General features: G+C 47.7%; 1 protein-coding gene across 1 annotated transcript; it reads right to left on the minus strand.

Moving 5' to 3' along the window:
- Positions 1-37,180: 37,180 nt before the first annotated feature.
- On the minus strand, positions 37,181-58,245 carry LOC120916871 (mucin-17-like). The gene is made up of 3 exons (XM_040327816.1): positions 57,975-58,245; positions 37,691-39,362; positions 37,181-37,294 (listed from the first exon to the last, which is right to left on the minus strand). The coding sequence occupies exons 2-3, from the start codon at positions 39,229-39,231 to the stop codon at positions 37,204-37,206; spliced, it is 1,632 nt and encodes a 543-aa protein (XP_040183750.1). The 5' UTR covers positions 39,232-39,362; positions 57,975-58,245; the 3' UTR covers positions 37,181-37,203.
- Positions 58,246-60,948: the final 2,703 nt, after the last annotated feature.

Below are 60,948 nucleotides of genomic sequence, written 5' to 3' on the forward strand. Positions count from 1 at the left end.
GTGGGGGAAAGGAATAGTGAAGAGGAGAGTGAAAAGAAGTGGTCATTGTGTTTAACAATGACCAGGCCCTCCGGCCAGGAATAAAAAATCCTCCGGTCCTAGCCAAAAGGCACGGCCCAGGAGGCAGGTGCTAAAAAAAGCGTGTATCTGGTGCAGTGACCGTGGTATCTTAAATCAATGTGTCCCTCACACACAGTGATCTTCAGATACCCCTGGACTGCCACTCCTGGGGCACATGCACCATAGGCTTTTCATTCCATATCCGACCCCCCGACCGGCCAGTGCAGCCCTCCACCCCTGCCAGCTAGAGAGCCCTTCAAGGTTTTCTTGGGGAGAACTGCCACGCCAGTTAGCAGCCTCCACCAATACGTCCCTGACAACATTCATGAAGTCTCTGTTGGCATTATTGAATGTGCTGGTGAGATCGTTGTGCAAAAGTCCATTTGAATATCTACCAGCATATGGCCAGCTTATGGGAGGTTGTTTTTTTATATCTGATGAAAATGCATTTTTCAGAAGCCTCGATGATGTGACTACCTGAAGCAGATTCCCCTGTAACAAGGCCAGGAGTTAATGCTTGGAGTACAATAGTACTGTCTGCACAGATGACAGTGTATACATTCCTCAGTAGATGTCTGTGCACCTTAAAGTTGTCACATTTCTTTGTATCATTTGGTTGTGACACTGCTGAAGGCACACAGATCTTTCCCTATGTCTCTGTCTCCATCTATTCCCGTCTCTTTGGCATTTCTGGATCTGGCAGATGTTTGTCTTTACCCTGCATTGTAAATGACATACCCTTTATGTCACTGTTTACTTTTATTTTCTCTTTGATTTCTTTTTTTTTTTAGAAGCTATAGATGTTAAAGTGGAGTTCCACCCATAAATATAACATTACATCAGTAGTTTTAAAAAAATGTCATTATTCCTTTATGAAAAATTTTTTTTTTTTTTATATGCCTTCAAAGTGTTGTTGCTAGGCAGAATAGTTAATCTTCCCACTTCCTGCACCTAGGTGCTTAATGCACCGCACAGACTCCTGGGAATGTAGTGGGTGTAACTTTACAGGAGTCTGTGCACTTCCCAGTCTCAAAGAATCATGTGACTTGGACAGCACAGGTGCTGAAACCTGATCCGACACTGCTTGTGCATCTGCAAGGCTGAAATCCAGGAAGTCATACAGTCTGGCTTCATGATGCCCACACTTAAGATGGCCCCAGTCAATTTCTATTTTATAAAGTGTCTAAATGCTGTAACAACCTAACAAAACGGACCTTAGTTTACAGACTAACTTTACTAGAATACATTAAGCTTGTGTATTACAGGGGTATTTATATTTAAAAAGTGAAATTGTGGCCGGAACTCCGCTTTAATTACATTTTTGCATGATAAAAGAGAGGCTAGCATGATCATGTGACAATACGGCGGTGTGTTGATTATCCCAACCAGTATACTTCAAGCCTTAGAAATCTGATAAGGTATGCTGGTAAATTTTAGATGATTTGTCAAATTTTGCGATAAAAATATAATTTAAAGCAAACCAGTTAGTAAAGCAGACAAAGGAAATTGGGCAAAATAAGGGGGTTTCTGGAGCTCCAAATGGTGTTATTGGCCAGATTCATAAAGAGTTACGCCGGTGTATCAGTAGATACGCCGACGTAACTCGGAATCTGCGCCATCGTAAGTTTAAGTGTATGCTCAAACTGAGATACACTTAAACCTAACTAAGATACGACGGCCTGCGCCGTCGTATCTTAGGGTGCAATATTTACGCTGGCCGCTAGGTGGCGCTTCCATTGAGTTCGGCGTAGAATATGTAAATGCCTAGAGACGCCGATTCACGAACGTACGTGCGCCCGGCGCAGTAAAGATAAGCAGTTTCCGTAAGAGTTACGCCGCGTAAAGATAAAGCTGCCCCCTAGCTGGCCTAGTCAAGTATGGCCGTCGTTCCCGCTATAAAATTTGAAAAATGTACGTCATTTGCGTAAGTCGTCCGTGAATGGGGCTGGACATCATTTACGTTCACGTCGAAACCAATAAGTCCTTGCGGCGTACTTTGGAGCAATGCACACTGGGATATGTACACGGACGGCGCATGCGCCGTTCGTAAAAAACGTCAATCACGTCGGGTCACCAAACATTAACATAAAACACGCCCCCCCATCCTCATCTGAATTAGGCGCGCTTACGCCGGCCCCATTTACGATACGCCGCCATAAGTTAGGAGGCAAGTGCTTTGTGAATACAGTACTTGCCTCTCTGACTTAAGGCGGCGTAGCGTAAATAGGATACGATACGCCGCCGGAAAGATGCGCCCGGCTACCTGAATCTAGCTAAAAGAGTTCAGCATAAAAAGTGCCCAAAATTAACACATTTACAAACAGGGGAAGATGCCCATCGGGATATGATCAGCCCTGGAGTTCTCAGACGCCGCTCTGTAGGCTCCGCCGCTGGTCCCCCGGCTGATGTAAAATAAAGATTTGTTTACTTTTAATTATATTGGTTTCAGGGGTATTGCTAGGTGACAAAAAGTCCAGGGGCTTCAGCCCAAAGTCCTAGGACGGCAACGGCGGGGCGGAGGGGGGATGTGTGTGTATGTGGGGCAGGCTTTTTTTTGGGGCTGGGCGGTGGGGTTGTGTGCTGGGGCAACCAGCAACCAGCAAGCTCACTTGCTGGTTGCTGCCTGGCTTACCAGTGCCCATCAATGCTGACCACTAAACTCACCTAAGTAAGCAAAAAGAAAAAAGCTGCGCTAGTAAAAAAAGTGATAATAAATTGCGCCAATGGTATTCAAAAAATCAGGGTCAATAGACCTCAATAAATAAAAACAATAAAGGTGAACAAATCAGTCCTTGTGTGTAAGGTGAATCAGTCTGACCATTGATATAGTCATCTGCAATCCACCGAGAAGTCCATGGCCTGCATTCAGAAAGGAGATACGACGGCGTATCTCTGGATACGCCGTCGTATCTCTGAGTGTGCGTGGTCGTAACTATGCGACTGATTCAGAGAATCAGTTACGCATAGATTTCCCTAAGATCCGACCGGCGTAAGTGTCTTTCACCGTCGTATCTTAGGCTGCATATTTACGCTGGCCGCTAGGTGGCGCTTCCGTATAGTTACGCGATGAATATGCTAATTAGGTAGATACACCGATTCAGAAACGTACGTCCGGCCGGCGCATTTTTTTACGTCGTTTATGTTAGGCTTTTTCCGGCGTAAAGTTACCCCTGCTATATGAGGCATAGCTAATGTTAAGTATGGACGTCGTTCCCGCGTCGAGTTTTGAAAATGTTATGTCGTTTGCGTAAGTCGTTCGCAAATAGGGCTGTATGTAAGTTACGTTCACGTCTAAAGCAATGACGACTTGCGGCGTAGTTTCGAGCATGCGCACTGGGATTTTTTTCACGAACGCCGTTCGTAAAATACGTGGGGTCACAGTGAATTTACATAAAACACGCCCACATCATCCCCATTTGAATTAGGCGGGCTTACGCCACCACACATACATTACGCCACCGTAACTAAAGTTCTTTCTGCATACGGAACTTGCGCCCTAAGTTACGGCAGCGTACCATATATGTGATACGTTACGCCGCGCCAACAGATACTGCAATGTATCTGAATCCGGCCCCTAAAATATAAATATGTTTAAACTCAAAATATTCTCCAAAGTGCAAATGAATCCGCAGCATCCAGAAGAAGTGATGATATAAAAGTGCCTCCACCACAATGACACACTGCCGCTTACCAAAAGGACATGATCTCTTAATTATAGGAGATCACGGAATGCATGTAATGATAAGGCCCACAGGGGTCTCCTCACTAAAGAGCGTTAATGGATTGGATGCCTCATACAGTGTACCGATGCAGGATAGGCCATAAAAAGGAAGGAAACTCACATAGCATAAAATCCTCAATATATTTATTAAGTCATAAAAAATGCGCACTTACATCAATGAGAAAGGATGAAGGCATAAAAACAAACGAGCTGGCCGGCTCCTCGATCAAACAGCCCGTATCTTCCGGTTCTGGCGTGTGACGCGGTACTAAAGGTCAAGTAATTTAAATATTTTTTTTTATTATACTTATCTGCTTTGTGCAAAGATTTTGCACAGAGCTGTCCCCTTAGCTCCTCCTGGCAGACCCCCCCCCCCCCCCCAATTGGTGCAGTCCGCTCCTGCTTCCTTCCTTAGCAAGCTGGTTGCTATGGAGGCACTCATGCAAACACACTCCTGAGCCAGGCTGTGTGCATCCATAAAGACACACAACACCGGTAAGCCATGCCTCTGCTCCCTCCCCACAGGAGTCTGACACGCCTATGGCTCCCACTACTTTCAGTGTCTCCTGTGAGACCAGGGAGTAAGAGGAGCAGTGCTGCAGTCGAGTCAGTGCTGGAGCGGTGACAGGAGTCAGGTAAGTGTTTAGTGATGTGGGTGGGTAGGATGAAGAGTGGGGAGTTTTTTACCTTCATACAGTGGTCTCCAAACTGCGTCCCTTGCTTGCCTTTATCCGGCCCTTAGCGCACTATACCTCCCACTGATATGAGACACTATTCTGCCATCTGACACCGACAATGGAGCACCATTTCTCCCACTGACACCACTATTGGGGCACTATTCCTTCCTATGATACCAACAATAGGGCACTATTCCTCCCCCTAATACCAGATGTTTACTCCCACTGATGCCAGGAAAATGTTCACTCCCGCTGGCCAAAGTCCGGCCCTCCAAGATTCTGAAGGACAATAAACCGGCCCTTTAGAATGTTTGGAGACCCCTGCCTTAATACAAAGAATGCATTAAGGTAAGAAAAAAAATAATAATTTGCAACCACTTTAATAGAAAAACAATGAGGAGGAAGTGGGAAAAGTCACCTCTCTGTCTCACTAGGATATGTGTGCTGATTTTTGCTTGAGCTATTGAGGTCTGTGAACAGCATACTTTTTTTCAGAAGAGTAACTAAGGTTAGACTAAAAGATGAGAAAAGGAGCAAAGGGCTTCACCTGCTATTTTGTAGTCCTTATTATAATAAATAAATAAAGAAAAATGTTATATATATTTTTAAAAAACGCTATGCTGCAATGTTTGCAGAAAGCCTGCCCTGTGTGTTTGATTCACAGTGCATCTGTGCAGCCTCATTGTCCCCTGAGACCCCAGCTCACCAGGGTGTAATTCTTCCTCCGATATAAGTGTCATACAAAGGACTCGTGTAATTTAGTGATATGATAACAAAAATAGCATCAAGGTAATTACCTTCTGGCGTGTGCCGTATTTCTCATAGCGCAGTAGAAAATGTCACAGGGATTTTTTTTTTATTCCTAACTTGGTGAATTTTCTTCATTCCATAATGGCAATGAACCGGACTTACTCAATGGATTTTTAACATGTGTTCAGTTTATAAATGTGTTCATTATCTTAGCCCTTTGCCCGGAGTTAATGCTTGTAGATATTCCGGCGTTTTAATCAACCAAAGGCACTCTGGTACTGTGTTCTGTCTCAGAGACAATGCGAAGCCGTTTAAGTGATTGTAGACGTCAGTTTATTTTTTCTTCGATCTGTCTCTCCATCGCCGATAATAAATGTAGCACAGAAAATATAAAATGCACATCAATTGTCGGGTCCTGCAAAATTGAACTGTAACACCTCTTGTAATCATCTGATAATATAGACAATCGGGTGTCACTGGCCTAATAAAACAAATGCTAAGAGAAAAAAGGAAATACATTAACAGGTGAAATTTCACCCTTCAAGTCTTTACCACATTCTATAAAAAATATTTAACACCAACCCTAAGACAACAAACGAAACCAATCACTGAGCTAATAGTTCTCTATAGGATGCATTGTAGACATGTGCACAACAAAAGATTTCGTATTTTTTTGTTCCGTTTCGTCTCGTTCCGTAGATTCGTAATTTCGTAAGACTCAAGTTTTCCTATTCGGACCCGTTCGTATTTCGTAAGACTCAAGTTTTCCTATTCGGACCCGTTCGTATTTCGTAAGCCGCAAGTTTTCCTATTCGGACCCGTTCGTATTTCGTAAGACTCAAGTTTTCCTATTCGGACCCGTTCGTATTTCGTAAGACTCAAGTTTTCCTATTCGGACCCGTTCGTATTTCGTAAGACTCAAGTTTTCCTACTCGGACCCGTTCGTATTTCGTAAGACGCAAGTTTTCCTATTCGGACCTGTTCGTATTTCGTAAGACGCAAGTTTTCCTATTCGGACCCGTTCGTATTTCGTAAGACTCAAGTTTTCCGATTCGGACCCGTTCGTATTTCGTAAGACGCAAGTTTTCCTATTCGGACCTGTTCGTATTTCGTAAGACGCAAGTTTTCCTATTCGGACCCGTTCGTACTTCGTAAGACTCAAGTTTTCCGATTCGGACCCGTTCGTATTTCGTAAGCCGCAAGTTTTCCTATTCGGACCCGTTCGTATTTCGTAAGACTCAAGTTTTCCTATTCGGACCCGTTCGTATTTCGTAAGACTCAAGTTTTCCTATTCGGACCCGTTCGTATTTCGTAAGACTCAAGTTTTCCTATTCGGACCCGTTCGTATTTCGTAAGCCGCAAGTTTTCCTATTCGGACCCGTTCGTATTTCGTAAGACTCAAGTTTTCCTATTCGGACCCGTTCGTATTTCGTAAGACTCAAGTTTTCCGATTCGGACCCGTTCGTATTTCGTAAGCCGCAAGTTTTCCTATTCGGACCCGTTCGTATTTCGTAAGACTCAAGTTTTCCTATTCGGACCCGTTCGTATTTCGTAAGACTCAAGTTTTCCTATTCGGACCCATTCGTATTTCGTAAGACGCAAGTTTTCCTATTCGGACCCGTTCGTATTTCGTAAGACTCAAGTTTTCCTATTCGGACCCGTTCGTATTTCGTAAGACTCAAGTTTTCCGATTCGGACCCGTTCGTATTTCGTAAGCCGCAAGTTTTCCTATTCGGACCCGTTCGTATTTCGTAAGACTCAAGTTTTCCTATTCGGACCCGTTCGTATTTCGTAAGACGCAAGTTTTCCTATTCGGACCCGTTCGTATTTCGTAAGACTCAAGTTTTCCTATTCGGTCCCGTTCGTATTTTCGTAACAGTTTTATTTACGTTTATACTGAATGATTCGTAATTCTGTCTAATTTGTTTTCGTTGATTCGAAATTTGTAATTTTGTTAGATAATAATTTTCGTTTAATGGATTCGTAATTTTGTACTTTCGTAAATACATCGCAACACGCGGCTAATCCATATTAAGATAGACATTCTCTTAAGCCCCGTACACACGGTCTGACTTTTTGCCAACAAACGTCAAAATGAGCGTTTTCCAAAAAATCCGACTGTGTGTACGCTCTATCGGACAAACTTTTTCGGTTTCAAAAGTCCGGCCAACTTCCTTCAGACAAAAATCCACGGAAAAGTTTGTTTGAAGTCCGATCGTGTGTACGTGGCTTTACACTGTACAATGTGACTCAGCACAAAAGAGATAAGCTGATTGGCTAAGATATTAAGTAAGATAATCACTCACTAACTACACTGCCCAGTGCCCAATCGAAAAAACAATACAAGTACACAAATTTACGAACAGACAAAGAAACGGATTTACAAAACACACAAATGAAAATACGAACAAAGGATTTAAAATACGGAATGCAAATCGTTCGTTATAGATGTCATTTTCGTTCTTTTGCTATTTTGGTGTTTCGTATTTTAGTAAGATTGTCCAATCATACCTTCGTATTTTCGCTTTTTCGTTATTTTGCTTATTCGTAATTCCGTAATTTTCGTATTTTGGTTCTTTCAGCTTTTCTAATGTTCGAATTGATACGAATGTACGAAAACGAACAAATTCGTACGAAAATATATTCGTTACGAACGGGAACGCACATGTCTAATGCATTGTGCCTGTGCTAAGGTCAGAAAAAACGTTAGCGGTACGGTACTGGGTTCCCAGGTGCGATTTTTTGCTGTCACTTGGAACAGGAAGTGAGGGAAAAAAATTCAGAGGTAAAAGGCGGGAGGGCCCACGCTCACGGGCGACAGGGGTCCGCTGCGACGTCGGTGTCCCACCCGACCCGTCTTGAAACACGGACCAAGGAGTCTGACACGCGCGCGAGTCGGAGGGCCTCTCAAACGAAACCCTGCGGCGCAATGAAGGTGAGGGCCGGGGTGCCCCAGCTGAGGTGGGATAAAGTCAGTTTCCTTTTTTGTGATCTATAGCCAGTAGAACTATAGGAAAACTTTTTTTTTTCCATTTTGGATAGAGTAATGCCGCGTACACACGATCGTTTTTCGGCATGAAAAAAAAAATATGTTTTTCAGCATGTTCAAAAAACGAAGTTTTTCCAACTTCATCATTAAAAACGATGTTGCCCACACACCATCGTTTTTGAAAAATTATGAACAAAGCACAGCGACGTTCAACACGTACGACGGCACTCTGAAGGGGAAGTTCTATTCGCCTTTGGGCTGCTTTTAGCTGATTCCTTGTTAGTAATAGACGATTCACGCTTTTTTGTCTGTTACAGCGTGATGAATGTGCTTACTCCATTATGAATGATAGTTTTACCAGAATGAGCGCTCCCGTCTCATAACTCGCTTCTGGGCATGCGCAGGTTTAAAATGTTGTTTTAGCCCACACACGATCATTTTTTACAACCCGAAAAATGACATTTTTTAAAACGACGTTAAAGAATGCAGCATGTTCGAATTATTTTTTTGTCGTTTTTCAGAAGCCGAAAAACGATGTAAAGCCCACACACGATCATTTTAAATGACGTTTTTAAAAACGTAGTTTTTTTAATGTCGAAAAACGATCGTGTGTACTCGGCATTAGTGGATTATAACCCTTGTTGGCTTTTTTTGCCATCTGTGTCCTATTGGGGAGATTTACCTTTACTTCCTGTCCCATAACCAAAACAGGAAACATTAAAATAAAAAAGATCATGGGCCATATTCTCATAGAAGTTACGATGGAGTATCTCAGGATACTCCATCGTATCTCCCTTTTTTGGCCCGTGTATCTATGCGAGTGATTCTTAGAATCATTTTCGCATTGAGATACACTTAAGATCCGCCATCTGTAAGTCACTTACACTGGCGGATCTTAAATGTAATGACGCCGGCCGCCGCTAGATGGCATTTACGTGAAGGACTCATTTGCGTATGCAAATGATCCTTCTACGCCAATTCCCGAACGAGTTTGCGTCGCGTAACCGTCGCTAACGTCGTTTGCGTAAGCGGAAACTTACTCCTGCTATATGAGGAGTACGTTTCCGCAGGTCCCACGTAGGCCATGTTACGGATGGCGTCGGGTCCGCGTCGTGTTTTTCCGCCGGGTACGTCGTTTCCGTAAGTCGTTCTTGAATACGACTTTACGTCAATGACGCACACGTCGGCGTCATTGACGTTTTCCGCCGAGAACTGGAGCATGCGCACTGGGCTTTTTGAAGCCCGGCGCATGCGCAGTTCATTAGAATCGGGGGCGCGCTTAATTTGTATACAAGCCGCCCCCTTGGAGATCCGCCAGGCTACGCCGGGGCATTTACACTCCGCCGTCCCAACTTACGGAGCAAGTGTTTGGGGAATACAACACTTGCTCCTGTAAGTTGGGACAGCGGAGTGTAAGTGCCTTAAGTGCAGCCCGCAGATTTTTAGAGAGTATTTGGGGCCTTTTGCTTACCTTCTCTACGCAATGGTATTGTACAGAGCGGTCTCTTACCGTTTGATTCTGGAAACCTCTGCCGACTCTCTTTACCCCTTCTTCCAAATGCCGCCTCAGCAAGCCAGCTGCTGAGGGGGCACCTGCATGGGTGTGCTCCCGAGGCAGGCTGTGTGTGTCCATAGATACAGCATGGCTTGGTCACACCCCCCTCTCCTCCCCCAACTCCATCCTTACAGAATTTGACTGACAGCAGCACGAGCCAATGGCTCCTGTTGCCAAGGCTGCTGCTAGAAATCTTGGGGCCCCATACTCCCTAGCTGACAGGATCAGTAAACCAAGCCTAACGGGGGGCTCCAACCTCGGACAAACCACTAATTTATGCAACTAAAATTCCTGTGAGAATGCCCTTAAATATGTTTTGTAAAATAAATTTTAACAGCCCTGTTAGAGCCGGTTCACACTGGGGCGACCTGGGATCCGACTTCAAGTCGCCCCAAGTCATGCGGTCGAGAAAATGAATGGAAGTGAATGGGAGCCGTCTTAATACACACTACTGAAGTCACTCTGACTTCAGAAAAGGTTCCTGTACTACTTCAATCCGACTTGTAGGCAACTTGTACCCATTGGGGTAGATTCAAAGAGCAATTGCGTCTGCGTAACCATAGTTACGCAGCGCAATTGCTTACCTGCGCCGGCGTTACGAATGCTCCTTATTCAGGAACCTCGTTACGCCGACTGCAGCCTAAGAAATGACTGGCATAAGGCTCCTTATGCCGTCATATCTTAGGCTGCATTCTTACGCAGGCCGCTAGGTGGCGTTCCCGTTGTGGTCAGCGTATAGTATGCAAATTGCATACTAACGCCGATTCACAACATTACGCGAGCCCTGCTTACGCAGTTAACGTTGTTTCCGTCCGTCGGGTTTCGCGTAAGGCTGCTCCTGCTAATAGCAGGGGCAGCCAATGCTACGTATACCCGTCGTTCCCGCGTCGCGAAGTTTAAATTTTACGTTGTTTGCGTAAGTGAATCGTGAATGGCGCTGGACGCCATTCACGTTCACTTTGAAGCAAATGACGTCCTTGCGACGTCATTTGCCGCAATGCACGTCGGGAAAGTTTCCCGACGGAGCATGCGCCCTACGCTTGGCGCGGGAACGCGCCTAATTTAAATGCTTCCCGCCCCCTACGGGATCATTTCAATTGCGCGCGGTTGCGCCGGGCATTTTACCGGAGCGCCCACGCAATTTACGGAGCTACTGCTCCGTGAATCAAGGGTAGCGCAGATAATTTGCGGGGGCGCAGGGCAAAAACGGTGCCCTACGCCTTCGTAAAAACTGCGCAAAGCTACCTGAATCTACCCCATTGATTTCAATGGAAGTCGCCTATGAAGTCGGATCACTGTCTTAACTGAAGCAACAATACAGGAAGATAACATACATTTCTCAGGCAAACCCCTCCCTCCCACAGAGCTGATTGTTGATTGATTGGCCAATGGAAAGCCTCCTGTCCTGGAGGCGACTTGAAGTTGCCTTTTAAGTTGCCATACTCAAGTCGTGTCCAAGTTGCCTCCCAAAGTCATGCTAGAAGTCGTGTTGCCCCTGTGTGAATGGGCTCTTAGGGTTAGAGAAATATCTGAAATCTAAACAGACACCCTTTGAGACGTAGAAAGAGATTGAGGACACAGATTCTTCAATCCTTTCTCTGCAGCCTCAGCTGCAGAGTGAATAAACAGGAGGCTCTCTGTTCATTCACAAACTGAAGCATAGTAAACACAGGGGGATTGGTTCCAGCAATTGCACCCACTCCTGCTGATCTGGCCCCCCCTGTTGAACTTACGGAGCCTCGGCCCTGTACAGGAGGGCAGGTGCTACACCCTTATCAGGGGACCTGCCTGTTGCTCTCATAGTCTCCTGTAAGAAGAGAAATTGGGAGCAGATGGGAAAATGTTGGATCAGTGGAGGAGTCAGGTGAGTGTTTAGGGACTGGTAAGGAAACCGGCAGTAGAATGTTTTTTACCCTAATGCATAGAATGGTTAAAGCGGGGGTTCACCCAAAGAAAAATAATTTTAACATGACATTCAGCCAAGTTGTCAGAATGACATTAGGCTGTTTTTTTTTATCTCATTGCCGTACATACCGTATTTTCACCGCCGCTTCCGGGTTTGTAATCTGCGGGACTGGGCGTTCCTAATTGATTGACATCCTTCCGACCGGCGCATACAGCGCATCACGAGTTGCCGAAAGAAGCCGAACGTCGGTGCGCATGCGCCGTATAGAGCCGACTCGCAGTCCGGCTTCTTTCGGGCAACTTGTGACGCGCTGTATGCGCCAGTCGGAAGGATGTCAATCAATTAGGAACGCCCAGTCCCGCAGATTACATACCCGGAAGCGGCGGTGAAAATACGGTATGTACGGCAATGAGATAAAAAAAACAGCCTAATGTCATTCTGACAACTCGGCTGAATGTCATGTTAAAACATTTTTTTTGGGTGAACCCCCGCTTTAAGGTTAAAAAAGCATAGGGCCAGATCCACAGCCCGGCAGCGCAATGTAACTTTTTAGATTTAAGTTACACTGCCGCAAATTTCCTAAGTTAGGTACCGATCCACAAAACACTTACCTGGAAATCTGCGGCGGTGTAACTCAAATCCGTCCGGCGCAAGGCGGGCCAATTCAAATGGGGCGAGTCCCATTTAAATTAGGCGCTCTCCCGCGCCGGACGTACTGCGCATGCTCCCGACGCTTTTTTCCCGACGTGCATTGCGCGACGTGACGTCATTTTTTGAACGGCACGTAGTGTATTTACGTATTCCCGTACGGCTTACGCAAACAACGTAAAATTTAAAAATTAGACGCGGGAAGGACGGCCATACTTTACGCCTGCTGTGTAAAAGTAGGGCTGCCTCACAAAAGTGTAACTAAGCGACGGGAAACTAACGTAGCGGCGACGTAGCGAGCGCGAAAAAGCTTTGAGGATCGACGTAACTCCTCATTTGCATACCTGACGCTGGATTTCGACGAGAAATGCCCCCAGCGGCGGCCGCGGTACTGCATCCTAAGATCCGGCAGTGTAAAACAATTACACCTGCCGGATCTTAGGAATATCTATGCGTAACTGATTCTGTGGATCAGTTCCATAGATAGAAACAGGGATACGACGGCGTATCAGTAGATACGCCGGCGTATCCCTTTTGTGGATCTAGCCCATAGACTTTAGAACCACTTTTAACTAAACTTAGATTTAAAGTGGTTGTAAACCCTGTTCCACCACTTGTACCTACAGGTAAGCCTATAATAAGGCGTACCTGTAGGTACTGTAAATATCTCCTAAACCTGCACGGTTTAGGAGACATTTACCATATACGCTTGTGGCGACGTCATCGGCGCAAACACACTGAAGAAAGGGCTCGAACGTGCCGTTTCTAAGGGTCTCGTGCCGTGATTGGCGGCTCCCATGCGCATGCAAAGGAGGGACATCATGCGACTCTGGCCAGCCCCGGAAGGAAGAGGGGTGAAGATGGATGCGACCACCAGCAGGGACATCGCGGAATTTGTTTGCAGGTAAGTGGCACATAATGGGCTAGTATGCAATGCATATTAGCCCATTATGCTTTTACTGTGCAGGGGAAAAAATAGGAAGTAAAACCCATCATTGTTTATTTCCTCTATAAAGGGATACTAAAGGCTGATTTTTTTTTCTGCCTAACTGCTTGCCAACCGCCTCCTGTACTTATACGTCCGTAGAACGGCACGGCTGTACAAAGCAACGTATCTGTACATTGCTTTGAATTTCGCGCCATGCGGGCACACGTGCGCCCCTGCCGCGAGCTCAGTGACCGTGCCCGCGGGACCCGCAAACTTGATATCCATTGTTGTCCCGCGATCATGTCACGGATCGGCAGAATGGGGAGATGCCTGTGTAAACAAGGTATTTCCGTGTTCTGCCTTGTGACAGGATACTGATCGTCTGCTCCCTGTCGGGAGCAGTGATTAATGTGGTGTCACACGTAGCCCAGCTCTCTACAGTTAAAATCCCTCCCTAGGACACACTTAACCCCTTCCTCGCCCCCTAGTGGTTAACCCCTTCCCTGCCAGTGTCATTTACACAGTAATCAGTTCATTTTTATAGCACTTATAGCTGTATAAATGACAATGGTCCCAAAATAGTGTCAAAAGTGTCCGATGTGTTCGCCATAATTTCGCAGTCACGATAAAAATCGCAGATCACCGCCATTACTAATAAAAGACAAATTGATTTAAAAAATGCCATAAATCTATCCCCTATGTAGACGCTATAACTTTTGTGCAAACCAATACGCTTATTGCGTTTTTTTACCAAAAATTTGTGGAAGAATACATATCGGCCTAAACTGAGGGAAAAATACATTTTATATATTTTTTGGGGATATTTATTATAGCAAAAAGTAAAATATATTGTTTGTTTTTTTTTCAAAATTGTCACTATTTTTTTGTTTATAGCGCAAAAAATAAAAACCGCAGAGGTGATCAAATACCACTAAAAGAAAGCTCTATTTGTGGGGAAAAAAGGACGTCAATTTTGTTTGGGTACAACATCGCACGACCGCGCAATTGTCAGTTAAAGCGACGCAATCGCAAAAAATGGCCTGGTCATTGGGCAGCCAAATCCTCCAGGGCTGAAGTGGTTAAGTATTTCATAATGTGTTAGTATCCGATGCATACTATCACATTATGTCATTGCCTTGCAGGAAATGTTTAGTTTTTTAATGCCACGGTTTACTACTGCTTTAACTGCTCTGTGCAATGGTACCAGGCGGAAGGAGACCCGGACACATGATTCAAAATGATTCCAAACCCGTACTGTCCGGGTGAATCCCGGACAGGTGGCAACCCTAGTTGTCGTAAATGAGCTTTTAGATGTCTAGTAGAAAAAACTTTACAAACTGCAAAAAAAGATTCATTAAGATATCAAAAAAATCATTAAAAATTAGGGGGCAGATCCACAAAAGGATTACGCCGGCGTATCTATAGATACGCCGGCGTAATTTTAAATTTCCCGCGTCGTATCTTTGTTTTGAATCCTCAAAAAAAGATACAACGGCATCTCGGCTAGATCCGACAGGCGTACGTCTTCGTACGCCGTCGGATCTAAGCTGCAATTTTTCGGCGGCCGCTAGGTGGCGTTTCCATCGGAATCCGCGGCGAGTATGCAAATTAGCTATTTACGGCGATCCACGAACGAACGTACGTCCGGCCGGCGCATTTTTTTACGTCGTTTGCGTTCGGCTTTTTCCGGCGTATAGTTAAAGCTGCTATTATGAGGCGTACTCAATGTTAAGTATGGCCGTCTTTCCCGCGTACAATTTTGAATGTGTTGCGTCGTTTGCGTAAGTCGTTCGCGAATAGGAATTTGCGTAGAATGACGTCACCGTCGTAAGCGTTGGCTGGTTCCGGTTTAATTTACCCCCACGGACGGCGCATGCGCAGTTAAAAAAAAAACGTTGTTTACGTCGGGTCACGACGTATTTACATAAAACACGCCCCCATTACATCCATTTGAATTAGGCGCCATTACGCCGGCAAAGATTCACTACGCCGCCGTAACTTACGGCGCCGATTCTTTCTGGATTTGAAACAAAAAAAAGTAAGTTACGGCGGCGTAGTGTATCCTAGATACGCTACGCCCGGCGCATAAATGCGCCGCTCTACGAGGATCTGCCCCCTGATATTTAGGCAGAGAACAGCTTGCCATGGAAGCCTTCGAGGTTTCTTCTTTGATCAACAAAAAATGTAAGAATCGCACTGTGTCGCTAGTGATCTTCTGACCTGTGCTTTGGGCATGCCTCCTTTGTTTACATCGTTGGTTACAAAGCTGTCCTATTTATTCTCAGCCAGAAACAAGCCGGGACATACATCACTGCTCTCGCAGTCTGATTCAAGTTTAACCGGAGTTACGGTTCAGCCAGCCACATTCAAAGCAACTGGCAGCCCTGTGTTTTCCCCACCTGTGCCTTTATTTTCCCTCATTTACTATTCTATGTTACAATCTGTGTCTATCTAAATAAATCTATCTTGTGACAAACGGAGGCCAAGGGCTAGATTCACATAGATCAGCGGATCTTTAGATCCGCGTGACCTATGTGATTTAAGATCCGCCGCCGCAAGTTTGAGAGGCAAGTGGGTAATTCACAAAACACTTACCTCCAAACTTGCGGCGGCGGATCGTAAATCCCCCGGCGGAATTCAAATTCCGCGGCTAGGGGGAGTGTACTATTTAAATCAGGCGCGTCCCCGCGCCCGATTTAAATGCGCATGTGCCGTCCGCGATTTTTCCCGGCGTGCATTGCTCCCAATGACGTCGCTAGGACGTCATTGGTTTTGGCGTGAGCGTAACTTGCGTCCAGCGCGTTTGAGAATCGGCGTACGCAAACGACGTAAAAAAAAAAAATTGACGCGGGAACGACGGCCATACTTAACAGTGGCTGCGCCTCATAGAAGCAGGGGTAAGTATACGCCGGGAAAACGATTACGTAAACGTCGTAACAACACTGCGTCGGGCCCGCGTACGTTCGTGAATTGGCGTATCTCGCTGATTTACATATTTCTCAGCGTAAATCAGCGAGAACGCCCCCAGCGGCCATTTTTAAATTGCAGTTAAGATCCGACGGTGTAACACTGTTACACCTGTCGGATCTTAGGCATATCTATGCGTAACTCATTCTATGAATCAGTCGCAATGATACGACCGGCCTAAGTCAGAGATACGACGTTGTATCAGGAGATACACCGTCGTATATATGTGAATCTGGCCCCAAGTTGTTAAAGCAGAACACCAGGCAAAAACAACAAGATACAAATAAATAGCCCAATAAACAAAAAACAAAACCAACTTTTGTTGAAATATTCAACCTTAAAGGAGAAGTCCAGCCTGAGCTCATTAGGCTGGACTTCTCCTCTGGGTCACAGGAGTGCAGCTCTCTGCTGACGTCACCAAGATCAGTCCAGGCACCGCATCATCCCGACTCTGGGTGTCTGGATCCGCCAGGTGCCTGGACTAATGGCCGTCTCAGCCTCTCAGCGAGTCGCTCCCCACCCCTCCACAGCTCAGCACTCCAATGAGCGAGGAGGAGCAGAGCAGGAGAGCTGCAGATTGACAGGCAGCAGCTCTCCGCTTGGGGAGGTGAGAGAACCGAGCCATCGGTGGTGTTCGGTGGCTTGGTTCTCGGTGCAATGAGGGACCGATGCAGCATCCACCTAGGTAAGTATGAATATGGGATAAAAAAAAATCCCATACTTCTCCTTTAAAGTGGAGCTCCACTCAAAAGGGAAAGTTCCGCTTTAAGCACTCCTCCACCCCCACCCCCCCACCCATGCAACATTTGGCAAGTAATTTTTTTGGGGGGTGGGAGTGGTTTTCTAGTTTTGACAGTTACCTGCTCCCACTTCCACTCGGACCGCCTAGGGCAGTGGCGTAGTGTGGGTTGTCAGCACCCGGGGCAAGGCAAGTAATTTGCACCCCCTAACCTGTGGACTTTTAGCACTCCCCGAGTCCCTTCAAATACAATAGTACTGACCTACCTGATTCCTATACTGACCACTACACTAACTTCTTGATTTCAACACTGACCAACCCAACCACTTTACTGTCCACTACACTACACTGACCACTATACTGTCCACTACACTACACTGACCACTATACTGTTAACTAAACTACACTTCACTGACCACTATACTACACTGACCACTATACTGTACACTACACTGACCACTATACTACACTGACCACTATACTGACCACTATACTACACTGACCACTATACTGACCACTATACTACACTGACCACTATACTGTATACTACATTGACCACTATACTGTACACTACATTGACCACTATACTGTATACTACACTGACCACTATACTGTATACTACATTGACCACTATACTGTACACTACATTGACCACTATACTGTATACTACACTGACCACTATACTACACCGAGAACTACACTGACCACTATACTGTACACTACACTGACCACTATACTGTACACTACACTGACCACTATACTGTTAACGAAACTACACTTCACTGACCACTATACTACACTGACCACTATACTACACTGACCACTATACTACACCGAGAACTACACTGACCACTATACTGACCACTATACTACACTGACCACTATACTGTACACTACACTGACCACTATACTACACTGACCACTATACTGTATACTACACTGACCACTATACTACACTGACCACTATACTACACTGACCACTATACTACACTGACCACTATACTGTACACTACATTGACCACTATACTACACTGACCACTATACTACACCGAGAACTACACTGACCACTATACTGACCACTATCCTACACTGACCACTATACTGTACACTACACTGACCAATATACTACACTGACCACTATACTGTACACTACACTGACCACTATACTACACTGACCACTATACTGTATACTACATTGACCACTATACTGTATACTACACTGACCACTATACTACACTGACCACTATACTACACCGAGAACTACACTGACCACTATACTACACTGACCACTATACTGTATACTACATTGACCACTATACTGTACACTACACTGACCACTATACTACACTGACCACTATACTACACCGAGAACTACACTGACCACTTTACTGACCACTATACTACACTGACCACTATACTGACCACTATACTACACTGACCACTATACTGACCACTATACTACACTGACCACTATACTGTATACTACACTGACCACTATACTACACTGACCACTATACTGTATACTACACTGACCACTATACTGTACACTACACTGACCACTATACTACACTGACCACTATACTACACCGAGAACTACACTGACCACTATACTGACCACTATACTACACTGACCACTATACTGTATACTACACTGACCACTATACTGACCACTATACTACACTGACCACTATACTGTATACTACACTGACCACTATACTGTATACTACACTGACCACTATACTACACTGACCACTATACTGTACACTACACTGACCACTATACTACACTGACCACTATACTGTACACTACACTGACCACTATACTACACGAGAACTACACTGACCACTATACTACACTGACCACTATACTGTATACTACACCGACCACTATATTGTATACTACACTGACCACTATACTACACTGACCACTATACTGTATACTACACTGACCACTATACTACACTGAGAACTACACTGACCACTATACTACACTGACCACTATACTGTCCTACCTACAGTAACTTTCTCTTTCTCTCTACCTCTGTCTCTCTCTGCCTCTGTCTGTCTCTCTCTGTCTGCCTCCGTCTCTCTCTGCCTCTCTCTCTGCCTCCGTCTCTCTCTCTCTGTCTCTTTACCCAGTCCGTATTCGTATTCCTCCTCACCTGCATGACATAGGTCCGGAGGATAGGATGAAGCCGCCATGTTTGTTCAGTGTCTGGTGCACTGTGATTGGTCATATAGGGGTCATGTGCAGAGGCGGGACCTTAGGAGCAACCGCGATTGCGGACAGGCCAGCCCCACGCCACACGTGACCCCCAATCACAGGGCGCTGGACATTGAAACATGGCGGCCAGAGCGCCGGGCGGCCGGGGACACAGGATTAAATTTAGGAGGTTGAGACACCGTGACACACACTTGCTCGAAATTGCGCCCCCTAAATATCGTGCCCGGGGGCCACGGCACCCCCTGCCCCCCCCATGCTACGCCACAGCACACTTGTATATTATATATATATATGGGTATTCACATGGATGCCAATTTATTAATTGCATAAAATGTACTATATTGTTGACCATTTTTTAACATTGATGGTACTTTTCATAGACTGTCTGGGCCATATTCTCAGAAGAGTTACGACGGTGTATCTCAGGAAACTCCGTCGTATCTCTCTTTTTTGACCCGCGTATCTATGCGAGTGATTCTTAGAATCATTTTCGCATAGATACGCTGAAGAGCCGACATGTGTAAGTCATTTACACTGTCGGATCTTAAATGTAATTCGCTGCCGGCCGCTAGGTGGCGTTTACGTTCAGGTCTCATTTGTTTATGCAAATGAGCCTGATACGCCGATTCCCGAACGAAAGCGCGTCGCGTAACCGTCGCTTATGTCGTTTGCGTAAGCGTAAGGTTACCCCTGCTATATGAGGGGTAACCTTACGACAGTCCCACGTATGCCATGTTAAGTATGGCGTCGGGTCCGCGTCGTCTTTTCCCGTCGGGTACGTAGTTTTCCTAAGTCGTTCTTGAATACGACTTTGCGTCAATGACGCACACGTCGGCATCATTGACGTTTTCCGTCGAGAACTGGAGCATGCGCACTGGGCTATTTTAAGCCCGGCGCATGCGCAGTTCGAACGGCACGGGGGCGCGCTTAATTTAAATACAAGCCGCCCCCTTGGAATTACGCGGGGATACGCCGGGCCTTTTACACTACGTCGCCGCAAACTACGGAGCAAGTGCTTGAGGAATACAGCACTTGCTCCAGTAAGTTGCGGCGGCGTAGTGTAAATAGCTTACGCGATGCCGCCGCAGAAAGTACAAGAATATGGCCCGAAGTAACCAGAGTGTATTATTTTTAAACCAATTTGTATCTTTATTCATTGCTTATTAAAAGACAAAAATTGATTTTATTACATCTTTACTTTCTTGACTAAATACACCATGGCCCAGATTCAGGTAGAATCGCGCAATATTTGCGTGGGCAAAGAGCAAAAATTTTTCTCTGCGCCCACGCAAATATTGCGCTTTGCCCGCGATTCACGGAGCAATTGCTCCGTAAATTGCGCGGGCGATATGCTAAACAGCCGGGCGTAAGGCTGCCTAATGTAAATGATCCCGCCGGGGGCGGGAATCATTTAAATTAGGCGCGCTCCCGCGCCGAGCGAACAGCGCATGCTCCGTCGGGAAACTTTCCCGACGTGCATTGCGGCAAATGACGTCGCAAGGACGTCATTTGCTTCTAAGTGAACGTGAATGGCGTCCAGCGCCCAGCGCCATTTAAGTAAAATTTGAACGTCGCGAGCGGGAAGCGCAGCTATACTTTAGCATTGGTTGCGCCTGCTATTAGCAGGAGCAGCCTTATGCTAAAGTCGCGGTACGGAAAATCCATACCTTGCGTGCGCAGGGCCCGCGCAACTTTTGTGAATCGGTGGTAGTATGCAATTTGCATACTATACGCCGATCACAATGGCTGCGCCCCCTAGCGGCCAACGCAAGAATGCAGCCTGGGATGTGAAGGCATAAGGAGGCTTATGTCTGTCACATCCTAGGCTGCAGTCGGTGTAACGAGGTTCCTGAATCAGGAGCACTCGTTACACCGGAGCAAGTAAGCCCTTGCGCCGCGCAACCTAATGTTGCGCGGGCGCAAGTGCTTCTTGAATCTGGGCCCATATCGCTAAAAGAAAACCTGGGGGAACCTTTTCTTTTTTTTTCCATATACATGTGTAAGTCTGTCCAAGCATATGACTTTCTGTACTTCGCTGCTATGGATCTTTTGTAGACATAGCAACATCCCTGGTTCCATGGAAACCTAGGGTTTCTCCCGAGGTTGCCAGGGGATCCTGGGGTATGAAGCAGGTTCTGCCTTTCAGATAAGTGACAACAATGATCTTTTTTTATGTCTTCAAACTTAAAGGGTCACTAAAGGAAAACATATTTTTTTTAGCTACATAGCTTCCTTTACCTTACTGCAGTCCTGGTTTCATGTCCTCATTGTTCGTTTTTGCTCTGATGTTGCTGTAATTCTGCTCTGTTCTGGACACTTCCTGGTTGTCTATTTCCTTTGGACCACAGTACTTGGAGATTCTAGTTTCGTTTTCAAACCCTCAGGCCTCGTACACACGACAGAGTTTCTCGGCAGAATTCAGCGAGAAACTCGGTCAGAGCCGGATTCTGCCGAGAAACTCTGTCGTGTGTACACTTTCAGCCCGATGGAGCCGCCGAGGAACTCGTCGAGAAAATAGAGAACATGTTCTCTATTTTCTCGTTGTTCTATGGGAGAACTCGGCCCGCCGAGCTCCTCGGCGGCTTCAGGGCTGAACTCGCCGAGGAACTCGGTGTGTTTGGCACGTCGAGTTCCTCGGCCGTGTGTACGAGGCCTCACTTCTCTATGGCTCTATACAGAACAGAGGCAGGAAACATGTAAAAACGAAACTGAAACTACAGGTACATTATATGTTTTTTTTTTTTTTTTTATCTATTTTTAATCGTTTTTAAAATGAATCAGTTAACTATTTTGTCTCTATACCCTGTAAACTGTCATTTGAGCCCCAATTTTTTTTTTCCTTTACAACTCCTTTAACCCTTTCATGCCTATGCCTATGTATGACATTTGGTGTTTACAAGTTAAAATCCATATTTTTGGCTAGAAAATTACTTAGAACGCCCAAACATTATATATATATTTTTAGCAGAGAATCTAGAGAATAAAATGGCGATTGTTGCAATATTTTATGTCATACGGTATTTGTGCGGCGGTGTTTTAAACACAACTTTTTGGGAAAAATTTACTTTCATGAATTTTAAAAAAATGAAAAAGTAAAATTAGCCCAATTTTTTTGCATAATGTGAAAGATGATGTTATGCCGAGTAAATAGATACCAAGCATGACACGCTTTATAATTGCACGCACTCGTGGAATGGCGACAAACTACGGTAACTAAAAATCTCCATAGGCGACGCTTTAAACTTTTTTTACGGTTACCAGGTTAGAGTTACAGAGTAGGCCTAGTGCTATAATTATTGCTCTCGCTCTTACGATCGCGGCGATACCTCACACGTGTTATTTGAACACCGTTTTCATATGCGGGCGCGACTTCCGTATGCGCTTTCTTTGCTGCGCAAGCTCGCGGGGAGGGGGGCGCTTTAAAAATTTTTTTTTTTGTTTTCTTATTTATTTATTTATTTTTTCTAATATTAAATTTTTTTTTTTTTTTTTTTACATTTTGATCACTTTTATTGCTGTCACAAGGAATGTAAACATCCCTTGTGACAGCAATAGGTCGTGACAGGTACTCTTTATGGAGGGATCGGGGGTCTAAAAGACCTCCGAGCCCTCCTTTGCACTTCAAAGTATTCAGATCGCCGAAAACGGCGATTCTGAATACTGTGTACTTTTTTAAATCCGGCGCCATTGACATCTGAGAAACCCGGAAGTGACGTCATGACGCCGCTTCCGTGGTTTCGATGCGGACACTGAATCAAAGCCGCTTACGGCTTTGTTTCAGAGCGCGCCGAGACGCTGGAGGCGCCGGATCGTGGATCGGGTCTCCCGGTGGGACGGGAGGCCCGGTCAGAGCGGCGAGAGGCGGCGGGAGGGGGGGGATGTCCCCTCCCGCTCCTCCGGCATAACAACCGAGCGGCTTTTAGCCGCATCGGTTGTTATGTTTGGAAAGCCGATCGCCGGCTCTAAACAACGGTACCGGGATGATGCCTGCGGCTGCAGGCATCATCCCGGTATAACCCCTGAAAGCCGAGGACGCATATATGCGTTCCGTCGGCGTGAAAGGGTTAACCACTTAAGGACCGGACCATAATGCTGCCTAAAGACCCAAGGTGTTTTTACAGTTCGGGACTGCGTCGCTTTAACAGACAATTGCGCGGTCGTGCGACGTGGCTCCCAAACAAAATTGGCGTCCTTTTTTCCCCCACAAATAGAGCTTTCTTTTGGTGGTATTTGATCACCTCTGCGGTTTTTATTTTTTGCGCTATAAAAAAAAATAGAGCGACAATTTTGAAAAAAATGCAATATTTTTTACTTTTTGCTATAATAAATATCCCCCAAAAACATATATAAAACATTTTTTTTCCTCAGTTTAGGCCGATACGTATTCTTCTACCTATTTTTGGTAAAAAAAATCGCAATAAGCGTTTATCGATTGGTCTGCGCAAAATTTATAGCGTTTACAAAATAGGGGATAGTTTTATTGCATTTTTATAAAAAAAAAACATTTTTTACTACTAATGGCGGCGATCAGCGATTTTTTTCGTGACTGCGACATTATGGTGGACACTTCGGACAATTTTGACACATTTTTGGGACCATTGTCATTTTCACAGCAAAAAATGCATTCAAATTGCATTGTTTACTGTGAAAATGACAGTTGCAGTTTGGGAGTTAACCACAGGGGGGCGCTGTAGGAGTTAGTGTTCCCTTAGTGTGTGTTTACAACTGTAGGGGGGTGTGGCTGTAGGAATGACGTCATCGATCGAGTCTCCCCTATAAACGTCATCGATCGATGCAGCGCCATAGTGAAGCACGGGGAAGCCGTGTTTACATTCAGCTCCGGGGAGCGATCACGACGGAGCGGCTATAAACAAATAGCCGCGCCGTCGTCCCGGATCGCTCCCCGAGGGGACCCGACCACCGCAAGTCGCGGGGGGGGGGTCCCGATCGGACCCCCCACCCACGTCTAGGCAGGGACGTACAGGTACGCCAATGTGCCTGTACGTGCCATTCTGCCGACGTATATGTACATGCGGCGGTCGGGAAGGGGTTAAGTCAAATATATGCAGCGGTCGGATTCCCTCGGGGAGCGATCCAGGACGACGGCGCGGCTATTCGTTTATAGCCGCTCCATCGCGATCGCTCCCCGGAGCAGAAGAACGGGGAGAGCCGTATGTAAACACGGCTTCCCCGTGCTTCACTATGGCGCTGCATCGATCGAGTGATCCCTTTTATGGGGAGACTCGATCGATGACGTCATTCCTACAGCCACACCCCACTACAGTTGTAAACACACACTAGGTGAACACTAAATCCTACAGCGCCCCCTGTGGTTAACTCCCAAACTGCAACTGTCATTTTCACAATAAACAATGCAATTTAAATGCATTTTTTGCTGTGAAAATGACAATGGTCACAAAAATGTGTCAAAATTGTCCGAAGTGTCCGCCATAATGTCGCAGTCACGAAAAAAATCGCTGATCGCCGCCATTAGTAGTAAAAAAAAAAATAATGAATAAAAATGCAATAAAACTATCCCCTATTTTGTAAACGCTATAAATTTTGCGCAAACCAATCGATAAACGCTTATTGCGATTTTTTTTACCAAAAATAGGTAGAAGAATACGTATCGGCCCAAACTGAGGAAAAAATAAATTGTTATATATGTTTTTGGGGGATATTTATTATAGCAAAAAGTAAAAAATATTGCATTTTTTTCAAAATTGCCGCTATATTTTTGTTTATAGCGCAAAAAATAAAAACCGCAGAGGTGATCAAATACCACCAAAAGAAAGCTCTATTTGTGGGGAAAAAAGGACGCCAATTTTGTTTGGGAGCCACGTTGCACGACCGCGCAATTGTCTGTTAAAGCGACGCAGTGCCGAATTGTAAAAACCCCTTGGGTCATGTAGCAGCATATTGGTCCGGTCCTTAAGTGGTTAACAGGGGTTTTCTGAGACTGGAAAGATTTTTCAAGGGTTCCTCCATGTTAAAGTCAAACTCCAGCTTTCTGTCACTTTAAAACACACTGGGCTAGATTCAGGTAGGGGCGCGCAATGTTACGGTGGCGCAGCGTATCGTATTTACGCTACGCCGCCGCAACTTACAGGAGCAAGTGCAGTATTCACAAAGCACTTGCTCCGTAAGTTGCGGTGGCGTAGCGTAAATGGGGCCGGCGTAAGCCCGCGTAATTCAAATGTGGAAGGGGGGCGTGTTTTATGCTAATGTGTGATGACCTGACGTGATTGACATTTTTTACGAACGGCGCATGCGCCGTCCGTGTACATATCCCAGTGTGCATTGCTCCCAAGTACGCCGCAACAACGTATTGGTTTCGACGTGAACGTAAATTACGTCCATCCCTATTAGCGAACGACTTACGCAAACGACCTAAAAAATTCAAAAATCGAAGCGTGAACGACGTCCATACTTAACATTGCGTGCGCCTCATAGAAGCAGGAACAATGTTACGCCGAAAAAGCCTTATGCAAACGACGTAAAAAACTACCGCCGGTCGCACGTACGTTTGTGAATCGGTGTAACTAGGTAATTTGCATACTCTACGCCGAAAACAAAGGAAAGCGCCCCTAGCGGCCAACGTAAGAATGCACACAATTATACGCCGCCGCATTCAAGTTACGTCGGCGGAGGAAGCCTATTTTTTCGACGTATCTGCCTTGGAGAATCGGCGTAAAGATACGCCAGCGCAGATTTGAAATTACGGCGGCGTATCTGGAGATACGCTGCCGTAAATGCTACATGAATCTAGCCCACTATATTGCCCAAATGTTTTATGAAATAAAAAAGATGATCTTAGGCCGAGTACATGGATACAGTGGCGTGGCGTGGGTTGTCAACGCCCGGGGCAGGGCAAAAAATTTGCGCCTCTAAACCTGTGGATTTTTTAGCACCCCCTTCCACTAGTACAGTAGTACTGACCAACCTGATTCCTACACCGACCTACCTGATTACTATACTAACCTACCTGATTCCTACACTGACCACTACACTGACCTACCTGATTCCTATACTAAACTGCCCTCCTCCTTCCCCCCAGTCTCCGCACGGTCACAATCCCTGGGATCATCATGGATGGTCTTCAGTGTACATTTACTCACTGCTGTGTCAGTGTCACCGCTGGAGCCTAAGCCGGGACTGCACCGCAACGTATCTCTCATAGCGAAGAGCTCACAGTCTCCTAGACTGCACAGCGCAAGAGAAGCGCTGCAGGTAACCTGCCGCCTTCCGCCCCTCTAAGTTTGGCCCCCGGGGAAACCGCCCCCTGGTCCCCCAACGCTACGCCACTGCTTCTACCTGCTTCCTTGTAGTCTCACGGACGCACTCATCAATGTCCATGACCAGGTGGGGACTTTAGTAATAATCTGTCACTACACACTGCAACTTGAATGTTTGCATTGGAAGGGATGTGCTGAGCCTGCACCCACTCCACCAATCCAGTGTACCTCTGTTACCTTACTCCTAGTAACAGAATATGGTCCCTCCCGGACCTCATGCGTGCTCTCACCTAAATCCTTCCTTCCCGTACCTTGACCAGGCCATAGAGCTCTGTGATACTAGTCTGCTTTCCGGTTGCCATGGGAAACGGATTTCTAGGGCAGGAGCCAGAACACTGACCCCCTCACTACCGGAGACCTGCTACCTTACCGGGTACCACAGTACCACGTCTAAGGACTGGTTGCTTGTTCCTTCACTTGGTTACCCATAGCAACTACATTTCTCTTCCTTGCCTTGCCGAGGTAACATTTTGTAAGCCTTTGTCGTACGAGAATTTTCGTTCATCGGTCTCTGATCAGCTCTATGGTCAGCTGGTGGAACCACCAGCTGCATTCTCAGACTCCCTGAGAAAACCATGGAAGATGGTGGGGGACGACGTTCCCTCCCACTGCTTGTAAAAGTAGTCTAAAGGCTAATTAACCGCTAGGATATTTTTTTACACGAAAGCCGACCGATGGCTGAAAAGAATGATGCCAAGATGATATCCTCATTCGATCCAGCGCTGTGTATGTCTGCTGCTCTTCTCTCCCCTCAATTTTGAGTATCACTGGCTTTGCTGTGCCCTTGGCTTCCACTGCTGTCAATCCATATCCGTGACGAGGGAGCGGGGTCAGGGCTGTGTCCCGCTGTCTGTGTCAATGGACGCAGACTCGGATGCAAGCACGTACGAGTGCCCCCATGGGAAGCGGCTTCTTATGGGGGCACTGGACAGAGAGGAGGGGCCAGGAGCGCTGACAGGGACCCAAAAAGAGGAGGTTCACCAGCGCTTTGGGCAATTCCGTTGCACAGAGCAGGTAAGTATAGAGATGTTTGTTATTAAATAAAAAAAAAATAACATTTACAATTACTTTGGAGAAAGCAGTAGTGCAACAGCTCCAGCCCCACTTGGACGACCACAAACTCCTAGATCCTCTACAATCAGGTTTTCGCCCAGGCCACGGCACAGAAACGGCTCTTCTCAAGATATGGGATGACACCCTTGAAGCAGCAGATGACGGAGAATCCTGTCTCCTAGTGCTGCTGGACCTCAGTGCAGCCTTTGACACAGTAGATCACAACATATTGCTCACGCGATTTAAAGAAGTAGCAGGAGTCTCTGACGCAGCCCTACCGTGGTTCGCATCTTTCTTAGGAAATCGCACTCAGACCGTGAAACTTGGAGGTTTTACATCAGAAACACGGACCATTACATGCGGAGTCCCGCAAGGATCACCCCTCTTACCCGTACTCTTCAACATCTACATCCGCCCGCACCTAAAAATCATCAGTAAACAGGACCTGCGTTACCACTCCTATGCGGACGACACAAAGCTTTACCTTCGAATCACCAACAAAAAAGACCAATTTCATGAACTTGGAAAGTGCCTCACACTGATTGACAATTGGATGACCGAAAGCTCCCTCAAACTCAACGGATCCAAAACTGAACTACTCATCCTTCACGCAAATAGGAAATCCATTTCTAGGACCACATGGACACCACCCACCATCCTCGGACAAACCATCGCACCAAGCAAAAAAATCAAAAGTCTCGGAGTCATCTTCGACTCAGACATGACGATGGATGCACAAATAGGATCAGTCGTCAGCGGTTCTCATCATCTGCTCCGCATGCTACGTAGACTCATCCCCTTCATCCCGAAAGAGGACACAGCGGTAGTGGTTGGAACAATCATCAACTCACGACTCGACTACGCAAACTCCCTCTACTTAGGACTACCGAAATACCAGATGGCACGTCTACAAGTGGTCCAGAACACGGCAGCCAGACTGGTAACAGGTAAAAAGCCGTGGGAATCAGTCTCCCCAGTCTTGAGGTCCCTCCACTGGCTGTCCGTACAGGACAGGGTGACATTCAAGACGCTCTGCCTCACCCACAAATGTATACAGGGGAAGGCTCCCCAATACTTAAGCGAGACAATAAAACCTTACGTCACCAAGCGCGTGCTCCGGTCAACCAACCAAAACCTTCTCCAAATTCCTAAATCCCGCTACAAATCGAAGGGAGAACAAAGATTTTCGGTCCACGGACCACGACTCTGGAATGCTCTACCCATCACCATCCGCTTAGAGGAAAACCATCGGGCATTTAGGAAAAAACTAAAGACCCACCTCTTCTGAAAGACCGGTACGACGCTGGATTCCAATCGCCTTCAGGCGATTAAGTTCGCATTTGTTGCGCTATACAAGTCACTCACTCACTCACTTTAACCACTTAAGGACCGCCTCCTGCACATATACGTCGGCAGAATGGCACGGCTGGGCACAAGCACGTACAGGTACGACCTCTTTAAGTGCCCAGCCGTGACCGAAGCTCCGTGACCGCGGCCGCGGGACCCGATCGCCGCTGGATTCCCGCGATCGGTCCCCAGAGCTGAAGAATGGGGAGAGCTGTGTGTAAACACAGCTTCCCCGTTCTTCACTGTGGCGCCTTGTGGTTAACTCCCAAACTGCAATTGTCATTTTCACAGTAAACAATGCATTTTTAATGCATTTTTTGCTGTGAAAATGACAATGGTCCCAAAAATGTGTCAAAATTGTCCTATGTGTCCGCCATAATGTCGCAGTCACGAAAAAAATCGCTGATCGCCGCCATTAGTAGTAAAAAAAAAAAAAATAATAATAAAAATGCAATAAAACTATCCTCTATTTTGTAAACGCTATAAATTTTTGCGCAAACCAATCGATAAACGCTTATTGCGTTTTTTTCCCCAAAAATATGTAGAAGAATACGTATCGGCCTAAACTGATGAAAACATTTATTTTTATAGTTTTTTGGGGGATATTTATTATAGCAAAAAGTAAAAAATATTGAATTTTTTTCAAAATTGTCGCTCTATTTTTGTTTATAGAGCAAAAAATAAAAACCGCAGAGGTGATCAAATACCACCAAAAGGAAGCTCTATTTTTGGGAAAAAAAGGACGCCAATTTTGTATGGGAGCCACGTCGCACGACCGCGCAATTGTCAGTTAAAGCGACGCAGTGCCGAATCGCAAAAACTGGCCAGGTCCTTTAGCTGCCTAAAGGTCCGGGTCTTAAGTGGTTTAGGAAAAGCTTAGTTCAGAACCCCATTTAGTCACACCACATATGCTAGCCAGGATGGAGAAGTCCCTTCTAATAAATAACAGTGATCTGGGAAATAAGTCAAGCCCAACAGAAATATTTCTGATGCTTCCGTGTGAAAGCAGTAAATGCGCAGTCCTGGCAAATAGAAAAAATATTTCTGGCTGTAATGCTTGACTCCTGGATGAAGTCCAGGGCCAAATTTCTGTCCCAGTCCAGCCCTGGACCTATACACATTTTTTCCTTTCCCAACTATATATACTCTGATTAAACCAAGAGTCCTTTGGTAAAATCAATTGGCCAGAAGTGAAGATCTAGTGATCCTCTCGCACGTTTGCTGGCACACTGTTGACCAAGAGATTCCAAGCCTGCCCACCACGACAAGGTAGACTCTTCTAGGGCAGGACCTACACTAACTACACTAAGCTACCCTACTGGATGCTAGTCATCCTTTTTCTAATGTTGGATGTATGTTTGTAGTAGGCCTCATCCTATAATCTGTGTGTGCGATCTACTCTCTCCTAATGTGGTTGTCTGTCTGTGTGCATCTATCTAAAGCATGGAGCGGTCAGTTTATGTACATCTGGACGTCGTCTGTTAGTGTAGGTCAGTGCATGCCAGTGATTGTATGTTGACCAGTGTGTTAGTAAATAAATGTTAGTCCTGTTTTTACCTGGGCACGTAGCCCAACTTATCTGCAAGGCACCCCATTTTCTCTGGACCCTCTTGGTGGTAGATGAGTGCATATTGGTGAGGCCAGGGGGTAGTACCATTACGCTGGGCGTGGGGGAGTGTGGACAGATGAAACTTGGGGGGGAAGTTCCACTGGCCACACTCACCCTATACCCAGGGTGGTAGCGTCCCCTCTTGGTGGTAGATGAGTGCATATAGGTGGGGCCAGGGGGTAGTACCCTTACGCTGGGCGTGGGGGAGTGAGGGCAGATGAAACTTGGGGGGAAGTTCCACTGGCCACACTCACCCCATACCCAGGATGGTAGCGTCCCCTCTTGGTGGTAGATGAGTGGGTGTATTGGGTTGTGAGGCAGTTGATCCAGAGGAAGGCGAAAAACCCCAGCAAAGCATGATCAATGTGCTCCAGCTGGGGAAAAAAGTCCTTCCTGATCCCCCGAGAGGCAATCGAATATTTCCTGGATCAGCCCTGAGATGTGGGTGTCGGCGTGTGGACAGCGGGGGAGGAGGGACAGTCCCCTCTTGGTGGTAGATGAGTGCATATAGGTGGGGCCAGGGGGTAGTACCCTTACGCTGGGCGTGGGGGAGTGGGGGCAGATGAAACTTGGGGGGAAGTTCCACTGGCCACTCTCACCCTATACTCAGGGTGGTAGCGTCCCCTCTTGGTGGTAGAGGAGTGCATATAGGTGGGGCCAGGGGGTAGTACCATTACGCTGGGCGTGGGGGAGTGAGGGCAGATGAAACTTGGGGGGAAGTTCCACTGGCCACTCTCACCCTATACTCAGGGTGGTAGCGTCCCCTCTTGGTGGTAGAAGAGTGCATAAAGGTGGGGCCAGGGGGTAGTACCAGTACGCTGGGCGTGGGGGAGTGAGGGCAGATGAAACTTGGGGGAAGTTCCACTGGCCACACTAACCCCATACTCAGGGTGGTAGATGAGTGCATATAGATGAGGCCAGGTGGTATTCCCAGTATGCTGGGCGTGGGGGAGTGAGGGCAGATGAAACTTGGGGGGAAGTTCCACTGGCCACACTCACCCCATACCTAGGGTGGTAGCGTCCCCTCTTGGTGGTAGATGAGTGCATATAGGTGAGGGTAGGTGGTATTACCAGTATGCTGGGCGTGGGGGAGTGAGGGCAGATGAATCTTGGGGGGAAGTTCCACTGGCCACACTCACCCCATACCCAGGATGGTAGCGTCCCCTCTTGGTGGTAGATGAGTGGATGTATTGGGTTGTGAGGCAGTTGATCCAGAGGAAGGCGAAAAACCCCAGCAAAGCATGATCAATGTGCTCCAGCTGGGGAAAAAAGTCCTTCCTGATCCCCCGAGAGGCAATCGAATATTTCCTGGATCAGCCCTGAGATGTGGGTGTCGGCGTGTGGACAGCGGGGGAGGAGGGACAGTCCCCTCTCGGTGGTAGATGAGTGCATATAGGTGGGGCCAGGGGGTAGTACCCTTACGCTGGGCGTGGGGGAGTGAGGGCAGATGAAACTTGGGGGGAAGTTCCACTGGCCACTCTCACCCTATACTCAGGGTGGTAGCGTCCCCTCTTGGTGGTAGAAGAGTGCATAAAGGTGGGGCCAGGGGGTAGTACCAGTACGCTGGGCGTGGGGGAGTGAGGGCAGATGAAACTTGGGGGGAAATTCCACTGGCCACACTAACCCTATACTCAGGGTGGTAGCGTACCCTCTTGGTGGTAGATGAGTGCATATAGATGAGGCCAGGTGGTATTCCCAGTATGCTGGGCGTGGGGGAGTGAGGGCAGATGAAACTTGGGGGGAAGTTCCACTGGCCACACTCACCCCATACCTAGGGTGGTAGCGTCCCCTCTTGGTGGTAGATGAGTGCATATAGGTGAGGGTAGGTGGTATTACCAGTATGCTGGGCGTGGGGGAGTGAGGGCAGATGAAACTTGGGGGGAAGTTCCACTGGCCACACTCACCCCATACCCAGGATGGTAGCGTCCCCTCTTGGTGGTAGATGAGTGGCTGTATTGGGTTGTGAGGCAGTTGATCCAGAGGAAGGCGAAAAACCCCAGCAAAGCATGATCAATGTGCTCCAGCTGGGGAAAAAAGTCCTTCCTGATCCCCCGAGAGGCAATCGAATATTTCCTGGATCAGCCCTGAGATGTGGGTGTCGGCGTGTGGACAGCGGGGGAGGAGGGACAGTCCCCTCTCGGTGGTAGATGAGTGCATATAGGTGGGGCCAGGGGGTAGTACCCTTACGCTGGGCGTGGGGGAGTGAGGGCAGATGAAACTTGGGGGGAAGTTCCACTGGCCACTCTCACCCTATACTCAGGGTGGTAGCGTCCCCTCTTGGTGGTAGAAGAGTGCATAAAGGTGGGGCCAGGGGGTAGTACCAGTACGCTGGGCGTGGGGGAGTGAGGGCAGATGAAACTTGGGGGGAAATTCCACTGGCCACACTAACCCTATACTCAGGGTGGTAGCGTACCCTCTTGGTGGTAGATGAGTGCATATAGATGAGGCCAGGTGGTATTCCCAGTATGCTGGGCGTGGGGGAGTGAGGGCAGATGAAACTTGGGGGGAAGTTCCACTGGCCACACTCACCCCATACCTAGGGTGGTAGCGTCCCCTCTTGGTGGTAGATGAGTGCATATAGGTGAGGGTAGGTGGTATTACCAGTATGCTGGGCGTGGGGGAGTGAGGGCAGATGAAACTTGGGGGGAAGTTCCACTGGCCACACTCACCCCATACCCAGGATGGTAGCGTCCCCTCTTGGTGGTAGATGAGTGGCTGTATTGGGTTGTGAGGCAGTTGATCCAGAGGAAGGCGAAAAACCCCAGCAAAGCATGATCAATGTGCTCCAGCTGGGGAAAAAAGTCCTTCCTGATCCCCCGAGAGGCAATCGAATATTTCCTGGATCAGCCCTGAGATGTGGGTGTCGGCGTGTGGACAGCGGGGGAGGAGGGAAAATCCCCCACACAGAGCTCCGGAGGGAGGAGCCATTGTCCAGACTACAAGTGGGTCACGATGTGTCTGTGTAATCAGCCGCCTCTGCTCAGGCTCTGAGGAACTACAACTTCAAGCAGTATCTGTCTGCATGGGGAACTACAACTCCCAGCATGCGCTGTGTAAGTAGTGGGGGTTCAGCTCCCAGCCTGGAATAAGATGCTGTGGGACTACATATCCCAGCATTATTTTGGAGATATTACGGGTCCCAGTGATCTCTACATAGAGGGAGGAGCTTTAGGGAACTGATCTGCCTATTGCCCTGAATGTAAGTGCTGCATTGTTGCTGTACTGACTCTTCCACATTATCAGACATTCCTGCAGTGCTGTGACAGTTGTCCGGTCTATTGGGGGGCGATAACAGACCCCGAGGAGCAGGGGTGGACTGACAACTCATGGGGCCCCCGGGCAATAGAAGATCATGGGGCCCCCTGTGTCCCCCACCCACACCTACACAAAGCCCTACCTACCTAAATCATGGGGCACATGGTAAGGCACACAGCAGGGCACAGGCACATCACAGGGCGCACAGCAGGGAACAACACAGGGTATGGAACACACAGTAGGGTACATCACAAGGCACACAGGAAAGCACATCATGGGGCAAAGAGCACATCAGGGGGTACACAGCAGGGCACTGAGAACATTGAAGGGCATGGGGCACATCAGGTGGTACACATCAGTTTATTATGCTGTACACAGCAGGGCACACAATTTTTTGAGCACAGCATGGTGCATCACAGGGGGCACAGGGAACATCAGTGGGTACACAGCAGGGCATGCAGCACATCACAGGGTATGTGACACATAGTAGAGCACACAGCAGAGCACAGGGCACATCAGGGAGTAGACAGCAGGGTACAGAGCACATCACATGGCATGGGGCACACAGTAGGTCACATCACAGGGCACACAGTAGGGAACATCATGGGTCACAGGGCACATTAGGCGGTACACAGCAGGGCACATCACAGGGCATGTGGTACACAGTAAGGCACATGAGGGAGTACACAGCACATCACAAGGCACATAGTAGGTCACATCAGGTGGTACACAGCAGGGCATTGGGCACATAGAAGAGCAAAGGACACATCACAGGGCATGTGGCACACAGTATGGCACATCTGGGGGGTACACAGCAGGGCACATCACAGGAAACCGGGAACGCAGTAGGGCAGATAGCAGGGCACAAACCAAAACACAGGGCACACAGCAAAGCACTGGGATCCTCCAGACACAGAACAGTGTCTCTCAGAGCAGCCGTGGAAGAAGAAGGCACAGGGGGACACTGTGGGTGGGCGGAGGATAAGGGAGGAACGAGAGACTATCACCAAGGGAACTCCTGCGGTCCTATTGGGGCTGAGCCCCCTACACCTGTACTGTCCAGACAGGGACGCACCTAGAGCATTTGGCACCCAGGGCGGATTCTATATCTGGCACCCCCCCACTTTAAAATGTAAACACACCCCACTGTGCCCCCTGCACATCCCTTAACATTACACAGCACCCTGCACCTCTGGACCCCTTTACAATACACAGCACCCCGCACCTCTGGACCCCTTTACAATACATAAACCCCCCCATGCTACACAGTCACCTCTCCCCCCCATGCTACACAGTCACCCCCCCCCCCCATGCTACACAGTCACCTCCCCCCCCCCATGCTACACAGTCACCTCTTCCCCCCATGCTACACAGTCACCTCTCTCAACCCCCATGCTACACAGTCACCTCTCCCCCCCCCATGCTACAGTCACCTCTCTCCCCCCCCCATGCTACACAGTCACCTCCCCCCCCCCATGCTACACAGTCACCTCTCCCCCCCCCATGCTACACAGTCACCTCTCCCCCCCCATGCTACACAGTCACCCCCCCCATGCTACACAGTCACCTCTCTCCCCCCCCCCATGCTACACAGTCACCTCTCTCCCCCCCCCCATGCTACACAGTCACCTCTCTCCCCCCCCATGCTACACAGTCACCTCTCCCCCCCCACATGCTACACAGTCACCTCTCCCCCCCCACATGCTACACAGTCACCTCTCCCCCCCCCACATGCTACACAGTCACCTCTCCCCCCCCCCCATGCTACACAGTCACCTCTCCCCCCCCATGCTACACAGTCACCTCTCCCCCCCCCATGCTACACAGTCACCCCCCCCCATGCTACACAGTCACCTCTCCCCCCCCATGCTACACAGTCACCTCTCCCCCCCCATGCTACACAGTCACCTCTCCCCCCCCCCATGCTACACAGTCACCTCTCCCCCATGCTACACAGTCACCTCTCCCCCCCCCATGCTACACAGTCACCCCCCCCCCATGCTACACAGTCACCTCTTCCCCCCCATGCTACACAGTCACCTCTCCCCCCCATGCTACACAGTCACCTCCCCCCCCCATGCTACACAGTCACCTCTCCCCCCCCATGCTACACAGTCACCTCCCCCCCCCATGCTACACAGTCACCTCTTCCCCCCCATGCTACACAGTCACCTCTCCCCCCCATGCTACACAGTCACCCCCCCCCATGCTACACAGTCACCTCTCCCCCCCCATGCTACACAGTCACCTCCCCCCCCCCCCCATGCTACACAGTCACCTCTTACCCCCATGCTACACAGTCACCTCTCTCAACCCCCATGCTACACAGTCACCTCTCCCCCCCCATGCTACAGTCACCTCTCTCCCCCCCCCATGCTACACAGTCACCTCTCCCCCCCCCCATGCTACACAGTCACCCCCCCCATGCTACACAGTCACCTCTTCCCCCCATGCTACACAGTCACCTCTCTCAACCCCCATGCTACACAGTCACCTCTCTCCCCCCCATGCTACACAGTCACCTCTCTCTCCCCCCCCATGCTACACAGTCACCTCTCTCCCCCCCCATGCTACACAGTCACCTCTCTCCCCCCCCCCCATGCTACACAGTCACCTCTCCCCCCCCACATGCTACACAGTCACCTCTCCCCCCCCCACATGCTACACAGTCACCTCTCCCCCCCCCATGCTACACAGTCACCTCTCCCCCCCCATGCTACACAGTCACCTCTCCCCCCCATGCTACACAGTCACCTCTCCCCCCCATGCTACACAGTCACCTCTCCCCCCCCCATGCTACACAGTCACCTCTTCCCCCCCATGCTACACAGTCACCTCTCCCCCCCATGCTACACAGTCACCTCTCCCCCCCATGCTACACAGTCACCCCCCCCCCCCATGTTACACAGTCACCTCCCCCCCCCCATGCTACACAGTCACCTCCCCCCCCCCATGCTACACAGTCACCTCTCTCAACCCCCATGCTACACAGTCACCTCTCTCCCCCCCATGCTACACAGTCACCTCTCTCTCCCCCCCCATGCTACACAGTCACCTCTCTCCCCCCCCATGCTACACAGTCACCTCTCCCCCCCCATGCTACACAGTCACCTCTCCCCCCCCCATGCTACACAGTCACCTCTCCCCCCCCATGCTACACAGTCACCCCCCCCATGCTACACAGTCACCTCTCTCCCCCCCCATGCTACACAGTCACCTCTCTCCCCCCCCCCATGCTACACAGTCACCTCTCCCCCCCCCCATGCTACACAGTCACCTCTCTCCCCCCCCCATGCTACACAGTCACCTCTCTCCCCCCCCCCATGCTACACAGTCACCTCTCTCCCCCCCCCATGCTACACAGTCACCTCTCTCCCCCCCCCATGCTACACAGTCACCTCTCTCCCCCCCCCCATGCTACACAGTCACCTCTCCCCCCCCCCCCCATGCTACACAGGTCTTCCTCTTCTTCTTCTTGTTTCTACGCTGCAAGTCTTTGTGCTAACGCTAGTCCTTCTTCCATCTTCTTTATCCTTTCCATATCTCTTGGTCTGTCCCAGCAGTACCAAATTCTGTGGAGATAAAGAAAGAAATGTTATAGGAATGTGTTCATAAACCAGCAGAAATTTTCAGAATTAATATCTGAAGCAGACTAAATCTGTGTTTGATAGAAAACAAATAGTCACACGCCATCACACCATTTGTTACTGTTACCAGCAGACTAAGTTTGTTCACTCCTCCCCATAGAACAAATGTTAGAAGTGCGTTAATCTCATTATGGGGGCTTGTGCTGCTAAACCCTGGGCAATGCACACAGAAAACCCCCCGTCTCGGTCTGATCCACTGCCTGTCTACAGGCAGGGAAAAGGTAAATATTAGGAGGTAGGAGCTCAGTGACAATGGGTGATAACATGAAAACGTGTAATGTAGAAAATAGAGAAAACCAAGAAGAATGTACAATGACTTACCCAACGAAGCTTCCTATTATACTGACGATGATCAATATTAGAAGACAGACTCCAACTAGTAGTATAAAGTTTGTATTTCTCATTATTTGGGAGATCATACTGGGACTGGTAACTGGGATTCCTGAATTAGAAGTACTGGTCTCATTCGTCGTTGGTGAAGACATCCCGAAGCCCTCGGTGGCAGTGACTGAAGGGGTTGTGCTATGTATATCTAGGCTTCCCAAAACATGGTCCCTGTTCTCAGTCATTGGTGGAAGCATCCTGGAACCTTTAGTGTCAGTGACTGAACGGTTTGCACTATCTTTATCTAGGCTTCCCAAAACATGGTCCCTGTTCTCAGTCATTGGTGGAAGCATCCTGGAACCTTTAGTGTCAGTGACTGAACGGTTTGCACTATCTTTATCTAGGCTTCCCAAAACATGGTCCCTGTTCTCAGTCATTGGTGGAAGCATCCTGGAACCTTTAGTGTCAGTGACTGAACGGTTTGCACTATCTTTATCTAGGCTTCCCAAAACATGGTCCCTGTTCTCAGTCATTGGTGGAAGCATCCTGGAACCTTTAGTGTCAGTGACTGAACGGTTTGCACTATCTTTATCTAGGCTTCCCAAAACATGGTCCCTGTTCTCAGTCATTGGTGGAAGCATCCTGGAACCTTTAGTGTCAGTGACTGAACGGGTTGCACTATCTTTATCTAGGCTTCCCAAAACATGGTCCCTGTTCTTAATCATTGGTGGAAGCATCCTGGAACCTTTAGTGTCAGTGACTGAACGGGTTGCACTATCTTTGTCTAGGCGTTCCGAATCATAGTCACTGGTCTCAGTCAATGTTGGAGGAGACACCCCGGGGCCCTCCGTGCCAGTGACTGAAGGGGTTGTATTATCTATATGTAGGCTTCCCGAATTGTAGTCAATGGTCTCAGTTTTTGTTGGTGGAGACACACTGGGGCCCTCCGTTCCAGTGACTAAAGGGTTTGTGCCATCTATAGCTTGGCTTCCCGAATTGTAGTCACTGGTCTCAGTCATTGTTGGAGGAGACACCCCGGGGCCCTCCGTGCCAGTGACTGAAGGGGTTGTATTATCTATATGTAGGCTTCCCGAATTGTAGTCAATGGTCTCAGTTATTGTTGGTGGAGACACACTGGGGCCCTCCGTTCCAGTGACTGAAGGGTTTGTGCCATCTATAGCTTGGTTTCCCGAATTGTAGTCACGGGTCTCAGTCATTGTTGGTGGAGACACGCTGGGTCCCTCAGTGTCAATGACTAAATGGGTTGCGCCATCTTTGTCTAGGCGTTCCGAATCATAGTCACTGGTCTCAGTCAATGTTGGAGGAGACACCCCGGGGCCCTCCGTGCCAGTGACTGAAGGGGTTGTATTATTTATATGTAGGCTTCCCGAATTGTAGTCACTGGTCTTAGTCATTGTTGGTGGAGACATTGTTGGGTTCTCAGTGCCAGTGACTGACTGGGTTGCACTATCTATATCTAGGCTTCCGGAATCATAGTAAACATAGTCACTGGTCTTAGGTATTGTTGGTGGAGACATCCTGGAACCCTCAGCATAGTTGCTGGTCTCAGTCGCGGAACCCCCAGTGTCAGTGACCGATGAGGTCGGTTCTTGTAGGTCTCCATGGTACTTCTTGAACGTCTCGGTATCAGCAGCCTCCAAAGTAGGATCTGAAACAAAAACAAAGGAAATTAGCTTAAATCTTTGAATAATGTTATATGTAATAATAATAACACTAGAGCTGAGCAAACTAGTTCACATTCATGACTATAAATCTACTCCAAATGACCCTGGTCCAATGTGTCATGGATCAAAAACAAATTCAGGTCTTTTACATTTTTGGATAGAGCAGGGTGGGGTTAGAGCCATACATTTCCTCTTACTTCCTGTACTGAGGAAAAGGACCACAGAAACAGGAAGTGGAGAGAAACCTCTCTATTGGGGGCACACCAATAAAAAACAGACTCTTCCCCACTGTATTGAAAAAAAAAATGCTCTCTGTGTTTCCATTGAATAGATTTCCCCTCACTTCCTCTGCTGAGGAACGATCATCCATCAAGGGAGCGGAGGATCGAGTAAGTAAAACTGCTTTTTTCATCCCTCTAGACCAGGGATCCTCAAACTACGGCCCTCCAGCTGTTGCGGAACTACACATCCCATGAGGCATTGTAAAACTCTAACATTCACAGACATGACTAGGCATTATGGGAATTGTAGTTCCTGAACAACTGGAGGGCCATAGTTTGAAGACCCATGCTCTAGACACAAACATCCAATTAACCCTTGCAGTGAGGAAGCAGCAAGGGAGGAATTTTTCTTTTCCCGGAGTTGGGCGCTAGGATATAGTATTCTTTGTAAACCTTTTTGCCTGCCCCTGCTTTGTTAATAGGATGCAAACAAACTCAAAGCCGCTACAGCAGCCATCAGTTTATTTACACTGTCAGCGCCGGCTCCCAGCTTTACACACACATAGTAAAAACACCTGCCCCCCCACATATGTAACAGTAAAATCGCATGTCCCAATGATTATCTGCACACATATGTCCGTGATCACCTGCACACATCTGTACATGATGATTTGCGTACATCTGTCCGTGATCACACAAACCAATTATTATACACTTAACAGGATTTTTTTTTTTTTTTTACCGAAGACATGTAGCAGAATACATTTTGGCTTAAATTTATGGAAAAAAAATGATTTTATTGAATTTCTTTTATAATAGAATAAAGAAAATATTGATAAAAAAAAATATATATATATATAGTTTTTTTTCAAATTTTCACCTATAGGTGTATATAGTGTGATGGTCACTATAGGTGTATATAGTGTGATGGTCCCTATAGGTGTATATAGTGTGATGGTCCCTATAAGTGTATATCGTGTGATGGTCCCTATAAGTGTATATAATGTGATGGTCCCTATAGGTGTATATAGTGTGATGGTCCCTATAAGTGTATATAGTGTGATGGTTCCTATAAGTGTATATAGTGTGATGGTCCCTATAAGTGTATAGCGTGATGGTCCCTATAAGTGTATATAGTGTGATGGTCCCTATAAGTGTATATATTGTGATGGTTCCTATAAGTGTATATAGTGTGATGGTCCCTATAAGTGTATAGCGTGATGGTCCCTATAAGTGTATAGCGTGATGGTCCCTTTAAGTGTATATAGTGTGATGGTCCCTATAAGTGTATAGTGTGATGGTCCCTATAAGTGTATAGCGTGATGGTCCCTTTAAGTGTATATAGTGTGATGGTCCCTATAGCGTGATGGTCCCTATAAGTGTATATAGTGTGATAGTCCCTATAGGTGTATAGTGTGATGGTCCTTATATGTGTATATAGTGTGATGGTCCCTATAAGTGTATATAGTGTGATGGTTCCTATAGGTGTATATAGTGTGATGGTCCCGATAAGTGTATATAGTGTGATGGTCCGTATAAGTGTATAGTGTGATGGTCCCTATAGGTGTATATAGTGTGATGGTCCCTATAGGTGTATATAGTGTGATGGTCCCTATAAGTGTATATAGTGTGATGGTCCCTATAAGTGTATATAGTGTGATGGTTCCTATAGGTGTATATAGTGTGATGGTCACTATAGGTGTATATAGTGTGATGGTCCCTATAAGTGTATATCGTGTGATGGTCCCTATAAGTGTATATATTGTGATGGTTCCTATAGGTGTATATAATGTGATGGTCCCTATAGGTGTATATAGTGTGATGGTCCCTATAAGTGTATATAGTGTGATGGTTCCTATAAGTGTATATCGTGTGATGGTCCCTATAAGTGTATATAGTGTGATGGTCCCTATAAGTGTATAGCGTGATGGTCCCTATAAGTGTATATAGTGTGATGGTCCCTATAAGTGTATATAGTGTGATGGTCCCTATAAGTGTATATATTGTGATGGTCCCTATAGGTGTATATAGTGTGATGGTTCCTATAAGTGTATATAGTGTGATGGTCCCTATAAGTGTATAGCGTGATGGTCCCTATAAGTGTATATAGTGTGATGGTCCCTATAAGTGTATATAGTGTGATGGTCCCTATAGGTGTATATAGTGTGATGGTTCCTATAAGTGTATATAGTGTGATGGTCCCTATAAGTGTATAGTGTGATGGTCCCTTTAAGTGTATATAGTGTGATGGTTCCTATAAGTGTATAGTGTGATGGTCCCTATAAGTGTATAGCGTGATGGTCCCTTTAAGTGTATATAGTGTGATGGTCCCTATAGCGTGATGGTCCCTATAAGTGTATATAGTGTGATGGTCACTATAGGTGTATATAGTGTGATAGTCCCTATAGGTGTATAGTGTGATGGTCCTTATATGTGTATATAGTGTGATGGTCCCTATAAGTGTATATAGTGTGATGGTCCCTATAAGTGTATATAGTGTGATGGTCACTATAGGTGTATATAGTGTGATAGTCCCTATAGGTGTATAGTGTGATGGTCCCTATATGTGTATATAGTGTGATGGTCCCTATAAGTGTATAGCGCGATGATTCCTATAGGTGTATATAGTGTGATGGTCACTATAGGTGTATATAGTGTGATGGTTCCTATAGGTGTATATAGTGTGATGGTCCGTATAAGTGTATAGTGTGATGGTCCCTATAGGTGTATATAGTGTGATGGTCCTTATATGTGTATATAGTGTGATGGTCCCTATAAGTGTATATAGTGTGATGGTCCCTATAAGTGTATAGTGTGATGGTCCTTATAGGTCAATGATGGCGAACGTTGGCAGCCCAGATGTTTTGGAACTACATTTCCCATGATGCTCATGCACTCTGCAGTGTAGTGGAGCATCATGGGAAATGTTGTTCCAAAACATCTGGGCTGCCAAGGTTCACCATAGTGTGAGAAGTGATTCTGAGATACAATACATCAGATTGCAATGACCAGATGTCTCCTGTGTTGATTATTTTGGGGTATGAGATGTGTGTTTTGCATTGTGTGAGGGAGAAAACTGGCAGAGAAAGGGTTAAAAGATTACCCATCAGCCCTCAAGTTCTCTGAGCTGTACCTGCCCACCCTGGTCCTGGTCCTCAGTATACACCCCCCCCCCCCCCCAGCAGGAGAATGTCCCCCTCCCATAGAATAAACAATAAACCAAAACCTGTAACACTGACCAATCACGTGAACGATGAACTTCTTGATGACGTTGGCATTGTCCATGGTGAGGCGGACCTTGTAGGTTCCGCTGTCTCTTTGCTGGACGGGGTCGATGACCAAGGAGCAATCCTCTTCATATGAGTGGGTCAGACGTAGATGAAATCTTTTACTTTGGTGCTTCTGCAGGTTGTCCAGATTATAGTGTAGGATAGGAGTGTAGGAACCTCCTCCTTTCGGAGTCATTCCCCACTCGATCCCAACACTGTTTGCACCAACGCGTTCTTTGCTGGTGACCACACACGGGATCAATAGTTTAGAACCGGCTGTAGCATCCATACGGGTGTACAATTGCCGGGCATGAGAAAATTCGACACCAAATGCCAGCAGAGAGATGAAAATGACACAAAGCACTTTAAAAAGGCTCATTTTCCAAACGTGTGACAAAGATGTGAATCTAATATATATTCTATAATATATAATAAAAGTGTTTTCTTAGCTAATCAGAAAGATATCTGAATTGGCTTAGTAAATCAAATGAGAATCCTCAGAGCAGATCGCAAACACTTGTGTTCTCTGCAAGAGTCAAGCTCAGACTGACACTCATCTCTGAAGTTGTTTGTATGAGCTCTGAATCTCCACTGCTGTGATGTCATAAAGTGGCAGTTGGCAAACCAGGCTTCTGTTTCCATGGTTACCAACCGTCTTATACACAGTGATGGGCAGTGTGGGAGGGGCTAGAGAATCTCAGCTCAGATTACATACAGAACGCGGGGGAGGGGACAGACACACCATTACTAATCATTAAGACCCCTTTCACACTGGGGCGTTTTTCGGGCGTTTTTTAGGCGCTTTGGCGTTTAAAAAAATCCTGTAAAGCGCCTGAAAGAAGCCTCATCTGCAATCCCAATGTGAAAGCCCAAGTGCTTTCAGAGGCCTTTCACACTGCCAGCGCCCGAAAAATGCTGGTAAAGCGCTGCTAAGACCCCTTTCACACTGAGGCGCTTTTCAGGCGCTTTGGCGTTAAAAAAAGCTTCCTCAATGGGAAGGGGGCTTTAGGAGCGGTGTATTAACCGCTCCTAAAGCGCTGCAAAGAAGCTGCATGCAGGACTTTTTTTGACGCCCTGCCAGCTCAGCGCCTCAGTGTGAAAGCACTCAGGCTTTTACATTGGGATTGCAGATGCAGCTTCTTTCAGGCGCTTTTTTTAACGCTAAGACCACTTTCACACTGGGGTGTTTTTCAGGCGCTTTAGTGTGAAAGCACTCGAGCTTTCACATTGGGATTGCAGATGCAGCTTCTTTCAGGCGTTTTACAGGCGCTTTTTTTAACGCTAAAGCGCTTGAAAAATGCCCCAGTGTGAAAGGGCCCTAAGTGTTCTTGCAAAGCAACACCACTTACTGTTACCTCACATATATATTCTTATTCTTATTATAGCCAAATTAACCACCCTAACTCCTCCCACAGCTTTTACACTACATAGACAAGTAATATGCCGAAACGTGCGGATTGTTCCCGATTGGTGTGCTTTTACTTTGTGGAACGTTTTCGCCAAATGGTTTAACGAAATATCGCAGTTTTTGCGGCAAAATTTGTCCCATAGGAATGAATGGTGAAACTAGAGTGTGAGATGACAAAAGCTGAAAAATCAGGACATGTTTTCCAAACTGCCACCACTCCCTCATTTTCAAGCTGACCTACACAAATCTTATATCAAAACGTTCAGCTATTCCTGCTGCCACTACACATGTCCACGGCTAAGCCATACTCCTGATAGTTTTCACAATATGACCATTTGTTTGCAACTCACGCGATCCATTGACATTCATTAGTGGGAATGCTCTCCAAGCATTTTTCAGTATTGTTATTCGTTTTTTTTACTACTAGTGGGAATGCTCGTCAAGCATTCCCAGTATTGTTATTCGTTTTTTTTTGTTTTTTTAATATAGTATTGTTATTCGTTTTTATTTATTCCAGGTTATTCTTATTCTGTACGTTTTTTGGCTCTGCGTAACTTCTGCATACTTTCAGCTATGGGGGCACGCATCGTGGCGATCGTTGTTGCAGGGTGTCAGTCAGACACCCCGCAACACCGATCTAGGTAAAGAATCTTTGATGGAGACTCTTTACCACGTGATCAGTCGTGTCCAATCACGGCTGATCACGATTTCCTCACGATTTTCCTCACTCGCGTCTGTCAGACGCGAGTAGAGGAGAGCCGATCGGCTGCTCCTCTGACAGGGGGGGTTTGTGCTGATCAATTTTCAGCACAGCCCCCCCCCCCGAGGATGCCCACACTAGACCACCAGGGATGCCACTAGACCACCAGGGATGCCACCAGACCACCAGGGATGCTCACCACCAGGTATGCCACCCTAGACCACCAGGGATGCCAATCAGTGCCCACAATGGATGCCAATCAGTGCCCACAATGGGCATCATTGATTGGCAGGCATTGTTGTTTGGCACTGATTGGCATTCATAAGTACAATATAATACAGTACATCCGTGCCACCTATTGCATGACCGTGCAATTGTCACTCAAAGTGCAACAGCGCTGAAAGCTGAAAATTTGTCTGGGCAGGAAGGTGTATAAGTGCCCTGCATGGAAGTGGTTAAATACCACCAAAAGAAAAGTATATTTGTGTGAAAAAAATGATAACAATGTCATATGTGCAGCGTTGCATGTAGTGCCCTGCTCCTATTGAGTAGGCGTGCCCTGGCTAGGCGATCCAAGCAGAAGTTCCCCTCTCTCTCACTGAAATCTTCTTGGACATGTTGCAGGTCCCAGAAGATTGCCCGACCATTCAGTAGGCGCAGTGCAACTCGTGCCTGTGCAGTGTGAAGCCGCGGGTGCCCACAGTTGCAATACCGGCGCCAGCGAGAGGAGAGGATTCGTGTGGCCACATCGCTGGATCCTGGGACAGGTTAGTGTGTGTTTATTAAAAGGATATTAAGCCGCTGCGCGCCCCTGGGGGCGCGCATCGTGGCGATCGTTGTTGCAGGGTGTCAGTCTGACACCCCGCAACACCGATCTAGGTAAAGAATCTTTGATGGAGACTCTGTACCACGTGATCAGTCGTGTCCAATCACGGCTGATCACGATTTCCTCACGATTTTCCTCACTCGCGTCTGTCAGACGCGAGTAGAGGAGAGCCGATCGGCTGCTCCTCTGACAGGGGGGGTTTGTGCTGATCAATTTTCAGCACAGCCCCCCCCCCCCCCCCGAGGATGCCCACACTAGACCACCAGGGATGCCACTAGACCACCAGGGATGCCACCAGACCACCAGGGATGCTCACCACCAGGTATGCCACCCTAGACCACCAGGGATGCCAATCAGTGCCCACAATGGATGCCAATCAGTGCCCACAATGGGCATCACTGATTGGCAGGCATTGTTGTTTGGCACTGATTGGCATCCATAAGTACAATATAATACAGTACATCCGTGCCACATATTGCACGACCGCGCAATTGTCATTCAAAGTGCAACAGCGCTGAAAGCTGAAAATTTGTCTGGGCAGGAAGGTGTATAAGTGCCCTGCATGGAAGTGGTTAAATACCACCAAAAGAAAAGTATATTTGTGTGAAAAAAATGATAACAATGTCATACAGTATGTGCAGCATTGCATGTAGTGCCCTGCTCCTATTGAGTAGGCGCGCCCTGGCTAGGCGATCCAATCGGAACTTCCCCTCTCTCTCCCTGAAATCTTCTTGGACATGTTGCAGGTCCCAGAAGATTGCCCGACCATTCAGTAGGCGCAGTGCAACTCGTGCCTGTGCAGTGTGAAGCCGCGGGTGCCCACAGTTGCAATACCGGCGCCAGCGAGAGGAGAGGATTCGTGTGGCCACATCGCTGGATCCTGGGACAGGTTAGTGTGTGTTTATTAAAAGTCAGCAGCTACACTTTTTTTACCTGCTGACTTCTAATAAACACAAAAACGACTGGAACTCCACTTTGATCCAGAGTTATTCTGCCAGCATCATTTAGCGCACTTCCTCTGAGCCAAGGCAGTCAGTGAAAGGAGAAGCAGCACAGTGATGAGCTCATCTCTCTGTCACTCTGCTTTCCCTTCCGATAAGTATGCTCCTTGTCAGCACATGAACTGATTGGCTCCTTGTGCTGCTTCTTCCTCTCACACTCCAGTCCTGCTGTAGATGGACTGCAAGAGTCTGATACCAGGTCAGATTCAGGTGCTTACACTGTTTGCATGAAAAAAATATATATATTTAATGTTGTGTTAATGATTACACAGCTGCATTCCTTTGTGTCTTTTTTATCTGCCTGGAGTTCAGTTTTAACCACTTCCTTACTGGGCACTTAAACCCCCTTCCTGCCTAGAGGACTTCTTGCGATTCGGCACTGCGTCGCTTTAACTGACAATTGCGCGGTCGTGCGACGTGGCTCTCAAACAAAATTGACGTCCTTTTTTTCCCACAAATAGAGCTTTCTTTTGGTGGTATTTGATCACCTCTGCGGTTTTTATTTTTTGCGCAATAAACAAAAATATAGCGACAATTTTGAAAAAATTTACTTGTTGCTGTAATGAATAGCTCAATTTTGAAAAAAAAAAAACATTTCATATCCTCAGTCTAGGCTGATACGTATTCTAAAATCGCAATAAGCGACTGGTTTGCGCAAAACTTATAGCGCCTACAAAATAAGGTACAGAATTTTTTTTTTTTTATATTACTTTTTTTTTTACTAGTAATGGCGGCGATCTGCGATTTTTATTGCGACTGCGACATTATGGCGGACACATCGGACACTTTTGACACATTTTTGGCACCATTCACATTTATACTGCAATCAGTGCTATAAATATGCACTAATTACTGTATAAATGTGACTGGCAGGGAAGGGGGTTAACACTAGGGGGTGAGCAAGGGGTTAAATGTGTACCCTAATTAGTGTTCTAACTGTGGGGGAAGGGGGGTGACTGGGGAGGTGACCGATCTGTGTACCACTCCCTATGTACAAGAGACACAGATCCGTCTCCTCTCTCCCTGACAGCACCGCTGTCTGTGAGAGCCGGCAATGAGAGATGATCTCATATGTTTACATATGAGATCATCTCTCATTGGCCGCACAGATCGCCTAGCAAACGGCCACTCCGATTGGCCGTTCACAGCAGTTCCCCGCTGCGCGCTCGGGAGCGCGCGCGGGGAATGAGCAAAGGGGCGGCCGTAAAAACACGGCGCCCCAGAGAAGTAGAACCACCCGGCGGCCGTATATAGTCGTACGTCCGTCGGGAAGTGGTTAATGATCGAAGGGTTGTATTTCATGCCAGTTGAGTTTCTACTCAACTCTCTACTGTTGTAGCCCTCCTGCAGTCTTCCCCAGCACTAGTATTTCAGCCTTTTCTAGCACCTGTTGATTCATTTTACTGAGACCCCTTTCACACTGATGAGTTTTTCAGGGGGTACAGCGCAAAAAAAAAATCCTGCCCAGCCATCTCAATGTGATCGCCGCCATTACTAGTAAAAAAAAAAATGCCATCATTCTATTATAACCGATCAACTACGCTTATTGCAATTTTTTTTTACCAAAAATATGTAGAAGAATGCGTATCGGCCTAAACTGAGGAATTTTTTTTTTTTTTATTATGATATTTATTAAATCAAAAAGTAAAAAAGACATTGGCCCAGATTCACAAAGCACTTGCGCCGACGTATCTCAAGATACGCCACATAAGTGCAAATGTGCGCCGTCGTATCTGTGCGCCGGACCCGCAAACCAAGATGCGCCTAAAAACAGGCTTCATCCCGCCGACGTAACTTGCCTACGCCGGCGTAGCGTGGGCGCACATTTAGGCTGGACGCATGTGGCGCTCCCATTGATTTTCTATTTAAATATGCAAATGAGGGAAATACGGCGATTCACGATTGTATGTGCGCCCGACGCAGGCTACGCGATGTGCGCGTAAGTTGTACATCCGCCATAAAGTTAAGCCCCATAAAGGAGGTGCAACCCATCAGCAGATATGCAAAGGGCTGCACCAGGGAACTCAATCCAGAGTATTTTACGTTGGACGTGTGTCTGGCTGGGCGTAGGTTATGTTCACGCCGTAGGCAGTGATCTGGCGTAGTTTAGGCTTAGTTTAGGCAGTTGTTCCGACGTGGTTATGAGCAGAGGGATGCGTCCTCGTCTCGGCGCATGCGCAGTTGGTGATACGTATCTGTCTGGCCCTCGGCCCATCATTTGCATGGGGTCACGCATCATTTGCATGGCTCACGCCCACTTCCACCTACGCCGACTTACGCCTTCGAAACCCCGCGCAGTTTTGAGAGCACTGGCTTTGTGAATTCCATGCTTGCCTCTCTGCGCTGCGTCGGCGTAGCGTATATTATTTGTGCCACGGCGGCGTAATGTGCGCCCGCTCTCTGTGAATCTGGGCCATTGTGTTTTTTTCAAAATTGTCGCTCTTCTTTTGTTTATAGCGCAAAAAAAAAAACCCTGCAGAGGTGATCAAATACCACCAAAAGAAAGCTCTATTTGTGGGAAAAAAAGGGCGTAAATTTTGATTGGGAACCACGTCGCACGACCGCGCAATTGTCATTCAAAGTGCGACAGTGCTGAAAACTAAAAATTGGTCTGGGCAGGAAGGGGGTGAAAATGCCCTGTATGGAAGTGGTTAAAGCCTCGTGTTTTTTCACCTTAATGCACCCTCATTGTTCTGACCAGTGGCGGCTGGTGCTCAAAATTTTTAGGGGGGCGCAAACAAATGAAAAAAAAAGACAATTGCAGCCTCACTGTGCCCATCAAAGGCAGCCACTGTGCCCATCAAAGGCAGCCACTGTGCCCATCAAATGCAGCCACTGTGCCATGCCATCAATTGTCACCACTGTGCCATCAATTGTCGCCACTGTGCCATCAATTGTCACCACTGTGCCATCAATTGTCAAAACTGCGCCATCAATTGTCACCACTGTGCCATGCCAAACGCAGCCACTGTGCCATCAAACGCAGCCACTGTGCCATGCCATCAATTGTCGCCACTGTGCCCACATCAATTGTCCCCACTGTGCCCACATCAATTGTCCCCACTGTGCCCACATCAATTGTCCCCACTGTGCCCACATCAATTGTCCCCACTGTGCCCACATCAATTGTCCCCACTGTGCCCACATCAATTGTCCCCACTGTGCCCACATCAATTGTCCCCACTGTGCCCACATCAATTGTCCCCACTGTGCCCACATCAATTGCCCCCACATCAATTGTCCCCACTGTGCCCACATCAATTGTCCCCACATCAATTGTCCCCACTGTGCCCTGTAAAATGCTGCCAGTCAGATTGCCCCCACCCCCTCCCGCCCGGCACTTACCTTTCTGGGGTTCGCCATCCTCCTTCCACGGTCCCTCGATGTCTTCTGCCGCCCTTGATGACGTTTCAGCCAATCAGGTTACTGATAACCAGAATCAGTGGACATGATTGGCTGAGACGGCCGTCAGTCTTATCCAAGGGGCGTAGCCCACTACGTTCCGAGGATAAGACATCTGGGGCTCTGATAGGCACTTTCGCACAGCCAACCAGCTGTCCTTATTCAGATAATCGGCGCCCAATGTCCGGTTATCTGAATAGGCTGGCCACAATAACATACACTCAGGCAATGCATGAGTGTATGTTATTTGCGCGGCGCTGCAAAACAAATGTTTAAAAGCCTTTTTTTTTTTATGACTACAGGGGGGGGGGGGGGGGGTTGTGGCGCCCGGGCGCCCCCTATGGACGGGCCGCCACTGGTTCTGACCACAGTCTGATTGGCTGTCCTGAGTTACTACACACCATCTACCATCTACCTGAATGTGATCGCAAGAAAAACATAACCAGAACATAAAATGATTCTTGATTGTTGCGAAATGCAAACAGAAAAATAAGATAATAAAGTTTGTTAGTTTAAGAGCAGTTAGCAAAATGATTAAAACCCAAACATTAAAATCGGCATGAAAACTCCAGAGATTCGGAGGAAGGAAAAAAAAAAGGATATTTAGCTTTCAATAAGTCTTCATGAAGCATTTATAGCTTCAAATTTTCAGTCACATTCAATTTGTTCCACGTCATTTAACATTCTCTCTCACAATATTCAGGAATCTAAAAACAACTTAACGGTGAAATATGCAGATAGACTTTGTGTGATACACATTGTAACTGCATGGTGATCTAAAAACCATTCCACACCGTGGTTTCAGGAAAGGGTAATGTAAGGTGGAGATCATAATTCTTACTGACGCTGTTAACCAATTGGATTCACAAAACAATATATCCAAAATATTTCTTTCTGTATTCACGGTTAAATAAGCCTTTCCTTCATTGGGGCACGCTGTTGTTAGACAGCACCCTCTACTGGTGGGATGGCAAAAGGCTGCCCCTGGGTCTTCTGGTCCCCAGCTTCTTCACTTATAGACATTGGTCAGTTTTTAATACTGGCCCGGATTCGGAGAGCATTTACGACGGCGTATCTCTGGATACGCCGTCGTAAATCTGAGTTGCCGGGTCGTATCTATGCGACTGATTCATAGAATCAGTTAAGCATAGATTTCCCTAAGATCCAACCGGCGTAAGTGTCTTACACCGTCGTATCTTAGGCTGCATATTTACGCTGGCCGCTAGGTGGTGCTTCCGTAGAATTACGCGAGGAATATGCTAATTAGGTAGATACGCCAATTCAGAAACGTACGTCCGCCCAGCGCATTTTTTTACGTCGTTTACGTTCGGCTTAAGTATGGACGTAGTAATGGACGCAGTAAGGGAGCTGCGGTGGCTCAACGCGATTGGCACTGCGCTGATAAGCCATTCACCTCTGCAGCTAGGGGTTCGGATCCCGGTCTCGGCTACATGTGAATTGAGTTTGGTGGGTGTGCTATGCAAGGTAAGCCTGCGCTTAGTACGCCCACCCCCCTCCCACAAAAAAAAAACACCACACTTACACACGCACTCGAAATTGGGTTAACATGCACGCACTTTGACCACGCGGTCTCTAAAAAAGAGAGGCGAAGGACTAACGGGGCTGGTTGAGCGGGCAAGTCCCTCTGCCCCGTTGGGCTTCAAAGCGGAGCAGGTAGGGCGGGCTGTGTAGGAGGACCCCCTCACACACCCGCCATTGCCAGAGCGGGCAAGTCCCTCTGCCCCGTTGGGCTTCAAAGCGGAGCAGGTAGGGCGGGCTGTGTGGGAGGACCCCCTCACACACCCGCCATTGCCACCCGGGGCATGGAGAAAGGTGGCAGATTGCCTCTGGGGGAGGCCTGCCTACTCGCAACTCCTGCAGTCCGGCTCCTCTCTCGAGTACACGCACAAAATACACTTTAAAAAAAAAAAATTATGGACGTCGTTCCCGCGTCGAATTTTGAAAAATTTACATTGTTTGTATATGTCGTTCGTGAATAGGGCTGTACGTAAGTTACGTTCACGTCTAAAGCAATGATGATTTGCAGCGTAATTGGCACTGGGATTTTTTTTTAAAACGTCAATTACGCGGGGTCACATGTAATTTCAATAAAACACGCCCACATCATCCACATTTGAATTAGGCGAGCTTACGCCGGACCACATACGTTACACCGCCGTAACTAAGGGCGCAAGTTCTTTCTGAATACGGAACTTGCACCCAAATTTATGGCGGCGTAACGTATCTGAGATATGTTACGCCTGCAGAAATATACACCAATGTATCTGAATCCAGGCCACTGCGTATTTTCCGCAGACTTAAAAAAAAAAAAAAAAACCAATGGTCAGGCCTCGTACACATGACCGAGAATCTCGTCGTAAAAGAAACGTTGTTTTCCTCAACGACGTTCTTGTCAGGCTTGACGAGAATCTTGTCAAGCTTTCCTTGCATACACACTGTCAAGACCATAGGCGTGCGCAGCCTATTACATTAGGGTGTGCACCCCAAAGTGAAAACACCTGAAGTTGGCTCCTGGGTGGAGGCGCCAGCATCTTCGATAAGGTTCCCTACTGCGCATGTGTGAGTCGCGCTGCATGTCCTCACTGGTCCCTGCTGTCTTCTGGGACCTGTGTGTCTCCCAGAGGACAGCGGGGGGGGACAGAGGAGGGGCCAGACATGGCGTAGATCGCTGGGGAATCTGCGGCGATCTATCGCCGGACATGGGAGCAAATACCTCTATTAGACAGGTATCTGCTCCCCCCTCCCCCTGAAAGGTGCCAAATGTGACACCGGAGGGGGGGAGGAATCCGAAAAGCGAAAGTTCCATTTTTGGGTTGAGCTCCGCTTTAATAAACACTTATCAAAGTAAAAAAATAAAAATATATATTTTTTTAAAATGTATTAAAACATTTAATTGTTCACACTAGTGGTTGAGGTGCAGTAAAACCCTGCGGTTGAGCTGTGCTTTTACTGCCCCTTAACCACTACCATTTTTTTAGCTTTAGAGGCAGCAGCTGGGCAGGTTCACATGCCGCGGCTGCAATTATACTCCCTGTTGCTTTCAGCAGGTGTAGCACCCACTGACAGTGACCCATTCAAGTGAAAGACAGCACTCTGCAAGTAGCCCACAACTGCATGCAGCATGGAGTTCAAGGGGTTAAAGCAGGTTGGGTGAAACCCAGTGGCGGCTGGTGCTCCAAATTTTTGGGGGGCCGCAAAAAAAAAAATAAAAAAAAATAAAAAACAATTGCAGCCTCACAGTGCCCATCATACACAGCTACTGTGCCCATCAATTGCAGTCACTGTGCCCATCAAAGGCAGCCACTGTGCCCATCATACACAGCTACTGTGCCCATCAATTGCAGCCACTGTGCCATGCCATCAATTGTCGCCACTGTGCCATGCCATCAAACGCAGCCACTGTGCCAATCAACTGTCACCACTGTGCCATGCCATTACACGCAGCCAATGTGCTATCAATTGTCACCACTGTGCCCATCAATTGTTGTCACCACTGTGCCATGCCAAACGCAGCCACTGTGCCATGCCATCAAACGTTAACACTGTGTCCATCAATTGTTGTCACCATTGTGCCCATCAATTGTTGTCACCACTGTGCCCATCAATTGTTGTCACCACTGTGCCCATCAATTGTTGTCACCACTGTGCCCATCAATTGTTGTCACCACTGTGCCCATCAATTGTACTCGCCACTGTGCCCATCAATTGTACTCGCCACTGTGCCCATCAATTGTACTCGCCACTGTGCCCATCAATTGTACTCACCACTGTGCCCTGTTAAATTCTGCCACTGTGCCCTGTAAAACGCCCCTCCCCATTTCAGCCCGGCACTTACCTTTTTGGGGTCAGCCATCCTGCTTCCACCGTCCCTCAATGTCTTCTCCCGCCCTCGATGACACTTCAGCCAATCAGGTTACCAGGTTACCAGAACCGGTGAACCTGATTGGCTGAGACGCCTGTCAGTCTTATACAAGGAGCGCATCCCTAGTGCGTTCCTTGTATAAGCTTCCGGGACCCGAGGGCTGTACTCGGAAAAGCCTATCAGAGCCGTTGGCTCTGATAGGCACTTCCGTACAGCCAACCAGCTGCCGTTATTCAGATGGCCGGACATGAGCGCCGACCATCTAAATAGAACAGCGGTGATAATAACATAGATTCGTTCAATGCATGAATCTATTTTATTATACTCAGTGGCGGTGAGAGCCAGAGGGGGCGGCGCTCCATCGTCTTCTCACCACCTCTCAAATGCTCTCTGCATGAGTGGGAGTGACGTCATTGTGCTCCAGCCACTCATACAGCCAGAGCCCGCAAACCCGGAAGCAATGCCAGGGGGGGAGGAAAGCCCTGTTAGAGTGCCTCCTTCTAAGGCAAGCATTTCATAATGTGCTAGTATGCGATGCATACTAGCACATTGTGCAATTGTCTTCCAGTGTATTTTTTTTTTTTTTTTTAACTGCTGTGGTTTACAACCGCTTTAAAACGGGGGTTCACCCGCACATGACACTTTTTACCCTTCGCTTCATGCTCATATTGTCTAGGGGAATCGGCTAGTTGTTTTAAAATATGATCCGTACTTACCGTTTACGAGATGCATCTTCTCCGCCGCTTCCGGGTATGGGCTGCGGGACTGGGCGTTCCTATTTTGATTGACAGTCTTCCGAGAGGCTTCCGACGGTCGCATCCATCGCGTCACGATTTTCCGAAAGAAGCCGAACGTCGGTGCGCAGGCGCAGTATAGAGCCGCACCGACGTTCGGCTTCTTTCGGCTACTCGTGACGCGATGGATGCGACCGTCGGAAGCCTCTCGGAAGACTGTCAATCAAAATAGGAACGCCCGCTCCCGAAGACCCATACCCGGAAGCGGCGGAGAAGATGCATCTCGTAAACGGTAAGTACAGCTCATATTTTAAAACAACTAGCCGATTCCCCTAGACAAAACGAGCAGGAATCTAAGGGGAAAAGATCAAAAAATAAATAAATGGGTGAACTCCCGCTTTAAGTTGGTACATGTGCACAGGTTTTTTTTATTCAGTTTGCTAGCTGACAGGTTCTTGCATCTACACAAGCGATGTGGATGCAAAGACTGACAGCGGAGACTCTCCATCGTCAGTATACACGGATTAGTGCTACAGCTGATTTGTTGCAAGCTGCTGATTGAACAATGTTTTAAAGCCCCTTTCACACTGAGGCGGTTTTGAGGCATTTTAGCACTAGAAATAGCATCTATTAAGTGCCTGAAAACCGCCTCTCATTCATTTCAGTGTGACTTTTCACACTGGGGCGGTGCACTTGTGGGACGTTAGGAAAAGTCCTCCAAGCAGCATCTTAGAGGCTGTTTGGGAGTGCTGCTGTATACACCGCTCCCAAAACGCCCTGTCCATTGAAATGAATGGGCAGCATTTCCAAAGCACCTGAAAAATGCTTCGGAAGCATTTTTTAATAAGCATTTTTCAGGCGCTTTGGAAGCCCATTCATTTCAATGGACAGGGCGTTTTGGGAGCGGTGTATACAGCAGCACTCCCAAACAGCCTCTAAGATGCTGCTTGCAGGACTTTTCCTAACACAGGGGCTTTTTCTTTTTTCTCCTTCTTAGGCCGCTAGCGGGGGTGTTGTTTGACCCCCCCCCCCCCAAAAAAAAAAAAACACCAGCTACAATTGTTGGGCTGTATTAAAAAAATCACATTCCTTGTGGTTCATGCTAACATTTTTTGATAGGTTAGGAATTACTTGGACTTCTGGAGGTGCTACATAGAGATGTATTCCATATATATACATTATATCTAATTAAAAAAAATATATATATATTTTAGTGCTGTCAAGCGATTAAAATTTTTAATCGCGATTAATCGCATTAATGTCATAGTTAACTCACGATTAATCGCGCTATTAACCACTTGCCGTCGCCGCACCGTCGAAATACGTCCACAAGGTGGCTCTGCTGGGCGAGAGCACGTAATATGACGTCCTCTCTCCCAGCCGCCACTAGGGGCGCGCGCGCGCGCCCCCCGCTCGCCCCCGACTCCCGTGCGTGTGCCTGGCGGGCGCGATCGCGGCAGGGCACACGCGATCGCTCGGTACAGAGCGGGGACCGGGAGCTGTGTGTGTAAACACACAGCTCCCGGTCCTGTCAGCAGGGGAAATGCTGATCTTCGGTTCATACAATGTATGAACCGAGGATCAGTGTTTCCCCTAGTGAGGCCACCCCCCCCCCCCCCCACAGTAAGAACACACCCAGGCATACTTAACCCCTTCCCCGCCCCCTAGTGTTAACCCCTTCACTGCCAGTGGCATTTTTATAGTAATCCAATGCATTTTTATAGCACTGATCGCTATAAAAATGCCAATGGTCCCAAAAATGTGTCAAAAGTGTCCGAAGTGTCCGCCATAATGTCGCAGTACCGAAAAAAAAAAAAAATCGCTGATCGCCGCCATTACTAGTAAAAAAAATATAATAAAAATGACATAAAACTACCCCCTATTTTGTAAACGCTATAACTTTTGCGCAAACCAATCAATAAACGCTTATTGCGATTTTTTTTTACGAAAAATATGTAGAAGAAAACGTATCGGCCTAAACTGAGGAAAAAAAATGTTTTTTTATATATTTTTGGGGGATATTTATTATAGCAAAATGTAAAAAATATTCATTTTTTTCAAAATTGTTGCTCTATTTTTGTTTATAGCGCAAAAACTAAAAACCGCAGAGGTGATCAAATACCACCAAAAGAAAGCTCTATTTGTGGGAAAAAAAGGACGCCAATTTTGTTTGGGAGCCACGTCGCACGACCGCGCAATTGTCTGTTAAAGCGACAGAGTCCCGAATCGCAAAAAGTACTCTGGTCTTTGGGCAGCAATATGGTCCGGGGGGTAAGTGGTTAAGGAGGTTCACCCTTTAAAAAAAAATTTTTTTGTTTTCTTATTTATTTTTTTTTTTTTATAATATTAAATTGTGTTTTTTTATTTTTTTACATTTTGATCACTTTTATTGCTGTCACAAGGAATGTAAACATCCCTTGTGACAGCAATAGGTGGTGACAGGTACTCTTTATGGAGGGATCGGGGGTCTAAAAGACCTCCGAGCCCTCCTTTGCACTTCAAAGTATTCAGATCGCCGAAAACGGCGATTCTGAATACTGTGTACTTTTTTAAATCCGGCGCCATTGGTAGCCGAGAAACCCGAAAGTGACGTCATGACGCCGCTTCCGTGGTTTCAATGCGGAGACTGAATCAAAGCCGCTTACGGCTTAGTGTCAGTCTCCAACCTGGACACAGAAGGCGGCGGATCTAGGATCGGGTCTCCCGGTGGGACGGGAGGCCCGGTCAGAGCGGCGAAAGGCGGCGGGAGGGGGGGGGGATGTCCCCTCCCGCTCCTCCGGCATAACAACCGAGCGGCTTTTAGCCGCAACGGTTGTTATGTTTGGATAGCCGATCGCCGGCTCTAAACAACAGTACCGGGATGATGCCGGTATAACCCCCGAACGCCGCCTCGTTAATCGTGCGATAAAAACATTTACGGCGTTAACATGGGTTTGCGTTAACGCCGTTAATAGCGCGTTTAACTGACAGCACTAATATATTTTAATAAGATATAATGTGTATGTTGAATATATCTCTGTGTGACTTTGTGACAGAAGTCCTGGTAATTCTCATCCTATTCAAGAAAGTTACTTTCACTTTGTAAATGGTCCCTGCAAGGTGCAGAGCAGGTGTACAGCATTGTATAGAAGGCAGAGAAGGTCGGGACTCACATTTGGAGAAGATTCAGGCTGCCATCATTCCTCTGAGGTCTTCACTCAGTCTGCCCCAGTGAGAGCTGGGCAGGAAGTAGGGGACGGAGCTGCACTGTGATGATCTCTTCCTGCTCCACCCACCTGTGTTGCAGCTGTAAAAGCCCCGACTTGTGCAGAAAGAACAGCACAGAGGAGAGACAATCTTCACGCTTTTTGTAGTAAGCACACACAGCATAGGATGGTGGGTTCTGGTAAGCACTCGCTCCTGTGAAGACTGCAGCCACCAGCTGTGGAGTAAGCAGGCAGGAGTTATCGGATGCTGCCTCTGTATCAGGGGAGGGCTGGCAGCCTTAGGCCTGGGGGGCAAGTCCAGTCAAGTGGCCCATAGACCGTGGTGATGGATCGAGGAAAACAGTCTAAGATTTTTCATGATCACAAGAGGCCCCTCTTACGACAGAGTCCGCACAGAGCCTCCCCTTACATCAGAGTCCGCACAGAGGCCCCCCTTACATCAGAGTCCGCACAGAGGCCCCCCTTACATCAGAGTCCGCACAGAGGCCCCCCTTACATCAGAGTCCACACAGAGGCCCCCCTTACATCAGAGGCCCCCCTTACATCAGAGTCCACACAGAGGCCCCCCCTTACATCAGAGTCCACACAGAGGCCCCTCTTACATCAGAGTCCTCGTGTCTGTGCAGAGAGAGAAGGGGATGTCAGCGCTGGTGTGCGCTGAGGCTGAGCTATGTGTGAAACGAGACACAGCTCAGCTCTGCAGCCATCTACCTCAGAGCCAACACAGGCACGGCTGCACAGTGGGAGGTGAGCAGCGGCCATGACCTGTGTTAACAGAGCTCCAGCAGGTCTATTCCTGCTCTGCAAAAACAGCATTTGGTAGTGGCGGCCGGTGGCTGTGTCACCAGCCCGGGGGGAGATTTCCACCCTGCCCCCCCTGCCAGCCCTCCCCTGCTCTGTATGTCCTGGCTACTGCATCTCTGATAGCAGGCGGAGTGATATTCAGCTGTCAGTGATTTTGTAACCGGAACTACAGAGACAGTATCGGAAAATGCGGCTTCCTGACTGCTTACTCCGCATCCAGTGTCTGCAGTTCTCCCAGGAATTTGGCATCCATCTGAAAGATAGTCCCACTGGCACCACTGCAAGTTAAAAGGGGTGCCGAAAGGGAGTTATCACAAACACATTCAGACCCTGGGGTGTGCCTGGGCATTACGGTGTGCCCAGGCACACCCCGTGCGCACGCCTATGGTCAAGACAAAATCTCGTCGTTCTCAAACGCGGTGACGTACAACACGTACGACGGCACTATAAAGGGGAAGTTTGATTCCACTGGCGTCACCCTTGGGGCTGCTTTTGCTAATCTCGTGTTACTGCGTGTTAAAGGAGTTCTCCAAGCTAAAACTTTTAACCCCCGCTGTGCCCGGGCTGTAAAACTATACAAAATAAACTTTCACTTACCTGCCTACGATCCCCCGTTGTTCCGATATCGCCGTCCCGTTCTCCGGTCCCGGTCTGTTCCACTTCCTGCGGGTCGGTGACTCACAGTGCGCTCAGCCTATCAGCGGCCGCGACGGGACATTGCTGCGGCCGCTGATAGGCTGAGCGCACTGTGAGTCACCGACCCGCAGGAAGTGGAACAGACCGGGACCGGAGAACGGGACGGCGATATCGGAACAACGGGGGATCGTAGGCAGGTAAGTGAAAGTTTATTTTGTATAGTTTTACAGCCCGGGCACAGCTCCTTTAAGTAAAAGTTTGGTGAGAGACGATTCACGCTTTTCAGTCTGTTACAGCGTGACGAATGTGCTATCTCCATTACAAACGCTACTTTTACCGAAGGTGCGCTCCCGTCTCATACTTTATTCTAAGTGTAGCGCTCACCCCCGAAGGAGCCGCTAAATTGGTTTGGGATCGGCGTATTAAGTTACCAAGTTCTCTTGTCTAGGGGTATAACTTGTGAGTGTGGATAGGGAGCAAATGTCCAGACAACAGTGTGGATTTTCCAATGCTTTATTCCAAGGCTAACATAGCCAACATCAACATAGCACACAGTAGAGAAAAGGTTTATGAGCAAGAGGGAACTGTGGTATCAGGCCTTGGATATCAAAGCATGGAGAGCAAGCCTGCTCTCAGTACAAATAGCTCAAACATCGCCACTCCAGCCGGTGTGGGTAAAGTGTCCCCGGGCAGGTAGTTAACATTAGCCTGGCAGCCGGTGGGTCACTTGCGAATAAAGTCACTGGGAGGAAACAGGGCCTCTGGACAGGCCTGATAGGTATTTGAAAATGGTTAAAGATTAGGACTGACGAATCCTCCCAGTAAGCACAATTTAGGGTCACCCATAGACAGTTGCAATATACCTGTCGTGTGGCGTGGTGACCGGATCCCCGATGGTACATCCCAACCTCGCAGACAACCTCTGTATCTAGGTTCTCCCGAGCAGACTCCTCATCGTACAGCTCCCGGCTTAGGATCTGGAACCCAGCGAGCCGCTGGGGTCCCTCTCAGCATCAAGGTGAGACTCTGCCTGGTATGCAGCTCTGGTCAGACGAGCCTCGATGGCGGGGCCCATGGATGCGCGCACCCTGAAGGTGGATGCCGCACCTGGACTCAGGCCCCGCATAGCACATCTCCTCATGGCGGCTGCCACAGATATACCCCCCGCCAGCATGTCCAAAAGAGTGAAAAACTCTTCTGATTGGCTGCTGGGAAAGATAGGTCCATCAGAACCCCTCTAGCGCCAACTGTCGTCCAGGGGTGACAACACACCCCTGTCACGCAGACTGACCTAGGAGGCAGTCCCAAACTGGCAACAGCACAAACTAAACATCTGTGAGTGGGAGCAACTTAAATCTCCCACTCCACTAACTTTAGCGTAGTGCCCCACTAACTAAAAAAAGGGGGGGGGCGCTACATACTCCTCCCACTTGATTGGACACTGTCCCCAGTGTCCCAAAGCATTCGGATCCGAATGCAG

This window comes from Rana temporaria, chromosome 11, assembly GCF_905171775.1.
Source record: "Rana temporaria chromosome 11, aRanTem1.1, whole genome shotgun sequence".
Classification (NCBI taxonomy): domain Eukaryota; kingdom Metazoa; phylum Chordata; class Amphibia; order Anura; family Ranidae; genus Rana; species Rana temporaria.

Bases quoted from the DNA above. Each gene is read 5' to 3' on its own strand.
- LOC120916871 (XM_040327816.1), bottom strand. From the start codon at position 39,231: ATGTCTCCACCAACAATACCTAAGACCAGTGACTATGTTTACTATGAT. The intron at 37,295-37,690 runs GTAAGTCATTGT...TTATCTCCACAG, and splicing joins ATAATAGGAAGCTTCGTTGG to AATTTGGTACTGCTGGGACA.